Source organism: Notechis scutatus, chromosome 4 (assembly GCF_049901735.1).
Source record: "Notechis scutatus isolate UNSWTSFEM ecotype Mainland chromosome 4, rNotScu1.2, whole genome shotgun sequence".
In the NCBI taxonomy this organism is placed as follows: Eukaryota; Metazoa; Chordata; class Lepidosauria; order Squamata; family Elapidae; genus Notechis; species Notechis scutatus.
In genome coordinates this window covers 160,418,071-160,490,159 of record NC_142012.1, presented here as the reverse complement: position 1 = coordinate 160,490,159, position 72,089 = coordinate 160,418,071, and the positions used below count along the sequence as shown (strand labels likewise).

Here is a 72,089-nt window from a genome sequence, read left to right as displayed (position 1 = left end):
GCGCTAGCAGCCCAAAAAGCTAATACAATCCTTGGTTCTACAAACGGAGGCATAGAATCAAAATCACGTGATGTATTTATACTTCTTTATAAAACCTTAGTAAGGCCACCCCTGGAATAACTGCACCCAGTTTTGGTCATCACATTACAAAAAAAGATGTCGAGACTTTGGAAAAAGTGCAAAGAAGAGCAACACAGATGATTAAAGGCCTGGAGACGTTTGCAGAATTTGGGTTTGGCTAGTCTAGAGTGTTGGAAGTTAGATTCTCCTCTCTTCTAGGAAAACAGCCCCCACCCTTTGTCAAGTAGGGCTATTAAAATAGCTGGAGCCAGCTTACTTTTCACAACAAAGGAAGGAGAAAATTACAGGCATGAGAAACAGAGAAAAAACCCTACAAACTAGCTAAGATCCTTTCCCATAGAAATCAAATAGATGGCAAGTTATAAAAACTTGTGAAAAGCAAACCAAAAGGCGTAACAGGAAACCCAGGATATTGCAACCTAATGCAACAAGCAGCTACAAAGTGAACAAACAGCTAATATAAGACAATTACTCCTATCCCAGGAAGAGACCCCAATATCAAGAGACAGGAACTCATCACACACACAAACACAAATCAAAGACATCAAGGGTTCACACTTACAAAATCAAAGGATCTGAAGGGTACAAAAAAGGGCTTCTCTACTCACAAGATTAGATTAATCCTAGGAACGCTGTGAGATTTCTTACCTGCCTTCCTATTAATAAACTGATTCTGACTTTCAACGCAGCTGACCAAATCATTTTGCATTTCTCCCAGCTGGGAAATTTGAATCCACAAAAGGAAAGAACTTTGCCTATTCCTTAAAGGGCAAGGTTTCTTTTTTCCTTTCCTCAAGAGAAAAGAAGGACTAGGAGTGACATGGTAGCAGTATTCCAATATTTGAGGGGCTGCTACAAAGAAGAGGGGAGTTATAACTTATTTTCCAAAGCACCAGAAAACAAGAAACAATCGATGGGAACTAACCAAGGAGAGACGCAGCCTGGAATTGGGGAGAAACTTCCTAACAGTGAAGACAATTAACCAGTGGAACAGCTTTGCCTCCAGAAGTTGTGGGTACTTCATCACTGGAGGTTTTTAAGAAGAGACTGGACAGCCACTTGTCTGAAATGGTATAGGGCCGTGATGGTGAACCTATGGCACCAGCTCCAGCCAAACTTACCTGCACTGCGTATGCGTGCGCCTCCCAGATGATTTTTGACCCATTTGAGGCCTTTTTCGGCCTCCCAGAGGCTCGAGGGAAGCATCTGCAGCTTCTGGGGTCTGAAAAATAGGCCCGTTTCATCATTTCCTGTAGTTCCAGATATACCGGAAGTGGCAAAACGGGCCCATGTTTCGGCCTCCAAAGGCTGCAGAAGCTTTCCTTGAGCCTCTGGGAGGCCAAAAATCAGCTGGGAGGCACACAGTGCAGGAAAGGGGCAGTGTGGGGGGAGAATCACGCATGCATGTGCAGGGGGCAGTGCGTGCATTGCCACACTATTCTATTCTAATCACTGACTCATTTTATACCAAGGCTGAAAAGAAAATCTAAAGCAGGTTTATTGGTTCAGATGCCAGGTTATGGCTTGTCTAGTTGATAGAAATAGCCTCATTTCCTTTGGAAAGCAAGAAAGACACCCTTGGGCCCACAGGCATTCAACAGCCATGATGAGGTCACATATAGAATGATGTCACTTGTATAGTGGCCCATTTGCAAGAAATAAAACTAAGATGGATGAATACATAATCTGAGAGGGGAAAAGAGCAGAGTTTTGCACTTTCAGGTTAAAACATGGTTTGCTTGAGTGTGGTTTATGGACTAAGCCACCATTGACAGGATTGGACACAATAAATCACAAGCCATGGTTTGCAAACCATTGCAACAGTGTTCATACAACAAAGAAAGCCAAGCCGAACAAACCACGTTACTGTTAATGTTGCCCTTATACAGTTATGCGCATTTTCATCCCCTCAGAATTGAGAGGAGGGAGGGAGGATGTATTTTCCTAACAAGGAAACTTAAGTGCTTTCCTTTTTCTTTTTCTTCTTCTTTTTTTTAAATGCCAGATGTTAGGGAACAATAAATAAAATTGATGTAACCTGTTTGTCATTCTGGAACCAAAGCAAAATACTTGAGCTGAGCCGTTAATGAATAGCCCCAGCTCAGTTCAACTCAAGATGCTTTGTAAATCTTCTGTATTAAATTTTAAAAAAAAAATCAATAGAATTTTATGATTATATGAAAAACAGCCCACGAGGGAAGAGAGAAAACCTGCCAGAATCACTGAAAATGTGCGTCCGTAGGCCTATTTTTCCATGAAAACGCCGTTGATTTCCCCCCCTCCCTTTGGCAGGGGGAGAGCCTGCCTTTCTCCCCCTCCCCAAACTCCATTTGCAAAGAAGGAAGTGGAGCCCCCAATTATTTGGACAGCTTGACTGAAAGAAACAGATCCAATTTGTTGGCATGACTGTTTTCCCTTCCAGGTCTTGCCATCTTTCAGCTTGCGAGGTAAGACCGTGATTTGCATGCGTCTTAACCCTTTTTATCAACTCCCTTCAATCAGCCCCGGTTATAACAGCGAGACGGTTAAAGCTCTGTGTACATTCAGAATTCAAAGCAGCTGCTTCTGTGTTTGTACTTTATTTTTAAAAAAAAAGAGGGGAGGGGGAAGAGAGAGAAAGATTACGGTTCAGAGGCCCAATTTGTGTGTTACACAGTGCAGGCCTGCACAATTGTATGGCAGTCTGCCCAGGTCTGCAAAGCAAATACTTAAAGAAGGACCAGAGAGGTCACATTACATGATTTTTTGGGGGGTGGGGGGGAGAGAAGAGAGGCCTGGAGTTTGACCCCCAAATTGACACGCAATTTGCTCAATGCTCATTTTTCAGACTGTAAAAAAAAAAAATCAAGATGGCGGCCGTAGCATGATCCGAAGCAATGCCCATTAAAAGAAAAGGCAGAGCTTCAATTGCATATTGTAGCCGCCATCTTGACTTTTTTTTTTACCTTACCCTGCAGACGCTCCTGTCTGTTGTGGCCCATCAGCCGTCGGCCCCTCCAGCAGCCAAATCAGAGGAGGGAGGGAGGGAGAGAGAGGGCCCTCAGATGGAGAGTCAACAGCCCCCAGGTTGGTGGCTGATAAGAAGAGGAGGAACAATTGGCATCTGTGCCTGATGCATAGATGTTCAGAAGGCAGAGGAGAGGAGAGCAGTGGAAATCCGTGGGCTGATCCTTGGGATGGAAGAGCCACCACTGCTAGCGAAGCCCCACCCAAGCTCTGGGGATAAAAGGAAGGGGCGGAGATGAGGGGCAGAAAAGTGGGTTTGTCTTGTTTGGGGAGCTGGGTCAGAACACGGTCTCAAAACTGAGGTACAGAACACGGTCTCAAAACTGAGGTAGAAGTGAAAAAACACAAGGTGATGCCGCCTAGGAGGTGTGAAGACCGCTTCTCTCCATATCGGACAGTAATGATGATGGGGAGGAGACTTTACTAATAAATTAGTCAAATAATAAAATAACGTTGCGACCATTGTAAATACATGCCAGTTGCCAAGTGCCCAAATCAAAATCACGTGACTGCAAAGATGCTGGGATGGTCATGAGTTGAAGGACCTATCATAAGTCACTTTTTTCAGTGCCGTCGTAACTTGGAATGGTTGCTCGATGAATGGTCATACTGCAGTTTCCATGGGACTGCCCTTGAAAAATATTCACAAGTTTTAGCTCAGGGTTCCCCAACTGTGGCAACATAAAGATGGAGAGTCAACGCCCCAGGTTGGGCTAAGAGGACACTGGGTCCGGCCTGAGCAGGCAGAAGGCGAGGAGAGGCGTGGACCATGGGCTCCTTGGGATGAAAGCCACCACTGCTAGATGACTGGCTGGGGGAATTATGGGAGTTGAAGTCCCTTCATCTTAAAGTCGCCAAGGTTGGGAAGCCCTAATTTAACTGATTGAGAGTGCAGCTGTTCAGTCAATTTTGCAACATCGAGGTTCATCAGTGTGAACCCCAGTAAGCTTCCAGCGCAAGTCAAGGTGTTTCTTATTAACGTTAAAGCCCTCCCTGGCACAGAGCCAGGTCACTAGAAGGACTTCCTATCTCCAAGGCTCTCTACTCAGGCTCTAGATCTGACAAGGTGGGCCTGTTCCAGGTCCTCTCCATCAGACATTGTTATTTTGTGGGACTGAAATGTGTCTTCTCTGATATGGCACTGGGTGTAGACAGGAAGGTGACCTTAAATGAACTGTGCAAGAACCATTAACTTTGGCAAAGAAATCAAAACATTCTTTAAAAGTGCTAGGGAGAAGATAATATTCAAAAGTGGATCAGGCAAACATCACCTCCCTGATTTATTGGGCTAGAAGAAAGAATGGTAAAATTCTTCATTGCAACCTATTTCAATGAAGTCTCCCAACACTGTTGGTCTTCCATAAGACCACAAAAATTGGCTTTTTCCCCCAGGGAAAAGGACCAGGATGTTGGAGAAACCCAACATAGCCATGTTTCTGTTGAGTTTGTTATGGCACATGTTTCGCTCTTGTATTATAATTATTGTTTTTTAAATGTATATTTTGTTTTATGTATGTTCAACTCAGTGCCAATTCTGAGGGATCATATGGGCAGATCTTCTCCCCAACTTGGTCCAGAGGTGGTATTCAGCAGGTTCTCACCAGTTCTGGAGAACTGGTAGTGGAAATTTTGAGTAGTTCGGAGAAACGGCAAATCCCACCTCTGACTGGCCCCACCCCCATCTCTTCTCTGCCTCCCGAATCTCAGCTGATCGGCTAGGTCTTCTTTTGTTGCCCTGCACAGGAGAACGGAGCTGGAAAGCAGGTTAGTGGGGTGGGGAGGGAATGAGATTTTGTAATATCCTTCATCCGGAGTGGAGTGGGAATGGAGATTTTGCAGTATCCTTCCCCTGCCACGCCCACCAAGCCACGCCCACAGAACCGATAGTAAAAAAATTTGAATCCCACCACTGACCTGGTCCTTCAGATCATCCAACATTGCAACTATCACCGTTGTGAATTTAACACCCTGACATTGTGACATTGTGAATTTAACACCCTGATTTCCTCTTATTGGTGTCATCATTGTGATTATTATTGCTCTGTTGTGTTGCATGTACCCTGAGAGTTTCGGCACCGGAGACAAATTCCTTGTGTATCTTAATCACACTTGGCCAAATAAAGTATTCTATTTTATTCATGTCCCAAAGTGATGGGTGCTCCATCACTGGAGCTTTTCAAAAATAGACTGGGCATCCATTTGACCAGGTTGGTATAGGATCTCCTGCCTTGAGCAGGGGGTTGGACTAGAAGACCTCTGAGGCCCCTTTTAGCTCTATGATTCTACGTTCTATGGCAGTGTTGGCCAACCATTTTGGCACCGAGTGCCAAAACAGGAGTATGCCACGTGCAGGGGAGCATCAGAAACCGGAAGTGCAGCTCCCCAACTTGTGCAGTTTGTGGTGCGCACATGTGCGGTGGCCAGCTGGTCTTCTGGTTTCTGGCACACATGCACACATGAAGACCAGCTGGCCAGCGTGCATGTGCGTGCCAGAAACCAGAAGCTCAGCTTCCTGGCATGCGCATGCGCACCGGGGAGCTGCTTTTCTAGTTTCTGGTGCTCCCATGTGTGTGAAGACCAGCTGGCCAGCAGGCACGGCCGGAACACAGAAGAGCAACGGGCGATAGCTGGCGTGCCTGGTGAGATGGCTCTGCGTGCCATTTCTGGCACACGTGCCATAGCTTCGCCATCACGGTTCTACCGTTTAGACAGTTGTCCGCCTGAAGTGACCCATCTTTACATTAAAGGAACCCATCACCTCAAACAATGGCTTTCAGAATATATTGAACTACATTGATTGATTTATGGATTACCTGACATTCTTAGCAACCACATAGCATTTCCCCCCCCCAATGATCTGTCCTTAACTTGGTCTTTCTGAGTCTTACAACGTTGCAGTCATCAAGATAGTAATTGTGTCCATCCATCTTGCTGCTGGTTGTCCTCTCCTTCTCTTTCCTTCCACCTTTTCCAAAATCAACACCTTCTCCAGGGAGTTTGGCCTTCGCATAATGTGTCCAAAGTGGGATAATTTGAACCTGGTCATTTCTGCTTGGAGTGAATGCTCTGGGCTGAGGATTTTGCTTTGTTTATATGTTATCATTTTGTTTTGTTTTTCCGCTTTCTTCCTTTGTTTTCTTGTGGACTGGTTAGTTAGGCACGCAGAGTAATTTATTTAAGATGGGCAGACATATAAATTTTCTAGGGAAATAAACAAACAAACCATTCAACTGCTTAACATAAAAGGCCGGTTTGCAATAACGAGCCAACAGGCTGGCTGGCTTCCATAACTCTGAATCACAAATGACCTAACCTTTGTCTACATTATTATACAAGCCTGCCCTGTGTTTAGCTTATTCGCTTCCTACTTCAAAGCAGCTGAAAAGCCGTCTGAGGATTTGGGGAGTTTTGCTGGCAAATCTCAGCGATGTTATCAGAGAAATCTCAAGAGGCTAGAAAAACCCCTGACTATTCAGGTCCCTTCTGAAATTTAAACAAACCTTCCAACCTTTCTTACTCAACAATCAGGGGTGTCTGCAGGGTATGGTCAAAAAAGTCAAAATGGAGGCCATCACGGGGCAATTGAAACCTTGCAGGATCCAATCTGGATCAGTCTCTCTCTCTCTCTCTCTCTGTCATTATCTCTCTCGTATTCTCTCTCATTCTTTCTCTCTCTCATTTACTCCCTCATTGTCCCTCTCTCTCATTCTCTTTCTCTTTCTTTCTCTCATATTCTCTCTTTCTTTCTCTCATTCTCTCTTTCACTCCCTCATTGTCCCTCTTTCTCTTGCTCATTCTTTCTCTAATGTTCTTTCTCTCTCGTCTTTCTCTCATTATGTTTCTCTCATTTACTCCCTCGTTGTCCCGTTTTCTCATTCTTTATCTATCTCATTCTCTCTCTCATTCACTCCCTCATTGTCCTCCTCTTCTCTCATTCTCTTTCTCATATTCTTTCTCTATCTCATTCTCTCTCGTTCACTCTATTGTCCCTCTCTCTCTCTTTCCCTCTCCCTCCTCTCTCACCAGAGTGTGAGAGAAAACTTCCCTGAGGACATATTGGCACATTCTGGTGAGAGAGAAGTTCGAACAAAGTTTGGTCAAAAAAATGTCAACTTCAAATCTCAACAAATAAATGCTATGTCCTACATATTGGCAAAAAAATAAAAATAAATCAGAAAATAAAATACAGGCTGAATAGTCAAGACCTTGTTGATGATCCAAACTCTGTCCAGGATCTTGGAGTACTCATCTCTAATGATCTAAGTGCTAGAGCCCACTGTAACTACATAGCCCAAAAGGCATTAAGAGTTGTTAACCTAATCTTACGTAGCTTTTTTCTGGTAATATTACACTACTAACTAGAGCATACATTTGCTAGACCAATACTCGAATACAGCTCATCAGTCTGGAACCCACATTACGTAGCTGATATTAACACAGTTGAGAAAGTCCAGAAATATTTCACAAGAAGAGTTCTCCACTCCTCTACTCGTTGCAGAATACCTTATGCCACCAGACTCGAAATTCTAGACCTAGAAAACCTAAGTATAGTATATAAAATCATACATTGCAATGTCCTACCTGTCAATGAATACTTCAGCTTCAACCATAACAACACAAGAGCAAATAATATATACAAACTCAAGGTTAATCACACCAAACTTGATTGCAGGAAATACGACTTCAGCAACAGAGTGGTCAATGTCTGGAACACTCTACTTGACTCTGTGGTTTCTTCCCCAAACCCCAAAAACTTTAACCTTAGACTGCCTACTCTTGACCTCACCCCTTTCCTAAGAGGTCTGTAGGGGGCGTGCATAAGCGCACCAACGTGCCTACCGTCCCTGTCCTATTGTTTCTTTTATTTTTCTTATATGTATCCATGTATTCATCACTATGTTTTTACTTATACCTATTATCTTGTAAGCAATTGACAAACCAAATAAAATAATAAATAAATACATAAAGTCTCCCAGTGTGGGCTCCAGCACTAATCCAAAAACTCAGAAGACTAAACCTCTAGTCCTGGTAACCGACCCAGATTGGATCCTGCAACATTAGCTTGAGACACGTATATTTGCCTTCATTCACAATTGAAACCTCGCGTATTTTCTAAGTCCACCAGATTGGCCATAGATGGTGTTAAGCCTGGATTCCCCAACGGGTGTTAAGGAAAACAAACTAAACAGAACGTGCAGCGAAGTCAGATAGGAAGACAGGTAAATGTGTGAGATAAGTTTTCTAGTTAACACGCAGTAAAAATACAGATACGCTTGTGCTATCAAAAATATTGTTTATTCCATTTAAGAATTATAGCATAGTCAAAATAAACGGTCCATTAGTCTTATATCAATTTCAGTCAAGTCTTGTCGGGGATACTCTATTTGCAAAGTCCGTGTTGAATAGCCAATGTCAGTTCACTTACAATAAATCTGTCCAATCTTTATCTTCTCTCCGTTGAGAAAAATCAACACTCCTTTTTCTCTCCCCGCTCCAGCAAGAACGCAGTCATCAATCCATCCAGTAATTAGGGATCTTCAAGCCAGAGAGAGCGAGCTGCAATTGCCTCGCTTCTTATATAGTGCTTTTACAACCACTCCCTTAATTACATTCTTGCTGTTAAAGTTACACACACTTTAACTAACAAACCATGATACCATATTTATTATTTTTACCCAAACCAGTTAGGGTAAACAATGTTATCCCTAACAGATGGCATGGCTACCAGATACTCACATCTGCAAGTTTCCAGAACCCATTCAGGCAAAGCAAGAGGGTTTCTTTTGATGAATGGACGTTGTTGGGAAATGCAGAAATTATGGGCAACTGTTGGTTTCGCAAAGATGGATGAAACATCTTTGAGCAACAGCAGTCTCATGTTGAGGGGATTCTAAACATCTTTGCCCCTTGCACAGAAATTCCCCCTTGTGCAGCTGCCCAAATGAGTTTGTGTGTGTGTGTGTGTGTGTGTCTGTCTGTCTGTCTGTCCGTCTGTCTGTCTGTCTGTCTGTCTGCATGTATCCAGTCAGTCCTGACTTCTGGAGTTTACCTGAACACCAGTCCCTGCAAATTTTTTGGGCAAACATTTTCAGAAGTGGTTGTCATTGCTTTCTTCCTAGGGCTAAGAGAAAATGACTGGCCCAACATCACTTAACTCGCTTCCTACTTCCAAAGCAGCTTAAGCTTCGTACCTTGGACTAGAATTCTGACAGTTTCTTATTGTCCTCACTGTTAGGAAATTTCTCTTTAGTTCTAGGTTGGTTCTCTCCTTGACTCCTTCTTTCCATCCACCGTTTCTTGCCTTGCCTTCTGGTGCTTTGGAAAATAGGTTGAAACACCACCACCACCCCTATTCTTTGTGGCAGCCCCTCAAATATTGAAACACTATCATGTCACACCGAATTCTTCTTTTCACTAGACGTACCCAATTCCTGCAATCATTCTTCATATGTTTTAGTCTCTAGCCCCTTAATTATCTTTGCTCTTTTCTCTTTTCCAGAGTTTCTAAGCCTTTTTTTTAATGGGGGTGATCAAAACTGGATGCAGTATTCCAAGTGTGGTCTTCCCAAGGCATTATAAAGTGGTATTAATGTCCCTCTGTTAATGCAGCCTAGGATTGCATTGGCTTTTTTGGCTGTGCCACACACTTCTGGCTCATATTTAAGGGATTGTCCCCTAAGACTCCAAGATCCTTTTCAGTTACTGCTATTGAGCCAGGTTTCACCTAATCTGTAACTGTACTTTTCTATACCGGTGCCTTTAAATCACTACCTCAAAATGGATCTCACACAGAGAGGGGTGTGTCAAAAAGTCTAAAATGTACTTTATCCAGGGTTGTCAACGCCCATTGTTCTGACCTCATGTTGGTCAGAAGGACTAGGGGAGACATGATAGCAGTCTTCCAACATTTGAGGGGTTGCCACAGAGTGGAGGAAAGGGTGAAGCTATTTTCTAAAGCATCCGAAGGCCAGACAAGGAACAATGGATAGAAACTGAACAAGGAGAGATTTAACCTGGAAATAAGGAGATACTTTCTGACAGTGAGAACAATCAACCAATGGAACAGAAGTTGCCCACGGAAGTTGTGGGAGCGCCATCACTTGAGACTTTCAAGAAGAGATTGGACTCCCATCTCTCAGAAATTGTGTAGGGTCTCCTGCTTGGGCAGCGGGTTGGACTAGATGACCTACAAGATCCCTTCCAACTCTGATTATCTGTTATCTGGTGGTAGCTTCCATCTTGATTTTTTTCCACCTCCATCGTACATCTCTGGACATCACCATCATCATGCAAGGAAAGAGTCTCTATGCCAGTGGTTCTAAACTGATTGACCCAATTACGTGCTTTCTTACACTCAAATAATATAATTATTTCATTAGTTATTCATTTGATTCTTATCTCGCCTTTTATTACTTTATAAGTAACTCAAGGCAATGAACGTACTTAATACTCCCTCAAAAAAAGGCAGCATCTTATTTTAAACAAGCAGCAGTCCCAAACTGGACACAAATAGTCCTCCACTTATGACAATTGAGCCCAGAATTTCTGTTGCTAAGCAAGACAGTTGTTAAGTGAGGTTTTTTGCCCCATTTTAAAACCTGTCATGCCCCTGGTGGAGACTGTCTCTGAGGGAGAGGAGGAACAGCTGACAGGGAGTGGAAGTGTGGCTCCGGAGGTTGTGGAGGAGGCTGGGGAAGGGCAGACAGAGGAGGACCCAGGCCCATCCCCTCTCCACCCTAGGGCACACAGGGAGGAGAGGATCAGGGAAAAGCATGGTCTCCTCGGGAGAAGAGGGCCTTGATCCTCTTCATGGGCTGCAGATGTGACAACTGAATAAGAGGCGTACTGGCAAACGCTGGAAACAAATCGTGTAAATATCTCTAGTTTATGGTTCCTCTCTGAGTTTGGTGTCCTTCCCAGTGTGTGTTATCTGTGGACATCCTCCAGCCCTTATCTTGCCTGCTTTGTGTTGCTTTTTTCCTTCTTCATGTAACTGTGTGGGAGTTTTTTTTGTCTTCCGTCAAAGACATTCAGAGCTTGAAAGCAAACGGAAGGAATAAAAGAGACTTCACCTGTTTTCTGTGACTTGTTTGTTTTGTATCCCACCCTGGGTCATCACACAACCTTTCTTGCCATATTTGTTAAGTGAATCACTGCGTTTAAATTAGGAGCACGGTTAAGTGAATCTGGTTTTCCCATTGACTTGCCTTGTCAGAAGGTCACAAAAGGTGATCCCTGACCTCAGGACACGGCAACCATCGTAAATATGAACCAGTTGCCAAACATCCAAAATTTGATCACATGACTATGGGGATGCTGCAACGCTCATGTGAAAAGCGGTCGTAAGTCCCTTTTTTCTGTCAGTTTTGATTGGTAAGTCAAGGACTACCTATACTCAATTCACAATCACAAATTGCTCCATTTTCCTCAGGGTATGCCCAAATATGCCATAATTACATCAGTTTAAGAACCACTGTTCTAAGTATACTGTTCTGACCCAGGCTTCACCAAACGTATTTAAACATAAACTTGTTTTAAAAGCACAACCTATTTTAATGCAACGCTGGGAATTACTTCCATTCACAGCCAGAACTAAACTTAAACGGTCCCCCAAGATAAGCCCACACCTTTCAATGCTGTGGAATGCTGCCAAAAACAGAAGTATCCAAATTAATTATAACAGTACCAGAAAAAAACGAGAATACACAGAGTTTCAAGGACTTGGAATCTATTGAACTGCTTTGCTTCCTGCAAGGGTTTCATCATTGAGGTCTGACTTTTATCCCTTATGGGAGGGGCAATCACTTCCCTGCCTTACTCCCGAATTGCCCCTTCTGCTTCAGCTGCTCTCGCCTTCTAGCAACTCTGCGCACACGCGCACTGGGAACAGGCTCCCCTTGTTCCTCTGCCTCACTACTGCCAGACTCCAAAGGCTCCGGAAGCAGCACCCCACTCCCAGATGGTCCTGGCCCCATCTCTGCATTGGACACAGGACCCTCATCCAAGTCCTCTCCAGACTCCCTGACTGGTTCCCTTTCTTCCTCATTGTCTGATACCACTGCCTGGTGCACCAGCTGCCGATGAACCACAACATATACCAGGAAAGATGAACCTAACACTTGAGCATCTTAAAGGAAATGCTCTTAATAAAAAAGCTCAGAGAAAATATTTATGGGTTGTAGCCATAGTTGTGCAGATGCCTCAACTCCCAGACACAAAACATAATAATGTACAGAATTTTCTTCTTGGGAAAAACCAGGATTTTTAATTTTTACAATTTGGTTTCTAGGCCTTATGAGGACACCTACTTCAGAAGTGACCCCTGAAATTGAATCAAATCAATGTAAACAGACCAGATACCAGATCTCTCTGTGTTAATTTGTATTAATACCCACCAGCTTCTGTTTGTGTCAGCTCCTATAGGTTTACTTACACAAGTTACCCTTCAGCCCTGCTCTTGTGTAAATTAGAAATAAGCTCATTAGAAAAACAGTCTCTTTTAAGATCCTGACTTCAGCAAAAAGCAAAATTATAGGTTCAATGCTTTACAATGATGTTAAGATTTTTTGTTTTAGCCAGGGTAGGCAATGGTTACATCACATAGACTAATATTTGCTAAAATAGCACTGTGCCAAAGAATTACCAAAAATCTAGAACATTTATTTTGGATTCCTTGAAAATTACCTTGTCTCTCTGTGCAATTCACTGCTCTTCTCCTAAGTGCATTTGAATCTTTCACTTCTCTAAAACATTAATTCACTTTTTCCTAGTATAGGACCCTAAAATGTCCTGTTTGTTTCTTATTTTAAATTTGGGAACATAAAAATAGAGAGTCTGAATCTGTGAAACTTTCACCCAACAAATAATGCTAGTTTTTGATTGCTATTAGCCCTAACCAACTTGCTACATGTTCCAGCTACATTATGGGGTTTGTAATCCTAATCGATGGTGATAGTTTCACATTGAATATTTTTTTTAAATTTATTGCTAATAGAACACTTTATTGCTAATAGAGCAAGATAACAGAAGTTTGGAAGCCCGCCCAAAAACAAAACAAACAAACAAAAAACAAACCTCTCCAGGTCAACTTATACCTAATGTAGTTAAGGTGGAGTTATTTTGGGTCTTTTCCCCACATTTCCTTCATCTACCAGACTCCAGAGGTTGTGGTTGCTCGAACATTGGAGGTATTTAAAAAGAGATTGGATCACTGTTTCTCTGAAATGTTATAGGGCGGTAGTGAGATCCTACGTTAGTCTCTACCAGTTCGGTGGGTGCGCCCCTAACGCATGCATCCCTAACAAGCCAATCAGCTTAGAGGATGAAGAAACAAAAAGCTAGGAGCGACCCTCCCATGAGCTTTTCGGTCTTTTATCCTCTCAGCTGATCAGACGGTTTTATCTGTTCAAACCGGTAGCATACCACCACTGGTATAGTGCTTCCTGCTTGAGCAGAAGGTTGGACTAGAAAACCTTCAAATTCCCTTCCAACTCCATTATTCAGACTTAAGAATCTTTTTTTTTTTTTGTAATTACCCTGCTTCCTTCTGTAACAAATCTTTCTCTTCTTCATGTTTCCTGGGTCTGTAAACATTCCAACAAGCATAGGACAGAATGATCCTTTGCAGCGTGGAACGCTGCTTACATATGAAAACTGCAAACATGTTTATCATGCATTAGGTTTTCGTCATTGGATTGGATTTCTGGTTGATGACCTGGTGAAGTTTTCGATTCCAACCTCAGGACGGTGGAATATTTTGGGACCCCAAAGGCCAGAGTCTCATCCTGTCCTTAGCATTCCTTACCGTGGCCTCGAAAACTGGAGACTTGGGGGAAAACATGCTTCAGATACTGATGATTATAAACGTTAACACTTGCCAGAGCTGTAACGTGTGTTGAGAAGTGGATGAAATCAAGACAAGGATTGAAGCATTTCCTCCCTCTGCCTCCATTACTAGCAATAGCTAGAGAAACTTTTGTCTGTTTGGCATAAATTAGGCAGCATCTCAAAATATACAGATTTGCAAAACTAATAGTCCTTCAAAGTCCCACCCACAAAAATACATGATCGGAAGGAAGAATCTGAACTGCTATGAAAGATTTTGTTTCTGAAACACACAACACACAATAGTGGCAAGTATCTGTAGCTTGGGTGTAGGATGAGGGTGAAGGTTCCTTCTCCAAGCTTATGGGTTGGTTGCCGAACGTTTCCTTACTAAGCTAGGTAACATCTTCAGTGGAGTTTAAGGGATCCCCTAAACTCCGCCAAGATGTTACCTAGCCTGGTAAAGAAACGTTCGGAATCCAATCCACAAACTCGGAGTACGAACCTTCACCCTCACACAGCTCACAGCCTCAAATATAAAGACATCTTGGAGGGCCATGGTTAGGGTCTCAGCATTGGGCTGGGAAAACAGGATCTCTATCCTACCTTGGAAGATTTTTGTGAGGTTGGCAGGAGCCACTGAATATCAAGTTCTTGGGTAAGATGTAGGGGGAAAAGACCTTTTTAGAAAGCAGCCAAACGATTTTCAATATCCAGTCCTTTTACACATATACACACACGTAGTTGAGATATTGCTAGATCTTAATGGAAGCAGAGATCATTTATTAAAAAAAATTCAGACATTGCACTCCCAAATTCTTTTTTATCCCACGTAGATCACAACTTCAGCCTATGACACCAAAGGTCAAGATCCTTCTAGCCCCTTACTTGCAAACCCTGTTATTGTCAGTATAAAGACATCTTATTTGTTAATGTTGGTTATCATTATACAGAAAGGCAATGATAATTCTGCCAAGGCTGGATAGTTGGTATTTTAATCAACACTTTTTCTAGCCTGTCAGAAATATCTAAGAAGTGTAAACAGTTCTTTCTCACAGGTCAGGCTGTGTTGTCACTGGTCTTTTTTTTTTTTTCCTTTTAGGTGATGAATGCAACAAAAATAAGGATATCGCTCATCTAAGGATTATGTCATGAGTTGCTAGAAGGCAGCATCAGCCAAAAAAATGCCTTCTGTGTAAACCTTCTGTTTCCAGAAGTAGAGCTGGTAAAAATGAGATATGCATTTCCAACAGCTTGTAAAAGGTACTCACACGCCCACCTCGGGTAGACTTTCAAGTCTCTAGGACTTTGTGCATTGTTAGCAAACATCTTGGTAGAAAATGTTTCAAAACCACAAAACTTGTCCAAAGTGTCCATCAATCAAAGGGAGCTTACCTTCATATCAAGATGTGCTGGAGAGCAAGCCTTTCCTAGCCAAAAGGATGATGAGAACTCAAGTCAACCTCACTTGAAAACTTGATCTAGGCAATCAAGAATATATCTATTTGCTTTGAGCCTCAAGAGCCATCAACCTGCAGACAGCCCAGTGCTGTCAAAACATTTAACATCATGCCCAAATGCCTCATAGTGAAACTGTGGGAATTGCTAACAACTGGCACATCCATGTCCATTTAGCCCCAAACTACTGAAGCAAATTTATATTCGGTTTCATTATCTCCATCTCCTCCTCTCTGACTGTCTCGCCATGTACATTTCTTCCAATGGCAATAAGAGCCTTGGAAGGTCAGTCCCTCATTCCGCAATTACACAAAACTAGCTTATCCATGTTGGAAACTTGTATTCCAGAGACCTTACTTGAGGAAGTGAGCCTAAATCTGAAAACAAGCACATCAGAGTTGAGAAGGAAGACAGCCAGTACCCAAGGTTTACCACAGGGCATATCCACTGGGGAGTAAAATGTTGCAGGCTGGATTTTGCTCTGTTGAACCTGTCGTGCGCACTATTAACACAAATACAAGGCAATAAAAAGGGAAGGATGTTTCTTTTCTCCATAAAATGCTCTGTGTGTGTGTGTGTGTGTGTGTGTGTGTGTGTGTGTGTGTGTGTACACACACTTCTGACTGTAACAGGGTCCTGACCAGTCAGTGTCTCCAGCTGAAACATCAGTTAATACTGGGGGGTGAAGGCTTTTTCCTTTAAAAAGGCTGAATAACTGGCCCTTTAAACCTACTGGAAGCTTATCACAACCTATATCACAGGTTAAAATGTTTAAAATCTTATGGGAAATGGAGAGAGTCCAAAATTATTCTGGAGATTATAGGCTGCCAACGATTAGGGTACGGTAGAGTAAGGTAAGGCAGAATAAGTAAGATAGGCCAGGATTGACTATAGTAAAGATAGGGGTAGAGTAGGGTAGAGTGGAGTAGAGTAGGATAAAGTAGGAAAGGGTAGGGCAGGATAAGAAAGGTAGAGTAGGATACAGTAGGAGATAGGCTAGGGTAAGGGAACAAGAGGTAGTTGAGTGGTTTGATGTACACATTTGAGTATTTCTCAACATTGGTAATTTTAACATATGTGGCAATTTAGCTGGCTCAATCTGTAGAGATTCTCAGTCATCTAGGCCATGGTTGTCCCAAAGGTGTTTTTTCAGGAGGCAACTGGACTTTGTTTTTTCTTTTGGAGACATTTTGCTTCTCATCCAAGAAGCTTCTTCAACTCTGACAGGGTATCTTTTCCTGTCAGAGCTGTAGAAGCTTCTTGGATGAGAAGCGAAACCTCTTCAAAAGAAAAAAACAAGCAAGTCCAGTTGCCTCCTGAAAACGCACCTTTGGGTTAGCTGGCTCAGGAACTCTAGGAGTTGAAATCCACACATCTTAAAGCTGCGAAGTTGAGAAGCAGTGACCCAGATGTTGCTTAAGAGAGTGAATGTCAACATTTCCTCAGTAAATCTACAAGCAAGACTGCCAAATCCAACTGAACGAGCATCTCCATATTTTATTAGCGCTAAAGGAGTCTGTGGTACAAAGAATTCCTTCCAAATGGTCTGAAGACAGTGATCTAGTACCACTTGGCAAATTAAAAAAATAAGAGTAAAAATGAAATGACCAAATAGAATGGATTTTCACAAACTACATACAGAGTCCAGTTTCCAACTATCTTTCTTCCCAATTTAACAGGGAAGGGAACAGGAAGGAGAAAACATAATTTTTTTTAAAAAAAAGAAAGAAAAAGAAATAGATTCAGGGTATTCTTTTCGTGGAATTGGGATTTTCTTCTCCTTTCCTTTTTTTTGTACATTCAAAGATTATTGCATCAGAAAAATGGATCATGCACGTTTCATGTTTTCAGACAAAAACGTTTAACCTGTATTATTCTTGTCACTTCTAGCTACATTTCAAAGGTGCACCAATTCTACAGTTTTATACTTCTCTTTGCTTTTTAGTCGCATGCTTTGCCTATGCACATGCGTTAGATAATAAATATTAAATACAGGAAAGAACATTAGAAAAAAAAAAACCATGACATTGGGAATATTTTGCGGCAGGTTCCACCAGATAAAGGTACAGATTGAAAGGAAAAAAAAATGCTTGAGGTAATTCTGTTGGCTATAACCACTCCACCAAGACTTGTTTGAAATTCATGGAAGTTTCTTCTCAGAAAATTCAAGTACACAAATACCAGCTGGGACTCTTCAGAAAATACCAAGGGCTGTTTTTCTTTTTCTTTTCTATTAGTCTATTAGTCGGCATTCACAGAGTTCCTTGTAAATCCTTTTTCGCACTCTGGGCATGTCCTCTTGGGAGAATTGAAAAGACTGGTCTAAGGCGAGGCACTTGCAGTACTGCGGGAAAAACCAAGAAGGAACACGTCTTAGAAACAAGGACGAGAAGCAACGTTTCAGCAGATTCTGAAAAAAGGGGAAAAGCCTTTTTAAAAAAGCCTCTGCCTTACCTGGAGTACAAAAACTCCACAGTCACTGTCATTTTTCTGTTGTGGAATGCACTGGAAAAAAAACAAACCACAAAAACGAAACAAGAGTTTAACACAAATATGCACACCGGGTTCCAAGTAGCTGATTTGCATTCTGCAATTGCTCGTTTCCAGATCACCAACTTGCAACCTACGTTAACGGTTCCTGATGCTCAAAAGGAGAATATGGGAAGGAAGCCCACACTGGCCAAAAAACAACAACAACGCTGCCCCCTAATCTCTAATTGTGGTGTGCATCTCAACACTGTGCCAATCATTTTGCTTTCAGAAAGATCCAATTTGTGTCTCCCGTTTAAAAGAGGACCAGGTAGCAGATAATAAAAAGTTTGCTCCCTCCACAGCCTGGAGATCACTGAGAAATCTTGCTGGCTAGATGCTTCCTAGTTGGGGAATTCTGGGAGTTGAAGTCCACAAGTGTTAAAGTTGCCGAGTTTGGAGAGCCCAGGACCTAGGGACGTTGTCAGAAAACATTCTGATTGGCCCAGTTCTTTAAAGAGGAAGGGTCGAAGTTTTTAATGTACAGACTCATGACCCTTTCCTATTAACGGCCAGCAGAGAAATAAGTTAAGAGTACATATGGCAAGTCTACTGGTCTAAATTTTCCAGGGTATCCTGATGAGGAAGCTGCCGGGACAGCTGCTCCAAATGTTGCTCACTGCTCCGTTCTGTTTCCTCCTGTTCACATGAGCCAAGAAGTATATGCAACCCACTTTCCCTTGGAAACTTTTCTCCCAGAAATATAGCCAGAAATATAAAAGGCACTGCCCTTATTTTTAGAGCTGCCTTCCCAGCAAAATCCTCAGAATCCTGTCTGAATCAGCACTGGCTGGGGTTTCTGAGTCCAAATATAGTTGGAAGTTCTATCACTTTAGGATCAAGAAGAAAGCTGACACGTCGAAGAAGGAGTTGACTAGTGTTTTTTTTCTAACTTGGCACCTTTCAGATGGATAGGCTTCAACTCCCAGAATTCCCCAGCCAGAATCTCATGACGGGACTTTTCCATTTGGCCTCTTGGGAGAGCAAAAGCATCGCCTGAAGAGTTTTGCAGGATGGAAACTCTCCGCCAAACGTTTTTACTCTCAAGGTTGGATGAAAAGATCCCTCCCGAAATCCAGGCAGGATTTCCTGCTTGGATTTTGTGAACAGCCCTTTTCAGCCAGCCCTCAGGAACCAAAGGGAGTCATCTGGACAGATGGCAGCAGCTTGTGACTTTTCCTGCTGGCTTCCCCATTGATTTTCTGGGGAAGCCAGCAGGAAATACCACACATGGTGATCACATGATTATGAGGTGCTTGGCAACCCACCATAACTGTGAATGGGTTGTCAAGACCACATTCATGTGACTGTGGGGGGCGCTGCAAACAGGTTAGAAGTGTCTTCGTTCAATACTGTTGTAAACTTTGAATGGCTGCTGAACGAATGGTCGTTAAGCGAGGACCACCTGCACCCTTACTTAGAACTGTGCAAATGAGAGTGAGAAAGTGGCATTTGTTTTTTAAAAAGAGATTGCAATGCTGTTGTTCTTTTAGGAGTAATACTTTCCCTGATATGATCCAACCAAAAGGATGTGGTGGCAGCTTGGGGTCAATCACAAGGTCACAAGGTCTCGATGCTCAAAACTATGGCAGTTTCTTATGTGGATTTGGCCACATAAGTAAACACACATGTTATTTTGTAAAGGAAAATAAATTCCACCTCCCAGCCACATGCCAAAATTTTAATAACCGAGACCGGGAAGCTTCTTCCCAATTATTTTAAGTAAATATTTGAACTCTGCTATCTCCTTTACACAGGCTCAATTTATTCTGAGCATGCACACACATGGTCAAACACACTAGTTCGGGGAAAGAGTTACTCCTAGCCTTTCTCTCCACAGAGCACAGATTTATTTTTTACAGCTTAGCGGCTTAACATATTTGGCCATCATTAAGGCATTTTAAAGCAAGGTTGCCCATTTGAGCATTAAAGACTTACTAGCCCCTATGAGCGCACCCTCACAATGTACTAACTGTGAGGAAGAGGGAGATAACTAGAAGATATGTTGAAAGATTTGCTTTACAGGATACCATTCAGTGAACTGTCATCAATCAGAGAGAGAAAGAGAGAGAACAGTAATTTAGAGGACTTTTACAGGGAATTCAATAAATTGCAACGTCTGTGAAAAAATGAGCCAACTCTTACGTCAAAAACCTGAGTAATGAGTAACATCCGAATTAAGTTCTATATTAGTATGTCTCAGGATCTTAATGTCTGCTGGAGGCAATGTTTATGTTGTTAAGAAAATGATAATTTAGTTTGGCCTTTTCCCATTCATTGATCTATTTTTATTTTCTCTAAACAGGCTTGTCCAACCGCGGCCCACGGGCCGCATGCGCCCAGGTCGCCTCGTAATGCGCCCAATGCCCACCCTAACCTTCATGAAAGATCCAGCGAGGAGGAGGAGGGGCAGGCGCGAGGCGGGCGAGGCGAGCAACAGAAAAGGCGGGCAGCCGCAGCCCAAAAGTCCCGCCCCCACCACCTCCTGCTGTTGCCGCCGCCGCCACCCTGCTGCATTTGCAGGAGGAGAGGTAGGCGCGAGGCGGGCGAGGCGAGCAACAGAAAAGGCGGGTAGCCGCAGCCCAAAAGTCCCACCCCACCACCTCCTGCTGCTGCCGCCGCCGCCACCCTGCTGCATTTGCAGGAGGAGAGGTAGGCGCGAGGCGGGCGAGGCGAGCAACAGAAAAGGCGAGCAGCCGCAGCCCAAAAGTCCCGCCCCACCACCTCCTGCTATTGCCGCCACCGCTGCTGCTTCTGCCCCGTCGCCGCTGCTGCTTCTGCCCCCGCCACCGCCGCCGCTGCATTTGCAGGAGGAGAGGTAGGCGTGAGGCGGGCGAGCTTTCTTCCCCTCTTCCCCCGACCCCGCAAAATTTGGCCAGAAAACTATAAAATAAAAACTAAATAATTTTTAATTAACAATAAATAATAATAATTTTATTTTATTTTATTTTATTTTATTATTTTATTAATTTAATTTAATTTAATTTAATTTAATTTAATTTAATTTAATTTAATTATTATTTAATTTAATTATTATTTAATTTAATTATTATTTAATTTAATTATTATTTAATTTAATTATTATTTAATTTAATTATTATTTAATTTAATTATGTGCGGCCCAAACCAAATTTTCATCTTCTAATGTGGCCCAGGGAAGGTGAAAGGTTGGACACCCTGATCTAAAACATGATTGTCTTCATCTTTCTGTAACAGCTTTGTTCCCTATGCCATCCCTCTGGTAAAACTCGCCATGCACACATATACCTCAGAACTAGACTGTGTTGTTTCGCTGTGTCTTATAATAATGTCTGTGGATATAGGCATATTTTTTATTTATTTATCTTGTCGTGTATATTGGAAGTGCGTTGAGAGCTGTATGGAATGCAATTTCATTTTAATGTATGCTGATTAGTGTACATTTAAAGGCACAATAAAGCTATTCTGAGTTTAAACTTGGGGTACTCAAGATTTTTGGGGCCAACCGGAACTCTTGAATGTTCTCTCGGACTCCTAGAGAGGGAGGTACAAGTAATCATCAACTTACAACCACAATTGAACCAACATTTCTGTTGCTTAACATTTGTTGAATGATTTTTGCCCCATATTACAACCTTTCTTGTCACAGTTGTTAAGTGAATCACCACAATTGTTAATTTAGTAACACGGTTGTTAAATGAATCTGATTTCCTCATGGACTTTGCTGGTGAGAAGGTCACCAAAGGGGGTTGTGAACCAGCTGTCAAGCATCTGAATTTTGATCAAGTGACTACGGGGGATGCTGCAATGTTATAAGCCTGAAAAAAATCTGTCGTAAAGTCCCTTTTTTTTCCAGCACCGCTGTAACATCAATCAGTCACTAAATGAACCGCTGTTAAGTCGACGACTACCTGTCTTCTCCAAACACTGATCGTTGTGGTGGTTGCAACGCATTCAGAAAGCAAGGATTTTGGAGTGAGATTCCCTATCGTGACCTCCGCATCTCCTGGATCCTTTCTATGAGCCCCATCAGATAGGAAAGAGTTCTCCACGAACAGCTGGGCAGCAGCTTCTCACCTATTTTTATTTTTTGGTGCTTTTGATAATGTGTTTGTATATGGGCTCATAGGCATATTCGTAATGATGAAGCTAAAGATTGGTGATTTCTTCTTCAACACCCCCATTCCTTTTTGAAATACTTTTTAATAAGGTACATACATCTGAGTCATACTACCCAGGAACCTTTCCTAACCAGGTTACACACATACACACCCAAATAAATGGGGAGATGGGGGACTCTCATATCTGGCTAGAAATTCTGACTTTTGCTTCCAACATGTAGGGAGGGACACCCAACCAGGCAAAGTAGCTGTCTGCTGCTCCTTTGCAAGCAACAAACATAAAATTAACCAAGCCACAGATTCAGAGATATCCTGAACAAGCTACAGAGTCTGATTTTTATTCAATCCATCTTTATAATTATAGGGAATTAGCATAACGATGCTATGGTTAAGCAGCAGCTAAGCTGTACTTTGCAGGCAGACAAGAATTTTTCTGAGGAGAAGATCTGGTACGCTGGTTACGCTCTGATTCCACGACGGTTATGTTTTTGGCAGCTTGAACGCTGCCTCAGCTACTGAAACGTTCTAATTTCCATTTTTCTGTTTGACATTATAAACAGCGCTCCGCTTTTAAGGGATACGTAGTTGGGAGAAGAGGGGAAGCTTTCTGTACAGCCTGGTGATGAACATCTGGATGGAAATTCTGGGGCTGAAATTCAGACGTCTGAAAACTGCCCAGATCAGAGTAGCCTCCCCCTCACTCACAAACGTGCCAGGTCTAAAGTAGGAATGGGACATCCGTAGTCCCAGGACTGATTGTAGCCACCATTTTGTTTTGTTTTGTTTTCAGGTACTGAAGTCCTTCTCTGATTAAAAACTCAGTGGTTCTCCATCATTCTGACCAGTGGTAGGATTCATTTTTTTTTTTTTTTACTACGGGTTCTGTGGGCATGGCTTGGTGGGCATGGAAGGGGAAGTCTACTTAAAATCTGCATTCCCTCCCCACCCCACTAACCTGCTTTCCAGCTCCATTCTCCTGCGCAGGGCAACCAAAGAAGACCCAGCCCATCAGCTGCGACTCTTGTGAGGTGGAAAATAAATGGGGGTGGGGGTGGGGGGGCAGTCAGAGGTGGTATTTGCCGGTTCTCCAAACTACTCAAAATTTCCACTATCAGTTCTCCAGAACCTGTCAAAACCTGCTGAATACCCACCTCTGATTCTGACCCAAGAAGTTATGGCAATTACAGTACAGCTAGTCCTCGACTTTCAACAGCTTATTTAGCGACCATTTGAAGTTACAACAAGCACTGACCTATGACCGTTTTTCACAATTACAACTGCCACAGCACCGTGATCAAAATTCGGACTTTGGGCAACTGACTCGTATTTATGACAGCTGCAGTGTCCCTGGATCATGTGATCCCCTTTTGTGACCTTCTGTCGAGCAAACTCAAGGGGGAACCCAGATTCACTTTACAACCTGGTTTCTAACTTAAACCACTGCTGTGATTCTCTGAACAGCTGAGGCATGAAAGGTCGTAAAAGGAGGCAACATTCACTTAACAACACCTAGTCTCACCTAGCAATGGAAATTTTGGGCTCAATTGCAGTCGTAAGTCGAGGACTACCTGCAATATGTCCTAAAGACCACCCAACCCAGTAAAAATTAGTTCCGAAGTAGTGAGGAAGGGGGAACCTTAACATCTTGCCCCCATTCCCCCCAGCTTCCATTTTCACCCTGCCCAGTAAGGCCCCCTCCCTCACTCCGTCCCGCCATTGTCAAATGCAGCTCCCAATTCTTCATTCCTGGACTCCATGCAAAGCTCTCATTTGAGACCAAGTCAAACCTCCTGGCAGTCGGTTTGCTCTCCAAACTTGTTTCAGTTTAGTTTCTGGACGTCTCATTACCAAGCTAGGTAACATCATCAGCAGGATTTTCTTGTCCTTTTTCTCTCTACCTTATACATGTCTTGTGGGCCAGTGTGGTCAGTTGGTCGTGTGATTGGATGTTCGTTTGGAGCTGTGTTTAAATTCTGAGCAGCTGATTGGTTTTCTTGTGGATCGGCCGTTTGAATGGTCTGGTTCCTTATATATTCATACTGGTTGGATCTAGTTAAGAGCCGCAGTGGCTAGAATGCAGTACTGCAGTCTGCTTCTGCTGATTGTCAGCTGCCAGCAGTTTGGCAGTTCGAATCTCATCAGGCTCAAGGTTGACTCAGCCTTCCATCCTTCCGAGGTGGGTAAAATGAGGACCCAGATTGTTGAGGGCAATAGGCCTGTAGACTGCTTAGAGAGGGCTGGAAAACACTGTGGAGCAGTAAATAACTCTAAGTGCTATTGCTAAAACCTACCGATAGGTCACAACCAGCCTTGTGTGCTGCTTATTGGTAGAATACAGGAAGTCTAAGGCTATTGCTAAAGTTCAAGATGCTTGTTAATTGCTCCTTGGGTGAAATATTAGGCTTCAATAAATTCACGTGTGTGGCAGGTGCTGGCATAGCCAATGATTTTTGTTCCTTCCCAATCAAACCAATGTTGTTTATTATCAATGCAGCTTAAGATCGGGATTTTTGGTCGTGCCATTTCACTGCTCATTGATGTTCATGAACCCTTGTTCTCAATTGCCTTCCTTTTCATCCCACGTAGAATTGGTTTAAAATTGTTGCAATTGATTTTGTATTCTGTGTTGCTGTGGTCTCCCTTCTGTGTTTGGTCTTTGACTTTAGGCAGCTCTTTCCCAAGTATAAATGTGGGTTTGTGAGCTTTCCCAAAGTCAGACCTTCCATCCAGGACTACCCTCCAAAATTCTTGAGGCTTTCAAGAAGAGATTGGATTGCCATTTGTCAGAAATGGTGTAGGGTCTCCTGCTTGGGAGGGGGGTTGGGCTAGATGACCTACAAGGTCCCTTCCAACTCTTAGTGGACAACCAGCTAAATATGAGCCAGCAGTGTGCAGCAGCAGCCAGCTAATGCAATCCTAAGTTGCATTAACAGAGGGATACAATCGAGATCAAGGGAGGTACTAATACCACTCTATAAAGCCTTAGTAAGACCACACCTAGAGTACTGCATCCAGTTTTGTTCACCACATTATAAAAAAGATGTTGAGACTCTAGAAAAAGTGCAGAGAAGAGCAACCAGGATGATTAGGGGACTGGAGACTAAAGCACACGAAGAACGGTTACAGGAACTGGGCATGGCTAGGTTCTAGTGAAGAGAAGGACCAGGGGAGAGGTGATAGCAGTCTTCCAATATTTGAGGGGCTGCCACAGGGAGGAGGAAAGGGTCAAGCTATTTTCTAAAGTGCCTGTAGGCCAGACAAGGAATAATGGATGGAAACTGGAGGAGAGATTCAACCTGGAAATAAGGAGAAATTTTCTGACAGTGAGAACAACCAACCAACACAGAAGTTGCCTTCAGAAGTTGTGGGAGTCCCATCACTTGAGACTTTCAAGAAGAGATTGGACTGCCATTTGTCAGAAATGGCGTAGGGTCACATGCTTGGGTGGGAGGTTGGACTATATGACTTACAAGGTCCCTTCCAACTCTGAATATTTGTTATCTGTAGCCCTGTTAAATGTGTCTGTACGCTGTAAACTGCCTTGCCTTCATGAATAGCACTTACCTTTGTAACAGCCGTCTGCCAATCCTGAAAGAAATCGGGCCGATTCTTTTCTTTAGCTTCTGTCAGCAAGTATTTCCGTATGTTCTTTTAAGGTGGGGAAAAAAAATAGGAGGAGGAATATGAATCAGAGCCTGTCTGGATCAGCCGTATGTTTCTTAAACAAGCACTTCCCCACACATCGTGCCCTTGGAGAGTCAGTGGGATACCATGAAAAGCGTTTGGCTTGGAGCAGAAAGCTCCCTTAATGGCCATGATTTAAAAAACATCCCGGGTAAATCTTGTAGGAATCATTAGCTTTTGGTGTAATTAACCTCACGGGGTTTTAATTCATTTTATCTCTGCAACAAATCTGTCTGTGTAGCCTGCAGAGTTTTACCGAAAGGAAGAGGATCAATAACGGACACGAATGGCTGACATGATTTAAGACGCTTTTAAGAACCGGCAGGAACCTTCGCTGGGTTGTCCCCTATGGCAGATTTGTTGGGACTACAACTCCCAGAATTCTGAAGTATATGTTGGTCTTGGGCCAAAAGGGTTGGGAGCACTGAGACTTCCCATTGCAGTGAATTTGGAAAACGCTACATTGGTTAAAAAAAGATATTAAGAACTCAGAAAAAAAGTGGGAAGAGTTAGAATTAACAATATACGATCAAGGATACAGGGAACTTCCACGTCATATTTTGTAAATAAGATATTCTAGGGGAAAGCTTATCAATGATGGCTCCGGCCAAATTGTAAGAAAGAGGTTTTAGATTACTAAAGTACATTTAGTCCTCGACTTGTGACCGCAAGGGAGCCCAATATTTCTGTTGCCAAGCGAGGCATTTATAAAGCGAGGCTTGCCCCATTTTACGACCTTTTTTGATATACAATTGTTAAGTGAATCATTGCGGTCATTAAACTAGTCACACAGTTGGTTGGTGAGTCTGGCTTAGCCATTAACCTTTGCCTGCCAGAAGGTTGCAAAAGGAGAGTATGTAACCACTGCAACCGTCGTACCTATGAGCCAGTTGACAAGCATCTCAATTTTCATCCCACGGCTGTGGGGATACTGCAATGGCTATAAGTGTGGAAAACATTCATAAGTCAGCTTTTCAGTGCTATTGTGACTTTCGATGGTCACTAAACGAATGGTTGTTAAGTCGAGGACTACCTGTAACAAGTGGCCTGGCAACAGAGAATAACTCAAGCAATGTGGCATTTATTTCGATATGTGGACGCTGCAATGCCTTATTGTTTCCCCAAGGTCACAATTTAATGGCTACAAAAATACCCAAAGTATTAACCAACTGATGCTCTATCCCTTTAACAAAAGATGGCTGGGGTCTGTCTGTCTGTCTATGTATCTATCTATGTATCTATCTATGTATCTATCTATGTATCTATCTATCTATCTATCTATCTATCTATCTATCTATCTATCTATCTATCTATCTATCTATCATCTCTATGTCTGTCTGTCTGTCTATCTATCTATCATCTATATGTCTGTCTGTCTCTGTCTGTCTATCTATCATCTATCTATCTATCTATCTATCTATCTATCTATCTATCATCTCTATGTCTGTCTGTCTGTCTATCTATCTATCATCTATGTCTGTCTGTCTCTGTCTATCTATCTATCTATCTATCTATCTATCTATCTATCTATCTATCTATCTATCTATCATCTATCAAATTTATTGGCCATTCGTGGGGACTTCTGATTTGAGCTTCTTCAGCGACAGACCGAAACCTTGTCTCTGCAAGGCTTCGATCCGTATTCGCCGCTGGAGTGCCCTGAGCTGGCTGGTTTCCGGGCTAAGCCACCCCGTAGAGGTGGTGAAGAGGGGGGAGACTTTCAGCAGGGTTGAGGAGAGCCACATCTCTCCTCCCCAGCTGGCCATTACTCCCTTTCCCGAAGGCGGTTGCAGCGGTGGTCAGAAATGGTCACCACAAAGAAGAACTTGACCGGAAAAGAATGTGCAGGAGGAAGATAAGAAGAGAAAGTTTTGGTTGACCGGGTCAAACAGCAAAAGCAACAAATAAGGTACCCTGGAATTGAAACTGTTAAAAAAAAATAACATTGTTCCCTAAGAAGATTTGTAAGCTGTGAAGGAGAGAGAAAAGGGAAAAGATTTGGTTTTCTCCTTTTCTTATACTGACAGCTAAGAGACTTAAGCAAGAAATTGGGAAAAAATCCACTTTGACATCAATAGGCATTTAATGCTGAAAATAAAAAGTCAAAGGGATAATAAAGATTTCTGGATAATTAAAAGCTTTTGAAAACAGGGAAGGAGAGAAAAAGAATAAAAGGGTAGGATCTGGAAGGGAGGAGACTACCTGGAATTAAAAAAGAACTTACAGCAAAATCTCAACAAGACTTCCAAAAGATACATTCTAACTGAAATATCGCAACAAAAACCCCAGGAAGAGAAAGTCGAAAAAGAAATAAGAAGATATAACTCGGGACTATCTGGATTACTTGATGATTTCTGGATTCTTGGTTATTGTTTTGAATGACTAAAATCAATCGGGTGGTTGTTTAAAACTTTTTAAAATGGCTCCACTTTTAGAAGAACTGAAAATGGAACTTCAAAAGTACAAAGAAGATGCACAAGAAGGGAGAGGTTCTTTTGGCTTTGTATTTCAGTTTTTAGAAATGGAGATTTGGAATTATGAGAAACAACAAGAAATGCCTGCAGAACAAGAAGATTGCGACAAAGAAGAAACTATCTTTAATGAACAAGTAATCTTAGATGGAGGGGAAAAAGGAAAGGGGGGAAAGAGAATGGAAAGTTTAAGATTGGGAAAAACAACTCCAAAAAAAATAGGGTGAAAAATATGTATAAAATCAGAAAGCAACAGAAGAGGGAAATGCAGAAGAGAGAATTAGAAGTAGAGAGACAAGGGGGTAAAAAGGGAAGGGAGAAGATGAGAGGGAAGAAAGAAAGGAAAAGAAGTTATAAAGGACAGAAGCAAAATATAGAGAAACAGGGCCTATTTAGAGATACTGGGGGAAAACTTAATGGAAAAAGGGATTCTGCAAAGGTACATAAGATAGTATTGTTATATTAGAAACAGAAATAATTTTTAGAAAATATGAAACAATGTATGATTAAAACATCTGATAAAATAGCTTTCGTAATTCAGTGGAATGCTTGTCAATAAATAAATGTAACAAAAGGTATATTTAATGATTTATAAAACATATGTGAAGAGAAATAAGGGAAAAATTAATTATGGAGATTATATATGTTTTTAAGGAAGTATGATATTTAATTAAAAAGAAGTGTTAAAGATGTTAAGATTTTAATGATTATTAATGATAGAACTGAACTGGAATGGAATGAGGATTTATAATTACATATATTTACAATCTTTCTTTTTTTTAAAAAAAGAATATAGTGTGTATTATAAGAATGTGCCAAGCAGAATTCGATTGGAAGTTATGTATTATGTATTATATTGAAGGTCATAACCTTAAGGTATATATTGAAGTTTAAATAAGAGTTGAATGGATGTAATTAAAAGATATAAAGGTGTCATACTCCAATGAGTAACTACAGGAGAAAATTTGTTTAATGAGAAAAGATAATATGAAATTGAAACAGAACAGACAAAAGTATAAATATAATGATTTGAATTGAGATGAGATCATCAAAATAAAATTGATAAAATTAAAAGAGGGGAAAAACTATGTAGAAAATGTAAAACAGTATAAGATATGGAATAGAATACAAAAAGGAGCATGAAATTGAGTTTTGTGTCTGTATAAAGAAGTTCAACCCAGGACCATGCTATTTTCAAAAAAGATGTTTTACTTGTATTTTGTGTGTGAAAACCCAAATAAAACTTTATTAAAATATATATATATATTGGCCATTCGTCTTACCATAGGGCAGGGGTGACAACCTTGATTTCATCGAGGGGCGCATCAGGGTTGTGTTTGACCTCGGGGAGGGGGGGCATGGCCAGCTTGACGTCACTCGTGTTCGGGGGCACCTGTGGTGGCCCGAATGCTCTGCCAGAGAAAACGGGCTCCCGAGATCCGTTTTCACCTACGACAGCCTCCTGCAACCCTCTGCCAGTGAAAACAGAGCTAGGGAGGGCTACCCGTGGCCCTCACATGCTCCGTTTTCGCTGGCAGAGGCACTGTGGGCCAGTCCTTCACTGTTTCCAGGGCGGCCCCGCGGGCTGGATCTGGCCCCCAGGCCTTAACACCCCTGCCATAGAGTAACTCTGGGCGGCTTATAAGTTACATCCTAGTTAAAACATAAAATGTTAAAATCAAGCTTTAAAACCAGAGGCACATGGGGAGGGAAGGTGGGGTCTGTTATTACTCAACCAGCCACCTCCATTGTGCTGATTCCCCATTGGGGCCCAAAGCCCACTTGCAGAGCCACGTCTTTAGGCCTTTAGGAAAAGATGAGGGTTGGGGCCAACCTCACATGGGGGGAAGTTGTTCCAGAGGCAGAGAAGGCCCTCCTCTTGGACCCCGCCAGTTGGAATAGTCGTGCTGGAGGGACCCACAGCATACCTCCTCTGCCGGCACGAATGGGAGGGGCCAGTCCCAGTTTTGTAAATCCGAATGACCGTGCTACACTCAGGACAACTCTATCAAAGGGACGGCCCAGGTCCTTGGGATATGGAAAGATGGGACCCGTTTTACTAGAAGAGCAGCTGTTCCTCTTACCTCTACACAGAACTTAAAATGAATGCCTTGAGAGTCATAAAATGAAATAATCCGGTTAGGGAGATTCACAGTAATTAAGGACCAGTGGACTTCCAGATGAATAGGAATTAATAAGAGGGTCTTTTTGAAGAGGTCCACCTGAAAGGAAAAAAAAAAGAGTACAGGTCATCCATCACTAGGAGCAAGCAATGTATCACCTGCCCACAATGCTGAAGGCATCATTAATTCCCAGAGAACCATAAAGAAAACCACCAGGAATTCCAACAATAAGACAAAAGAGACAGACTGAGGAAATATAGGGTACACTGCCTGCCAATTTCACACAAACACACCATGCCTCCTTCCTCTTTACCTGGGGTGAAGAATTACTGCCTTCCAAACTAGAGGTTAGAACCTCCATCAACTTAATAACCTTTTCAAGGTTTACATGGCAGGCGGAGGGAGCTGCACAGCCTTCACTGGAGGGGAGAATTTCAAAAGTTTGAAGGGTGTATCCGCAAAGCTTATTTTGGCCCTTCACATGCAGACAACCATCCCCGTTTCTGATTCTTAGGCCGTAACATTTTTTGCATCCCTGCTCTGAGGATGTTAAATTGCAACTGAACAAACCAGGAAAAATGAAACTTATTGCTGAAACATCTGGGCAAAGCTCTCTTCCTCCCTTATACTTATTTAATTTACCATGAGGTTAATTAAACATAATGGAGTTGGTCTGGGGAACCTTAAGTAGCCATGATTCCAAGATTGGCTAATTTTTCATCTATTTTTATGAGACACAGAAAGGTGGAACCTGTGTTCCTGGGAGCCAGTTTTTTTGTTTTTGTTTTGCTTGCACACGACTTTAGGACCAGGAGCACAGCTCCCTGTTCAAAGCAACCCTTACTCCAGGGCTCCCCAAGCCTCAGCTGTGGCCTAGTACCGGACCACAGCCTGTTTGAAACTGGGCTGCACAAGCAGCGGCAGGCGAGCGCATGAGCATGTGTGATTCTCTCCTCGTGAAAGGGGAAGCCGCTTGCGGGAATGCCAGGTGTGCCTGCTCACCCAAATGGAGCTGTGCACGCTCATACTAGGCTGGCAGGACTAGCTAACACCCAAGAAGACGGGCTCAGGATCCAGGTGGATCTTGACAGACTCGAACACTGGGCCATATCTAACAAAATGAAATTCAATGTAGAGAAAAGTAAAGTCCTACACTTAGGCAAGAAAAACCAAAAGTGCACATATAGACTGGGTGAAACCAGGCTCAGTGGCAGTGACTGTGAGAGGGATCTTGGAGTCTTAGTAGAAAACCAGCTAAATATGAGCCAGCAGTGTGCAGCAGCAGCAGCCAAAAAACCCAATGCAATCCTAAGTTGCACTAACAGAGGGATACAATCAAGATCAAGTGAGGTACTAATACCGCTCTATAAAGCCTTAGTAAGAGTACTGCATCCAGTTTTGGTCATCACACTATAAAAAAGATGTTGAGACTCTAAAAAAAAGTGCAGAGAAGAGCAACCAAGATGATTAGGGGACTGGAGACTTAAGGCATACGAAGAACGGTTACTGGGCCTGGCTAGTCTAGCGAAGAGAAGGACCAGGGGAGACATGATAGCAGTCTTCCAATATTTGAGGGGCTGCCACAGGGAGGAAGGAGTCAAACTATTTTCTAAAGCACCTGAAGGCCAGACAAGGAATAATGGATGGAAACTGAACAAGGAGAGATTTAACCTAGAAATAAGGAGAAACTTTCTGACAGAACAATCAACCAATGGAACAGCTTGCCCTCAGAAGTTGTGGGAGCACCATCACTTGAGACTTTCAGGAAGAGATTGGACTGCCATTTGTCAGAAATGGTGTAGGATCTCCTGCTTGGGCGGGGAGGTTGGACTAGATGACCTATAAGGTCCCTTCCAACTCTGATTATCTGTTATCTATACCAGCCTGCCACTCACAGGGAACTACCCCTCTTTCCCCCTCCCTCCTGGGGTTGCCAAGCCAGAAAGGATGGGCACTGCTGCTTTACACCCTCAAGCCAAGTTCTATCTACAACTTTACACAGGTCCTGCAAAGAGAATTTTCCGTTCTTCACCCAAAACTGCATTCAAACCTGAGCTCCCCCAAGGCAGTCGAAATGGAAGGGTTGAGGCACAAATTACTTTCTGGCAGAACAAATTAATAACCCCAGGTTGCTTCTTGAAGATGGCAGTGGCTTTACAAAGAATACTACCCTGTTTCTCCAACAATACGGCCTCCCCCAATAGGAAGTCCCAGCATGTTTTATAGGCATGAAATGAAATTAAGCCCCTCCCCCCAAATTAAGGCCTATATTAAAACATGTGAAATGGGGGGGAATGGTGGAGGGGCTTGCCGTTAGGAAATACTTTTGTTGCACACCCGGATATGGTGCTGCCTGCGTTGACCCCGATACGAAGTGCCCCACCAACGCCAAGGTCAACATCCAAGCCGTCGCCGCCCGCCCGAAGATGCAAGGGGGAATTAAGTCACCCGAAAAGACGGCCTAGCCATTTTTCGGGGCTCAAAAAAAATAAGACCCGGCCTTATTATATGAGAAACACAGTACCGGTATCATTTCGAGCAGCAGTTCCACAGGGATAGCAGTTAACTTTTGCCCCTTCCCACTCAAATAGGCAGAAGAGCTCCTTGAACTGCAAGGAACAATTCTTTTGCCAACTGCAGCTTTTTTTTTTTTTTTTAAACAAGTTTTATTAATTTTCAAAACACACAAGTCATCATTTTCCATTACATGTTTAAACCTTTTTCCATTATAGATTTAACAAGTCAGGTAAACTATAATTCTATTTTAAACCATTTCCATATAGACATACAAAAACCTCTTATCCAATTTCCCTTTATTTCTCTTCACTCTTATTCAATTTTATTATTATTATTTCATCTACTTCTTTCTGACTTAGTTACCATTATTCTCATTCTATATTTCTACCAGGTTTTATTAATTTTCCCCCCAAAAAAAACAACATAATCACACAACACACAAAACATATAAAAGATCTTTTTGGAAAGTAACTTGGACCCATGTATCTCTCTTTTCATGGACTTCAATTATATTCAGGCTCATCTTACATATCATTACTTATTTTATTTACCATTCTAAGTCTTCTATATTAACTTCTCCACATATTTCACTCTTCTTGATTCTATCTTAATTAATCATCTTAATTTGAGTCATTATATTTATATCTTTTGTCCATTCTCTATTATACCTTTGTCTCATTCCTTTTAAAAAGAAAGAAATTTCTCCTGAAATCACTAATCAGAGTATGATGCCTTTCTATCTCCCCACTAAATTAATCAAATTAATCTTTAAAATACCCAATCCGATTTTGCTTGGTACATTCTAACTGAATAATACATCTAAAACAATTAAATACATAGTTAAGCAATAGATTTAAATATTAAAAACAAAATACTATAATGGAAGTTTTATAATAACATCAATACCATAATCTTAATAAACTCTTTAATTAAAGTTTACTATTCTAAATCTCCCCTCATATTATATTTTCAAACCAATCATTATTAACATTCCAACATTTTAATCTCTTATCAACTCTCAAGCCATTTAAATTTTCTATTTCTGATACAATACTACAATATCATCTTATGTACCTTGCAAAATCTCTTTGAAGAAATTATACTTATCCTTTATCCCTAAAAAAATTTTCTTTTTTCTCATTTAATTTCAAAACTTTGTAACTTTTCTCCACCTTTTCCCTTTCTTTCTTCCCCCAACAAACCTTTCTAGCCCCCTTCTAGCCCCCTTCTTCTAGCCTCTGCCTTACTGGCTTCTCTTCTCTGTCGCATTCCTCTTCCCTTTTGTTTACCATCCTTATATTGATTTTGCACCTTGTTTTTCCCTTTCTTAAATGTTTTTTTAAATCTTAAGTCCTTTATTTCTCTTCTTTTTCCTCTTCCTTCCCTCTTGGTCGAGTTCTGAGATTTATTAAAGATGGCTTCCTTTCTTTGTTCTTCTTCTGCTGTCTTCATCTGTTGCAATGTTTGTTGATAATTAATAAGCGCCATTTCTAAAAAAAGGAAGGCTTCTTTCAAACCAGCTTTACCATTTTGTTTTGCTTGCTCATAATCTTTTCTCAGTTCCTCGATAGAAGAAGCCATTATAAATCTTTTCTTTTCTTTTCTCTTACAACAGCCAGAATATTCCAAAGGAAAAATAAGACAATCCCAAAGTTCTCAGTCAGTCCAAACCAAGACAGAGTTCCCACTCTCTCCTCCTGGGGTAGTATCAATTAAAGAAAAGGAAGGTCCAAATCTGTTTCTTAAAGTCTTATTACAATATATTTTAGTCTTTCAATCCTTAAGGCATCTCCTCCAACAAGGACTTAGCATACAAATATTTTTTTTTAAGTCCTCTCTTTTCCCACTCACCGCTTAGAGCCAGTTTTCACCTAAAAAAAAATAGGTTTCTTAATGTTCACTTTTTATTCCGTAAAAAAAGAGGGTAAGCTATCCTTTCAGCACCATTAAACTGCCGCTTTTTTCCTCTTCTCGAAGGTATCATTCAGAAAGTCATACTTTTCAGGAATTTTGTTAAATATGTCTTAGAGTCCTAGGAACCAAGAAAGACTTTCTCCTCTCAAGCACTTTCTCCACTTCCTCCTGCGCATTCTTACCCGGCTGCCAGCTTCTTTGTGGCGGCCATTACGGACCGCCGCTGCACCGTCCTGGGAAAAGGGGGTTCTGCCGGCCGGGGAGGGGGTCTGCAACACCCCCAAACCCTTCTCCGGATCCCCCCTACCTTCAGCTGCCCTGCAGGGGCCTAGCTCCGTACCCGTCTGGGTCGGAGCCCCAAAAACGGCTAGTGCGGCAGGGATCGCGCAGCTTCGCAAATCCCTGCCGCTCGCGAAGCCGACAAACCGGAAACTCCCCCAACTGCAGCTTTGATGACAAACATAACCTCTCTTTAAAAAGCACCAACCGCATGCAGACTGCACCATAGACTCTAGCAACACCCCTGATCTGGACAATCTAAAGCAGACCATCAATGCTGTAATGCAGATGATTGAAGGCAAGAGGGTAAGCAACCTCTGAGAAACTGAAACAATTCAGAGCAAGCATCAAGGGGTACTTCGGAATGCGTTATGAGCCCTGGACAATGCCACCTCCCTTGCAGCTGCAGGCACGATGACAAGCTACAGACAGGTGCTAGGTTTGTGCTGCCACCCTGTGTCTCAACACATCTCCCAAATCAGGTCAGAAACAGTGCACAACTTGCAAAACATACTAGTGGGTCCTTGTTGCTCTCTGAACTTGACTCTTTTTCTGCAGAGGTTTCATTACCCAGCTTGGTTAACATCATCAGTTAGGGCAGGAATGGCGAGCAAACTCCACTCTTTTCCAGCACTGATGATTGTTCAGAGTATTGCAGCGTAAATTCAGCGCCAGAAAAGTAAACACAGATGGATGAGGTTTCATTTAACTTCTTTATAAACACATAAAGTAAAATTTACAATACCAGTTGCAGGTTTCTCCAACACGGAGCAAACAGAAGCAGACATGTTACAGGTCCAGAGCAGAGCTCTAGTTTTCAGCAAGCAAGTCATACAGCAGAGGAGAGGAGCAGTTTCATTTTCAATAGACAGACTCAGAGCTTAACATAGTTTCAGAGCTGCAGAGTTTAATATAGAGTCACGCCTAGGCTACTTCTAATTTCAGTTTCCAAACAGTCCTCATTGGCTGACTTAGTAGCTGTGCTTATTCATTGACGACCTTGTTACCATGCTCTATTCCAGTTCATGAATATACTCTGACAATGATGTCACCTAGTTGGGTAATGAAACGTCTGCCAAGAAAACCACCAAGCTCAGAGAACACCCACAGTTCAACCAGGAGCTACCAATATTTTCTTCTTTTAGTAAAAAAATACTAGCAGAGGGCAAGCTACAAGAACCTTTCCTCTCTGTACTATCTTCCTCTTTTCCCTCCTAACAACCATGGGCAGGGATATGGCCTGAACCAAGGAGGACTTCTGAATTCTGGTTGACAGTAGCCAGGTGTCTATTGATGAAATAAGAGCCATTTAAGAAGTTCTCCCTGGATATCTCAAGATGGAGGCTTTTAACAGGAAACAATGGAAAAAAGAAAAACAGCAATAGTCATGGGGAAAAAAGAAATGGCAGAGAGAACACACCACTCTGAACACTTCTTTCTTCAGAATATCCCTGATAAAAAGATCATTAGGGAACCAATAAAAATCATACAACACATTATATTTCTTTTTCCTGTACACTTTTTTGGAATTCCAATTAGCTAGACACATTTCGTCCCGAAAGGCACACAAGAGGACAACGAGAGACCCTTGTCGAAACAACTTCTGGGTCAATGATAACTTTTAAAGCTGCTTTTTAGATTTATATCCTGCCTCTCCCCAAAGGAAGGCCAAGCAGTGAATACAGTATTCCCAGTTTTTTTCACCACCAACCTTGTGAGGTACGTTGGGCTGAGAGTGGCTGACTGGCTAGCTGTAAATCCCTAGGGGAAATTTCCAGAAATTTCCATGGCTGGGGGAGTACTTGAACCCAGGGCTCCTCAATCATCACCCAATTGTTTACATATCCGGGAGGCCAAGCCACCAAACAGCAATTTAAACATTTCCAGCATTTTAGTAGTAGAACCAGTAAAAATGTTTGCTGAAATTTAGTGAAGTGATAAAAGAGGAATCTGGGGGTCTGCTGGCGGAGGAGGGGGTAGATTATTATTTTTTTTAAAAAAAAAGACTTTTTGTGCTGTCATCCACATTTTTCATTCCATTTCATTTACCCACTTTGCATGATGACCTTGGCCAGTGAAATTCCTGGTAAAGGATTAAAAAAAAATGTTCCTCAATCAATAAAAGAATGCGTAATATCATTGACCCAGTCATTTGGGAGTCAATTTTCCTTCTCTCCAGTCATTTATTTGATGCAATTCGCCAAATAAATCAGAACTTTTAATTTGTTTAAAAAAAAAACGGTGAAAAAAAATCTTCCTGTGTTGACTTATTCAAAATCAGAAATATTGGACAGCATACAATGAGATGGTGTTAAGCATAAAATTAGCATTTTTATGCAAGGTGGTCTAAAGAGAGAAATGTCCATCAGCTCACGCTGTTAAATGTTGAAGTAACTCTTTAATTTTGCAACCCAACCCACTATACTGAAGATCTGATAAGTACCTAAGAGAGACAGAAAATTTCCTGGACAAGTGAGGATGGTAATAGCTTAATGGAGAGGGGAAACATATTTGCAAACAAAGCAAATATTTGAATAAATGTTATGATGTATTTTTCCATTCATGGATGAAGCTTTAATTAATCCAAGGGTTCTTCTTTATTGGTTGGTGCTGGCCACCCTGAACATATGGTGAGTTTGGGAGGAGGCAAAACCAGGAAAGAATTCTGGGGGGGCAGTGGGGAGCCAAAAGGACATATGCTTAACAGCTTCAAAAGACTCACTGAAAATTCCAAGCAATAGTTCTCATTTCTTTGCAATTATCAGGGAACAAAAGTCTTGGCACTTTAAAAATAATGTGCAGGAGGGGAAAGATACAGAAATAGCAGAACGTCCAACTTTCTGCCATCAGCATCTGCAATCTTGTCTCTAAAGAATTAATATCGTTAAGTAGGCAAACACACTGTTCTTACCAAAAAGGAAGGATCAAGTAACCCCACTGTAGACGAAATAATCGCAGAAGAAACTGGTGAACGCATGAAACTATTTACAGAATTTCTCAGTCAGAACCCAGTGTTCTACCTCTACATTGACTCACATTTAAGAATCCCAAGGGTGTTTTTTTCAAGAGGCCATTGGACTTTCTGGTTTTTCTCTGAAGGCGTTTCGCTTCTTATCCAAGAAGCTTCTTCAGTTCAGAGCTGAAGAAGCTTCTTGGATGAGAAGTGAAATGTGCTCAAAGGAAAACCAGAAAGTCCAATGGCCTCTTGAAAAAAGTACCTTTGGGACAACCATGACCTGGATGACTGAGAATCTCCATAGACATTTAGTTAAGTTTAAGAGCTACCTGAGCTACCTGGGGCCCTGGAGAAACCTAAAAAGAAAAGAAACAAAACCAGGAGCCCCTTAGGGAAAAAGAAACACACTGTGGTGATGGGCAATCCCCTGCTGATAGGATCCAAGGAAGTTGTGTGTAGACACAATACATCATGACTAGAGGTGTGTTATCTTCCAGGTGCCGGTCTCTAGAACTGAACAAAGAGGTTACCAAGATTATTCACCCAGGTCATGGTTGTCCCAAAGGCGCATTTCAAAAGGCAACTGGGAGCTTCTTAGTTTTTCCCGCCCTGAAAATGTTTTGCTTCTCATCCAAGAAGCTTCTTGGCTTCTTTTCCTGGTTTCCAAGAAAGAAAGAAAAAAACTAAGAAAGTCCTCTTGATTTTTGAAAAGCCAATATTTTGGGACAGTATTATTCAATGTTCCTTTCCTCTTGATTCATGTGGGGATGTATAACATGATCAGAAGATACTTTAAAGAATCTCCTGCCAGGAAAGTGAACTGGGAGGACAAGTAATTTTTTTCATCGATCTGTTCAGGTGAAGGTCAATGAGCAAGTAGACTAAACAAGACTCTGGAAATGAACATCTGTTGTACTGTAGATGGTGAAACCAAAAGTTTAACTTCTACAACAGTGGACTATGCTATCTTCGTGAAGGACTACAGTGAATGTACAGGAAGATTAGGAAGAAATTTTTTGGCAGGACCTTTCTCATGAGAATGACATAAATCAAGAATCAAAGACGGAGAACAGAAACAGCCCAAAAGCTAACATGCTGACAAGGTCTAGGACAAGTAAAACAAAACACAAAGGAAGAAAACCAGGGTGAGCATTCAGTGTTTTGTAGGATATTACAAGAGAAACACTGGCAGGCGATACTCAGAACCTGATGTTTCTACACCATTGCAGAATATGAAAAGTAATCCGAAGACAAAGATGTTGTGATAAGACATTATATAAACTCAATAGGGATTATGATCCTACAGCATTTGGAAGGTTATATAACTTTTCAGAAGGAGAAGACCCAGAAGGGATGAAGAGGTTGTAATATACGTGAAGAAAATATGTATTTACACAGTTAAAAACGCAGCATGGACATCCCACAGCAAGTGAGTTTGCCTAAGGCTAAAAGGAGACACAAAAGGAAGAGGTACCAAAAGCAACAAAAGGGATTGGTTGGGTTAGAAACAAAAGAAAAGCCGAAGGTCCAATGGTGAACTGGTAATGGGAGAATTAGACCCGGATGCTGTTCTTGATCACACGCTTGTTGTCCCAAAATGCAAATCGTCCATTTGTGGGAATAAAACTAGGATGATTATGGTGATTATTTATTTATTCATCATTCATTCATTCAGTGTATGGCATTGTTACATTAGCCAGGAGACCATGATACTAATGCAGAGCAGTAGTTCGGCTGCTTGTTTACCAGCAATGTTAGGTTAAAGAATAGAATAGAATAGAATAGAATAGAATAGAATGGAATGGAATAGAATAGAATAGAATAGAATAGAATAGAATAGAATAGAATAGAATAGAACAGATTGAAAGGGAAGGGAAAGGAGACGAGGAAGAGAAGAGTTGGAAGGGACCTTGGAGGTCTTCAAGCCCAACCCCCTCCTCAGATAGGAAACCCTACACTACTTCAGACAAATGGTTATCCAGTCTCTTCTTAAAAACGTCCAGCACTGGAGCATTTACAACTTCTGGAGGCAAGTTGTTCCACTGATTAACTGTTCTAAAGGTACACGACTGTGCTTTTCCCAGAGTTCCCACAAGAGGGAAACTAGCTTTGCACCAGCAAGAAAGACACAGGGCTTTTCCTGTAGCATTATCCAAGGTGGCCCTCCCTCCAGCGAAGCCACCTCCCAAATGAGCATCACGACTAGGTAGGTTCACTGCCGGCAGGATTTAACCGCCACACAAAGCACCAGCTTATCTTCCCACCAATGTGGGACCTATTTATCTACTCGCACAGAACATGCTTCAAACTGCTAAGTGGGCAGCAGCTGAGGCAAGTTATGGGAGCTCCCACTGCCACGCAGTGCTAGGGTTCGAACTGCTGGAGCAAAGACCATCTCCAATGTCATTAAGATGATGATGGTGGTGATGATGTAATGATTAGCACCAATTACAAATACTAGGCACCACAGTTAAAAAAAAGGACAGAGAGAAAATGGAATGAGTTCAGACCAAAATGGTTAACGAGACTGGAAACCAAGCCAGCTTTCAATAAATAAATCTAACAGGACTATTTATACAGAGCTACCTAACTCCAGCTCATAAAAATTATACAATGAGAATTAACTATGGCTTGGGAAGTAACTGAGAGCTGAAGTGGCAAAATAAGATGCCCTTAATCTCAGGTGTTTTTTTTTAAAAAAAGGAAAATGCACATTCTCAGTTTAATGAAAATCCAGCCAGGTGAAACTGCTATTTGCGGCTGAATTCAAAATGCTTGACACAAAGCATGAACAAAACAAAACTAAGTTCTACTACACAAGTCAAGTAACAAAATCCAATTTAATTTCTAATTCGAAAGAGCAGAATGGAACATTTCGATTTCTGAAGCCCGGGTCTAAATAAATACTTACAAAAGCTATTTTAACTTCAAAAGAATTTGAAGGAGGTTTGGCCTGCACAAACGACTAAAGTAATTGTATTTTTGTGATACTACACTTGACTTTAGCCAAAAGGCAAAAAAGACTTTTCCTTGGTCTGTTCCCCAAAGGATATCCTCACCAGTTATACCATCAATGGTCCCCTTGCGGCATACACTTTGGTTTTGACCCAGATTGATATTTTTATAAATGGGAAAAGTTCATAAACATAAAATTCACAAATTTCAGGTGCATTTTTTTCCCAATGTTCAACACTTCTCACCTGCCAAGGGTTGTCAAGATCAGGAAATAGGATCATACCTTTTTAGTCCATCGTTTCACCCCATTATATCCTTTGGTTACCAGTTGTCTATGGAAAAAGCTGTTGAAGAAATGAACCTATAAAGACAGTTTGGTAAGCAGTGAATTTACTGGTCCAATCAGAGCTCATCATTCCAATACTGGACTGAGTCCTCAACAGTAAAACTACTGCATGTAATAAGAGAAGGAAAAGGGCCCATCTTTAGACATCTATCTGGTTTTGTACATCAACTAACAGGACAGGTACAGACTTCAACAGATAGTTAGGACTGTATGAGCCAGAAAGGGGGCTGAGGAAATATCCAGACCCCTCACATCCTGAACATAAACAGTTCCAATTTTTCCCTTCAGGATGCCGATATAGGGCATTGCGTGCCACAAACTAGACACAAAGAGTCCCCCCCCCCCCGTCCCCCCGTGCCATCATTTTCCTGAACACCTAATTCCCATAGCGCTGTCTTATGCCTAATGATATTTATCATGTAATACAGCTGTATTTCTATTATCCTTCTCATTTTTCCTATTATCTTCTCATATTTATATATATATATATGTATATGGATGTGTATGTGTGTGTGTATATATATGTGTGTGTGTGTATGTAAAATACAGCTATATTTCTATTATCTTTCACACCTTTCCTATTATTCTCCTAATATATATATATATATATACCGTGTTCTCCTATAATAAGGCTGGGTCTGAGCCAAAAATGGCTAGGCCATCTTTTCGGGTGACAATCCCCCTTGCATCTTCGGGCGGGCGCGCGGCTTGGATGTTGACCTCGCATTGGTGGGCACTGCATTATCAGGTGTGCAACAAAGTATTCTAACGTTCGCATGTTTTAATATAGGCCTGTGGGGAGGGCTTAGCCTATAAAACATGCTGGACTTCCTATTGGGGAGGCCGTATTGTTGGAGAAACAGTGTGTGTGTGGTGTGAGTGTGTGGTGGTGTGTGTGTGTGTGTGATATATATATATATATATATATATATATATAAACAGTTGTGTTTCACGCAAGTTGTGCTTTGTTGGCAGGCAGAATCTCATCTGCCATCATCAGGCTTCTGTATAGTGTACAGAAGTATAGTATACAGAAGGCTTCTGTATAGTGTACATTATACAGAAGCCTGATGATGGCAGATGAGATTCTGCCGAAACATTGCTACAACTTTAAAAGCACAACTATAATGACATGGGAAAATACCCGAACAAAGCTGAATACCATATATATATATATAAAATTAAGAGAATACACACACACACACACACACAATATATATACATATACACACATACACACACACACACACAAATACTATGTAAGAAATATACAAATACTATATAAGAAAACAAATACTATATATATATATATATATATATAATATATATATATATATATATATATATATGGATCTTTGTTAGTTGGGTTTTCTCCCGCGTAAAATTGGAAGTATCTAGGCGACGTTTCGATGAAGTCTCATTCATCATCTTCAGGCTTGTGTCTTCGGCTGAAGACACGGCCGAAGACACAAGCCTGAAGATGATGAATGAGACTTCACACAAAAGATACATTCCTTTATTCTCAATTGGCCAATAAAGTCCTCCCCTCCCCTGTTCTGTTCTGCTCTACTCATTCTATTCTAAAACCAATTTATGAACCTATGCATAAACATTCAAATAATATTCATAAAAAACATATACACAACATAGGCAGCTTAGACTGAGCACTTCAGTTACTCTACTGTTCCCCACCATCACCCAACTTTTCAGGTGATTTGACTGATTATAAATAATCCTGTTCGATAAATAAACCATTTATTTATTTATTTTTTATTTATTTATTTGATTTGCCAATTGTTTACAAGATAATTCTCAAGTGGTGGTGGTTGTTTTGATAATTCTTTATTTTCCTACCTGCTCTTCTTTTGGATTTTATTTGGCTAATTTTACCTAAAAAGACAAAATGAAGGATACCTACCTTATCAGGGACTGCATCCATTATTAGCTCGCCATACATGTTGATAATCTGAAATAGTTTAGAAAAATTATTTTCCTTTGAATAAGTCTGTGATTCCACCAAGTCTTGAGGCAGCAGTGATGAGATGGGAAGTTCCAAGCCCAAAGCATTCTTCATTCTTCATTTACATTTGTATTTTATTGGTTTTTACTCATCTAGGTGAAATGTTTATACAGGTAGTCCTTGACTTACGACCACAACTGACCCCAGCATTTCTGTTAAGTGAAACATTTGTTAAGAGAGTTTCGCCTCATTTTACGACCTTTCTTGCCACAGTTGTTAAGTGAATCACCACAATTGTTGTTAAGTGAATCCGGCATCCCCATTGACTTTGCTTGTCAAAAGGTTTCAAAAGGCGATCACATGACTTTGGGACACAGCAATGGTCGTAAGTATGAGTCAGGTGCCAAGCATCTGAATTTTGATTCCCATGAACAGGGGGATGCCCCAAAGGTCGTAAGTGTGAAAAACAGTCCTAAGTCATTTTTTACACTGCCGATGTAATGTCAAAATGGTCACTAAATGAACTGTTGCAGGTCGAGGACTACCTGTAATGCTAGTCCATATATATGGTAGGACCTGCGCTAAATAAATAAATAATATAGTGAATTCCAAACAGTTTTGGGAGAAGACCTCACAAAGGGGTCCACCACACAAAATCACTGCATTTCACATTTGCTGGTTCAGGGAAATGATTTGCTTATAGGTAGTCCTTGACTTGTGAACTTGTGACCTTACTGACCATTCTTATTGACCTACCTGAAAAGGGGGACTTAGGACCCAGATCCAAAATTCTGACAGTGACCCCTGCACAGTCCTGTGACTACATGTGGATGCTTGGCAACATGGCCATATTTACAGCCGTTGGCAGCGTCCAGAAGTCACCTGACTTCCTTCCGGTTTTCTGCAAAACCGCAGCAGAGCGAACAATGGATCCGCTTCACTATCATGTGTCAGCGTTCCAGCAAACCTCCATTCCAATCAGTAACTCCGAGACAAACATATCTCAAAAGTACCTTTATTAGAATAGCACCTGGCACATTTGTGGAATCCCGAATCTGAAAGGTTTCGGACTTCCCACAATTCCCAAACTGCAAATCCATCCCCCTCCCCCCCCCGGCCATCATCACATCACATGGACCAATCATGATCCGTCCAAAAGTAAGATCCTTTTTTTCATCCTACGCCATATCCAATGACCTTGAACTAACAAAATAATTTTATTTTGTCTACTTAGAGCTACTCAATTGAATCCACCCCACTACCATTTGTGGCAGCATGGAAATAGCTTCCAAAACTGACATCATATTCACTTAACAACTGCCACCAAAATAAAAACCCCACCCATGAAATCAGGTTAGTTGTCATTTTACAACCATTACAACCTACAACCACAAAGGCAGGCTCCATTATAGTGGTAACTATGTCTCAAAAGTTGCATGAGCCGTGGTGGCGCAGCGGTTAGTGTGCAGTGCTGCAGGCTACTTCTGCTGCCTGCCGGCTGCCTGCAATTTGGCAGTTCGAACCTCACCAGGCTCAAGGTTGACTCAGCCTTCCATCCTTCCGGGGTGGATAAAATGAGGACCCAGATTGTTGGGGGAAAATATGCTGACTTTGTAAACTGCTTAGAGAGGGCTGTAAAGCACTATGAAGAGGTATATAAGTCTAAGTGCTCTTGCTATTTACCCTGTTGCTCCTGCCTGAAATACTTCATCTCACAAGCTTAAGGTATTAAATAGTAAGGTTGTGTTAAAAATAAAATAAATGAGTTTCATTGGCTGTGGGAACAATACGACCTATGCTGTTCCTTGTATGCTAAAACATCTTTTGGCATTTGTAATGTTTATCAGCCTCTAAACTTTCATCACGATAGCAAACATCTTTGAGCAGAGCAGTTGAATCAAGGTCACTCTTGCATACAGCTCAATTCTTCAGGAACTCTGCAAGTAGCTAATGCAAACAAATATAAAATAAAGGAGAAAAAAGGAGACCCCCCCCCCCCCCGTTTCTTCACAGCAGTTATAATTATATTATCGCAGAGTTCCTTTTTTTAATCTTCTTCTTTGAAAGTTTCAATAACAATCGTATAAAAAAGGAACTCTGCCAGCAACCAATAATCCATTTTAACTCCTTGGGGGAAAAAATGCAAGATAAAAATTTGATAAATAACCCTTTTTTCTTTCGTGGTCTTCTCAGAATTCAGCAAATATATAATATACAGATAAGAATAAAATGTGTTCCGAACTAAAGGCTTGTACTGAACTTTTTATCAGTTAGCTAAAACTTAACATATCTATCTTTTGAGAAGTTCTTTACTTCTAAACTGGAGTTCTACAGAAACAAGCAAGATGTTCTCCTTCATAGGATTAGCACTTTAGAACTAATATATCACATAGTAGCCTAATGTAATACAAATTACACATTTTTGAATAGAGACATGCAGGCACACATACCTTAATTCTACGAAAAAGTGGATTATTTGCAAACACATTCTCACAACTAATTAAACCAAAAGCTATAGATTTTCCAACACAACACACAAACAGACACACCATTTTGGCAAGTAAGCATTTCAATCATGTCTTTAAAAAAACATTTGTTCCCATTTTCAGGCAAAGATAGAGATCATCACTTAATACATTCAAAATATAGGAAAAAAGAAATTGTTCTGTTATTCTCTTTAGAGATTCATCATATCTTACTGTTCATAATCATTTCTCTTTCCGAACATATTATTCTCAACTGCCTACGAATGCCATTTTAGAATCTGACGTTTTAGCTCTCCCATTTTTTTATATAGATCAAGCCATCTTCTCCCACCCAAACAACCTATCCAAAATGAATTCAGAATTCATTCAAATATAGCTGTCACCTACCTTGTAGATTAGTGGGGTCATAACAATCTGAATGGGCATTTATTACTTACTCTAAGTTTACTGAATGGTATGTTACACATTACAAAAAGAAGATGTTGAGACTTTGGGAAAAGTGCAAAGAAGAGCAAATTAAGATGATTAAAGGTCTGGAGACAAAAACAGGAAGCAGGGTGGCAAAAATTGGGTTTGGCCAGTCTAGAGAAAAAAAGGACTAGGGGTGACATGATAGCAGTATTCCAGTACTTGTGGGGCTGCCACAAAGAAGAGGGGGTCAACTTATTTTCCAAAGCACCAGAGGGCAGGACAAGAAACAATGGATGGAAACTAATCAAGGAAAGAAGCAACCTGGAATTCAGGAGAAATTTCCTGACAGTTAGAACAATTAACCAGTGGAACAGCTTGCCTTTAGAAGTTGTAGGTGCTTCATCCCTGGAGGTTTTTAAGAAAAGACTGGACAGTCACCTATCTGAAATAGTATAGGGCAGGGGTCACCAACCTTTTGGACCTCAGGGACCACCAAACTCATAATTTTAAATCCCAGGGACCACTAACCGGTTCTGAGGGCATGGCCTAATTTGTGGACATGGCTTGGTGGTCATGTGACTGGCTGGGCATGGCTTGTATGTAAATATTATAAATATTTATATAAATATTGATTTTTTTTAATAAAAAAAGAACAACTTTTACCCAAAATCAGGCAAAGCAGGCAGGCAGATTGAGTTGCTCACAGAATCACAGATTCATTCAGAGATCTATCTATCCGCGATTGGCTAGCTCAGTCTGTCACATAAAATTTGCTTGCAAGCAAACTCACAAAATTAACTCACAACACACCATGTATGTAAATATTGAATTTTTTATAAAACAAGAGCAACTTTTACCCAAAATCAAGCAAAGCAGGCAGGCAGATTGAGTTGCTCACAGAATCATTCAGTGATCTATCTATCTGCCATCGGCTAGCTCAGTCTCTCAAATTTGCTTGCCGTGAGTCTGCACTGAATAATAGAACCTTCAGTCCTAAGGGAGGTTCGGCTGTACTTAAAAGCAGAGCCGAAGATCTAAAGACTAGCTAAAAAGCAAGAAATCCACCCATTTCCTGCTTTCTTGCTAATCTAAATCTCCCGGCACAGCAGAACAGCTGATGGTCGGAAAAAGGAAAAATAGCAATTTAGCAGGCAAGTTTGCCGGATAAGGAATGAGTGGGCGGGGAGAATCCCCGCAGGCAATGTGGGTGGCGCAGCCTTGTGTTTCTGCACAGCCTGGATTAATTGCTTTGGGGCGGTGCTCTGGGGGTGAGATTTCTCTGCGGCCCACCAAAATTTTTTGCCACCCACCGGTTGGCAACCGTTGGTATAGGGTCTCTTACTTGAGCAGGGGGTTGGACTAGAAGACCTCCAAGGTCCCTTCCAGCTCTATTCTGAATGACATTTCCAGGTCTAAATTATCAGATTGTTCTGATGGTATGTTATATATCTTTATGGGGATATTCTCTTGTTAGCTGGACTGAAAGTATCTCAAAAACTCCCTTTATAAGATCCTGTGGTCCCTATTCAGGGTAGAGTCAGGGCAACTGGATGGAGCTGAGCATTGACTGGCCGGATCCCCTTCCTGATGCCACATGGAGTTCAGAGCAGATATTTTTATTCTGCACCTTATGAGAGAAACATCTGCCGCTACTTAGGATTGAACTCTCGACCTTCCGAGTGGGAAGCAAGCATCTTCACCATTAGGCCACCATGCTGCTCCCTGAAAGTATCTAATTCAGCTTAGAGGATCCTTACTTTAGAAAGGCCTCTGTTGTGTAACACTGGCAATTCTTTCGAACACATTCTTCTAATATGTACAACCAGAGGCTCTGAACCTTTCTAAATAAGTGAGCACAACATTTTGAAAGAATTATGGGCTCTTTCACTGAATGGTTAATTAACATCCAGGCACGGTCAGCAACAGAATACAAATCCACTGAAATGCTCCCCCTCCAATATTGCTTGGTGCTTCTTAGGACATTTTCCAAAGAAGCCAGCATTCCATGCAACTACCTGATCGTCAGCAAGCACCATTTAAATCAGATACATCTTAGTGGATATTTATAGCAGAGTCTCACCTGGTCATTTAGCCAGTTCTGGCCATCAAGCGTTGTCAAATCATCCATATCCAGCATGTGCTTATTATAAAAGACCCGGAAATTACAAGTGGGAGATTTTGGGTGCCTGGTCTGATACTTCATGATTTCTTTAGTGATGAATGGCTTTCTGCAACAGAATTAAAACAGCCAACGTAAAGTAATCCTAGTACTTGTGAGATACAGGTACATAAACCCATAAACATGGAATCTGGAATTAGCAGGAATGAGCAAAGCAGAAAATTATAGAGAGTTACTAACCGATGAGAAAAATCTTCATTAAAGACTTCCTTTAATCTTCCCATAACGTCTTTTTCACAAAGTGGAACTAAGCTGCCGTATTTCTTTATTACTTCATCTAGGAATCCTTCAAGGAAAAGATTGGTATATTAAAAAGTTGCAGAATTAAGTACAAAAGAGCTGGCTAATCTATTTCCACAGACAAGTTTCAATAAACCACTTTTTCATCTAGAAAATACAGCACAAAATTAATCCGCAAGGTTAACTGATGAGCATGGTTGGTCAAAGATAGCACAGGTAGTCCTTGGCTTACAACAGTTCATTTAGTGACCGTTCAAAATTACAACAGGACCGGTTTTTATTTACAACGGTTGCAGCAACCCGGTGGTCATGTGATCAAAATTCAGACACTTGGCAACTGGCCTTTTGTGACCTTCTGACAAGCAAAGACAATGGGGAAGTTAGATTCATTTAACAACCCTGTTACTAACTTAACAATTGCAGGGATAAGAAAAGTTGTAAAATGGAGCAAAACTTAGTTAACAACTGTGTCGCCTAGCAACAGAAATGTTGGGCTCAATTGTGATTGTTAGTAGATGACCAGCTGTATTGGAAGTAGACCTAGGATCCCAGAAATATGATTTCAAATCATAACGTAACATGAAGAAGAAACAAAGTAATTTTCTCATTAAATCCAGCAATTTCATGCTTACTTCCGGACAGTGAACATCAGAAAAGAGATAGCGGTATTTCTCATAAAACCCACAATTCCTAGCCAGGAAGTTGGCTTTGGACGTACTTGCTGTAATGACTCAGAGCCGGAATCCTGACAGATTCAGAAGAAATTAGGGTAAACAGCCATAATCTCCAAAGAAAAGTAGACATTGTCAACTCATAAAATATTTCTATGGTCTTTATAGAGTTGCCAATAGAAAGGGAGGGGGGGGGGAAAGGGGTTTGAAAGAGCAGCTTGGAAATCGAAAGTGCATTCCATACACAGTTTTTCAGAGATAGTAACTAGATGACTAAAGTTTCTGCTATGCAAAAATATAGCTGGAGAACATGATTGATGATTCTTGGCTATGGATGTGTCTCATTGGAGACAATGAATTATGTGACTCAGAGTAGGCTACACCCAGGCAGTGCCAGACATGTTAACTCCCAATAAATCCTTTGAAGTTTTTGAAGTTTGGCTCGAGACTCATGATTTAATTGGGGTAACTGCCGGAATCCTGATAGATATTGTATTCAAACAAATGATTCCAGCATTTTAAAATGCCTTACCAAAATGTTGCCAATAAAATTTATAAATCCAATCTTTCTGTATTTTAAGGATTTTGCATTCTTCCTTTAGTTCCTTTTTTTTAGGTCTATAATTTTTCTCCCTATAATTAATTGCTACTTTAACAAGTATTTCAAAGAGTCTCTTTTCCAGAGTTTATTTTCTTTGGGGTTAGGTTCTAAGTGAAAAAAAGAATCGCTTCATCCAGTTCCAATCACTGTTCTTCTACACCACTCCAGCACTTTCTTTGTTTTTCTGGCTGTCCCAGCTTCATGGCAGCCATAATGGCTGCCTCTCCTCTTCGTCATTGGATGGGAGGGAATCCCTGGGTCCAGCTGGAGTGCTGCCGCTTTCCACAACCTGCAGGGTGCCCCTCCTTTATTTGTCACCCCTACAGGGTGACTTTAGCCCCCCCAGGGGGGGGGGCTCCAACAAGGATTCAGTGCGGGTTCGCAGAGATCCACTCCTCAGATCCAATCCCGCCACGACGTCAAACCAGAAGTCACTTGTTTGAATATTGACTATTTGTAAAAAACGGAAATCTTTTGTGCAACACTGAAATCTAAGCTGAAGGTGCCATCTACTGGTGAAAGGAATATATACTAAACTCCTATAACCTTGGAAAATACTGATAAGACAAGGACACAAAAGTGCATCTACATAGCACCTGGAGATCTGCTGGGTTATCTATATTTTTACTTTATGGCTATTGCAGGTTTAATTGTGAGATCATGAAAGACATTTAAAGCAAGTGATTTTTAAAACTAGGATCTAAGACTGAATTTACAGAATGGATTTAAGGAGACATTTGGAAATCTTCCTGGATCATTTAAATGGAACTAATTAACTAACTGTGGGATACAAAAAATTATAACCATTGCATCCCCCTGAGTAGCAACACCACGACTGGGCAAACGGTTTTTAAGCTGGCTCTTGGAAGTCACAGACAATTGAGACTCTGGGTCAATGGCAGACTACTGACAGGCTATTGAGCAATATTTGGACCTATTAAAAGACAAGATGTTACACCAGGGGCAGATGACTGGATTTCAAAAAGAAATGCTATTGATGCTTCAAAGTATTTATGATACGTTAACAAAGAATCACAGGGAGATAAAAAATTTAATGCAGGACATTCTGGGGAAATCAGAAAATGTTCAACAAGGGACAACAAATAAAGATCCGAAAATGCAGGAAATAGAAGAAATAATAGAAAGAGCAGAAGAAAAAACAGGCCAGATAAATCAACAAGAACAAGAAAAGAAAGAGAAGACACTAAAGACCTATGAACCAAATCAGGGACAATATATATTAAGAGATCAAAAAATGGGATTGGAGAAAAAGAAAGACCTTTTTAAAGAGAAGATAGGGGCTTGGGCAGACCGCCCCTCCCCTGGAGAGATGGCAGCAAAAGATAATAGAGATGGAAGAAATGTTCAGGTTAAATAGGAAAGATGTAAACAGAGACAAAGACCCAAGGGAGGAGTTTGGGAGGCAAGCTAAAAAAAAACAAGTAAGAATTGAAAGACTAATGCGGACAAGAGATGATGGTTAGGAAGGGAATGTTGTTTAATATAAGACTGGGTTGTTTTTTTTTTGAAAGCTAGAAGTAGGAATAAGATTAAGGGGAATATTATTATATATTAAAAGTAATAACTAGATGTAAAGATTAGATGTTGACAGATGGTACCATTATGAATGTCTAAATAATATTGTGATTGTTATTAGAATGGCACACCAAAACACTGAGTTAAACCATTATGAATGACTAATAATTAATAGATATGTTTAGCAATATAACTAAGATCATCTAGTAGATAGATGGGGGAAGATGATACAGTTACAGAGCCTGTTTATTTAAATCTAGGATGGGAAGCATTTCTAGACAATAAGAGATTCAACAAGCATCATCTAGGACATTTGGAAGAAAAGATCTGTCTTAATAATGAAAGAAAATAGGCTGTTTTCCCATGTGTTCCGTTAATGAAGGGATGGGTGGGGAATATATTATGATAAGGAAGCAAATACCTTGGATGATTGGTCTTCAACTACAAAATGATTGGTCCAATCACCTCTTTCGAAACACTCATTGTAAATAACTGTAAAAAGCCAGTTTGGTCTCCAGTGGTTAAGGTTAGGTTGTTATGGCAACAGGCTAGAAACTGGAGATGGAGTTCAAGTCCCGCTTTAGGCATGAAAGCCAGTTGAGTGATTTTGGGCCAATCAGCAGGAGACTATGAGTTCTAATTCCGCCTTAGACATGAAAACTGACTAGGTGACTTTGGGCCAATCAGCAGAAAACAATGAGTTCTAGTCCTGCCTTAGGCATGAAAGCCAGTTGAATTGTTTTGGGACAATCAACAATAGGCATGAAAGCCAGCTGGGTGACTTTGGGCCATTTACTTTCTCTCAGCCAACCCACCTCACAGGGTTGTTGTTATGGGGTAAATAGGAGGCAGAAGGAGTATTAGGTATGTTCGCCGCCTTCAGTTATTTATCAAAAATAATAAATGTGAAACAAAGGAAAGAGAGAAGCATGCAAAATCTACTTGTGTATTTGATATCCACATAGTATTTTTTAACTGTTTTTATATGGTTAAATTGCTCTCAAGTCAAATTGATGTGATATTCAAGATACAGTCATGAAAATCTATACCAGATTCATTCACCAATCTCTAGTAAAAAGCTTATGTGCATTTTCATTATTAAAGTATCAAATTTGTTCATTACATCAATGATAAGTTTGCTTTACACCATTTCTATCTCTGAAATTCATGAAATACTAGAAGCGCAGGGCGTCATCATCCACTACTATATTCAGTAATTTATCTTAAGTTGATTTTGTGGCTTCCTTGTTGATTTGTTACATCCACAAATCCAACTGTGGCCACTTAAAGACTTTGAAGCAGACATGAACACATTAAGACCACAATAAGCGTTTCAAAAGCATGCGTGCATAATTTGGTCAGATTTAGACAGGCAAATATAAATCAATTTCCTCATCTTAAATCCATACTGAATTGTTTCCACATTCAGCCTGTCTTTTAAGAATGAAGTTTTATGCTTCTATATTCATGGAAGAATAAATGCATTTTAATACATGTTTCTCTTACTATATACGTTTTTGTCTCAAGCTATTTTTGCCAATATATTCATTTCTGCATAGTTCTACTTGTATGCCTTCTAGAAATGTCTCTCTTTTTCTCTCCCTTTTGCATATTAATGTTTGCACAGTAATACATACAAAATTATGAGAACTGCAAATGCCAAATAGTTCTACTTGGATTCATATACTGAGACAGATTCTCATTAAAATGAGAATCAACTTCTTTCCCATAAAATGCAATATAGGGTTTCATTGTGTTTTAAAGACAGAATTGGACAAACACGTCTGATCAGAATTTTGAAATTTATTTTTCAACTCATCCACTTGCATACTTACTGCAAGGACTCCGATCTTACTAAGCCGCCAAACGCCCTTGGAATTTAAAGTTATTGAAAGCATTCACAAAACCACTGCCACAACAGGCTGTAGGATTCAGGTGACCCTGAGGGCATAGATAAACCCTCAAGCATCCTCAGTGACTCTCAGAAAGAGGACTAATGACCAGATCACTGCAAGGAATATAAATCATTCCACTTTCTGTCATTCAATTAGAACTGAAGAAGCTTCTTGGATGAGAAGTGAAATGTCTTCAAGGAAAAACAGTTTGCCTTTTGAAAGAAAGCACCGTTGGGACAACTGCCACAATAAGCATGAAAACAGAAAATATCCACTTACAGGAAAGCAAACTAGGGGCCCTGTTTTCGAACACCATCATGGTTCCTATAACGTAAGTGAGCTTTGGTTTTTCTTTTTAAAGGGAAATAGGCAAACCATGAAACAAAACACCCCATAGTAACTTCTCCCCTCTAGAATCTTGGAGATGGGACACAGAACCATTACTGGACATTAAATCATGCTTTGTTGGCAGCCTGCTAAATTTTCACTTTTAATTAAAGTAAAACAATCTAAAAAGAGACTAAACTAGATTGGTTACCAGTAGAGGTGCTCCTAGACATATTGAAATCCATTGGTATTTTACAGACCTCTCTGCTTTACTCTAATACAAGGGTTTTCAAACTTGGCAAGCTTAAGACTTGTGGACTTCAACTCCCAGAATTCCTGAGCTAACATGACTGGAGGAGGAATTCTGGGAGTTGAAGTCCACAAGTCTTAAAGCTGTCAAGTTTGAAGACCCCTGCTCTAATATGTCTGCAAACAAAGGGGCTCAATGGAAAGGAACAAGCAGGAGACAAACAGAATTAAATATTCCCTATAATTTCTACCTTTTTTTTTTTTTTTTACTATGAACTGGTAACCTGAATTGTCAGCTCTTGAAATGCCCCTTGTTTCATAGGTGCAATACATATTTTTTGCCATCCATCTATACCAGGGGTGTCAAACTTGCGGCATCACGGCGGCTTCGCATGACGTATCAGGACTTTTTCCCCCCTTCGCTAAACCAGGCAGGGGCTGGGTCAGCACATGACGCATCCGGCCCGTGGGCTGCGAGTTTGACACCCGATCTATACTTTCTATACCAAGTTCATATACAGGTAGTCCTCATTTTACAACCCTAATTGGAACCATTCCCACTGTTGAGCAATGTAGGTGGTTGAGTTGTCCCACCCCCTTTTGACACAATTAAGCAAATCCCTGCAGTTGTTAAATGAATCACACAATCGTTAAAGGGAATCTGGCTTCCCCCAACTGACTTGGCTTGCCGGAAGCTGGCTAGGAAAGTCACACCTGGCCTTCACGTGACCCTGGGATGCTGCAACCATCATCAATAATCGTAAGTGTGAGGACTGGTTGTAAATAACTTTTTGCCAACGCCCTTGTAGCTGTGAATGGTTGCCAAATGAAGGGTTCCAAGTCAAGAGTATCTATACTAACAAAATCTGCATCTTGAGTCGACCACAGCTACCTTTGTAATCCTCGACTCTACAACCATTTTTTCAGTAACCAACATTTAAACAGAACTGAAAAATGACTTATTGTCATGCCCCTGGTGGAGACTGACTCCGAGGAAGAGGAGGAACAGCCAACAGGGAGTGGGAGTGTGGCTCCAGGGGTGGCGGAGGAGGCTGGGGAAGGGCAGAGGCCGGCTGAGCAGTCAGAGGAGGATCCAGGCCCATCCCCTCTCCATCCTAGGGCACGCAGGGAGGAGAGGATAAGGGAAAAGTGTGGTCTACTCGGGAGGAGAGGGCCTGGATCCTCTTCATGGGTTGCAGCTGTGAGTATAAGAGTTTGGAACTGCGTGTTCACAGACGCTGGAGTCAAATCAGTGCTTTCTTTGGATGAGGTTTATCTTTGTTGGCGTTCTTCCCATGGACTCTCCCCGGTTATCTTCCTGGAATGTGATATTAATTATCTTGGGTTTGCCTTGGAACTCTCGTCAATGCGGTTTGTGTTTGGTTTCCTTTTGCTTCATTATCTATTTTTTTGAATTTAAATTGTGACTAATAAAACAGCGAAGCTAAGTTGAAGGCATTACAAGACCTTGATTCAGGTTTTAGTTTTTGTGTTATTTTTGAGACACTATGGGTCATCACACTTAGAACTCTTTTTCACGTTTATGACCACTGCAGCTTCCCCTTGGTCATGTGACTGAAATTTGGACATTTGGCGACTAGCTCATTTATGATGAGCTTGTCCTGAGATCACGTGATCCCTTTTGCAACCTTCTGACAAGCAAAGTCAACGGGGAACCCAGATTCACTTAACAACCATGCTACTAACTTAACTGCCGTGACTCACTTTAACAACTGTGACAAGAAAGGTCGTAAAATGGGGGCAAAGCTCAATTAACAAATGCCTCGCTTAGCGATGGACATTTTGGGCTCAATTGTGGTCGTAAGTCAAGGATTACCTATGTCGACGCTGGACCAATATCTTCCCTAACCAGCGAAGGCCACTTCCTGTATTTCTCACAAGTAAGGCAGATGTCATTTCTCACGAAGCCTACACGACCGTACTAGAGTTTGGTTTAATCTGTGATTTATTATAACTGCATTTGAAATCATTTTTATTATATTAGCTTTCAGATGGTTTTTATTGTTTACATTTTGCTTTGATGATATAATTTATCCCTGTGAGCTGCCTGTCTTGAGTCAGATGGAAGTCATTAGTGTATAAATGTAGTAAATAAATAATATGGAAATAATGTGGAAATATTAAGTTATATTATGAATTCCATGAAAACAGCTCTATTGTAGAACTTTGCAACTATTCAGAGCAATGCTCCAAAGTATACCGTGTTTCCCCCAAAATAAGAGCCTGTCTTGTATTTTTTTTGTCGAACAAAAAAGGCATCAGGTCTTATTTTCAGGGAAAATTCTCCACTGACGAACCTCACTTGCACACGTCGCCCCGGCTTCCTTTTCGCTGTCAGAGACCTTCAGGAACTTCTGTGGCCGACAAGTCTTTCCTGAAGGCCTCTGTAGCCGATAACAGAGCTCCGGATCGATCCAGAGCTTTGTTATCAGCTACAGAGGCCTTCCGGAAAGGCTTGCCAGCTGCAGATGAAATGGGCCGGCAAGGCAGGTGTCAGGGTATGTGAGTCCTGGCTACAACTGTCTAAAGGTAAGTAGGAGGGCAGCTCTACCCTCCCATAGCTTAATTTTTACCCATCCACTCTGAAGTGGGCAGGATCTTAATTAGGGCTTATATATATATTGAGCGCACATGTAAAAATCAAGCCAGGACTTATTTTCAGGGAAACAGGCCAGTAATGGTTGCACAGGTAGTCTTTGACTTACGACCACAATTAAGCCCCAAATTTTTGTTGTTAGGTGAGACATTTAAGTGAGTTTCACCCAACTTTACCACCTTTCTTGCCACATTTGTTAAGTGAATCACTGCAGTTGTTAAGTGAATCTGGCTCCCCCATTGACTTTGCTTGTCAGGTTGTCGCAAAAGGAGATCACATGTCCCTAGGACATAGCAATGGCCATAAATATGAGCCAGTTGTCAAGCATCCAGAGTTTGATCACATGATCACGGGGATGCCGCAAAGGTTGCAACTTTGAAAAAAAAAAAAAAAAGTTGCGAGTCACATTTTTTCAGTGTCGTAATTTTGAATGGCCATTAAACAAACTGTTGTTAAGTCGATGACTACCTGTATAGAAAGGGAATGCAGAATACTTCATAAAAATTGTTAGATGCCAACACTAAAGTCATGTTTTCCCAGCAAGAGCAAGATCTGAAGCTTATTTTTACAGGCCACCTAAGATAAGACTACAACAGAATTTAGTTACTGATACCCAAAATGTTGTTGTTGTTTTTTTAATCACAGGGTCAGCAAATACATACTTCTTTGCAACAGTACACTGTAAAACCTCTAAACCAAAAAGTCTTATAAATTTCAAAAATGCTCTTTCATTCTCCGTATTGCAGATAGTCATCGCACATTTGCTTTTTGTTGTTTAAAACGGAAATATTGCTAAACTTCGAATTCCATTTAGTATTTTTATACTGAAAGGAGCTGTGTGTATTATTGATTGCATTATAAGCAGCTTCATATTCTGACCACGAGGGATGGTACAACCATCATAAATACGTACCAGTTGCAGCAAGCATCCTAAAGCGCGAGGACTGGTTGTAAATCACTTTTTGCACTGCCCTTGTAATCACGATTCAGGCGCATGCGCCTGCCCCTCCCACAAAACCATCCCTTATTTCCCCTCCAGGCTGCCAATCCAGAAAGGTTTAGGAAACTCTGCTCCAGAGGCAGCACCTGAATCTCAACCCAGAATAACTACACACCAAGCAAAAACCTTCAAAAAGGTAAGGGGAGAAAAAAAAATAGGCAAATACCACAGAGCCAGGCAGCCAATTGCTCATCATTGACACAAGACATTTTCTGACTGCTCCTTTTGCCACCTTTGGGAGCCCCTGATTTCTGTCCTGGGCTTCCTCCCCTCAGAGGCTCTTCCAGAGGGCTCTTACAGTACAGGTGATCTAAGAGCCCTGTGCCAAAGACGTCCGTGTTGATAGGCCCTTCCACTTCCATCTGACTACGGCAGTCTTCGTTCTGGACCGACGCCATGACAGGTCCGTTAGTGCAACCATCGCTTGTGCCCAAATCCAACTTGGAGGACTCCAGGACCACCTCACCGGAACCCATCACCTGGCTGGATTCGTCCTCGTCATGCCCTGAAACCGAGATGTCTTTTTCCGTTACGATGAAAAGGTCTTCGGGACAGCCGTCCAAGGATGGCATCTCTCCCACGTCCGCCCTGGGCAGGGCCTCCGTCCCTGAAGAAGGAATTTTCTGCAGCTCTGGAAGCAGGCAGCTTTCCGCGACACCATTTTGATCTCGGGGCGCCAGGTTTTTGTAATGGAGCTGCCTACAATGAAAGAGTCTCTCCTGCGTAAGGCAAGCGTCAGGCCGACACGTTTGAGTCTCCTCAATAAGTGGTCCTGGCATGTTACTGTTCATATCTGAGAAGCAGAACAGATCCCAAGGAAAGTTACGCTTGGATTCCCGTGAAGGAAGCGAGGCCCTGTGATCCTCTGCGAAGGCCTCCGCCTGCTGAGCCTCTTGCCAATCCCTTGTTACTTTCGCCGCCCAGCTCAGCTTGCTTTTGTTTAATTTACACGATTTGCCTCTCCGAAGCCTGGGAAGAGATTTCGCAATTCTAATTCGAAACTTAACCAGAGAAAGTTTTTTATGCATCATAAATAGGAATCTTTTAAAAGTACACTGGTTGAATTTAGGCCGTCGGGCAATCAAGAGGCCGCAAGTTCCATGTTGCTTCAGTCGTCGGCAACAATATTTTCTCGTAGAGTTATTTAGAATTATGATTTCATTTTGTTTTCCATCATGATTACGGCCTCTCCTTTTCAAAACAAGACTGTCCCTTTTACGCGACAAACTAGTAATGCTGGCCTCGGGGCTGTATGGCTTGTCTTGGCAAACCTTTGAGTCAACCCCTAAGCCAATGTATTTAGCCAGCAGCTCACTCTGGCAAGTTGTGCTGTGAAGCCCCCTACACCCTGAATAGGGTCTTCCACACCTGGAGAAAGGGGTTTTGAATCTATTTTGAGGACATGTGCAGTTCTGAATAAATCCAAATGGCAGATTTATATTGAAGAACACATCAGGAGTCCAACTTCTCTGCTGCAGAAGAGACCTCCTTCTGTGTGGTTTAGTTTGTTTTGCATTGAAAGCTGGCTGACTGCTTTGCTTCCTTCTTCTAAGTAGAGGCAGACGCCTCTTCTGGAAGCAGCGTGGCCTTGGCCCCCAAAGTCCCACAGTCCATTTTCGACAACTGGCCAGTGACAGACTTCTCCAGTGCAAGTTTTGACTATGCTCTTTCATTTTTCTGCAGCATTATGATCCCAAAGTGAAGCTGCAATGAAAAAGACAGAATTACACAACAGAATACATGCAGGTTGTCTCATTTACCATTCTCCAGTAATGTATAGGTGGTCCTCGACTTACAACCACAACTGAGCGCAACATTTCTGTTGCTAAAGTAAGTTCATTTGTTAAGTAAACTTTGCCCCATTTTATGATTTTTCTTGGCCCAGTTGTTAAGTAATCACTACAGTTAAGTTAGTTATACAGTTTTTAAGTGAATCTGGCTTCCCCATTGACCGCTTGTGAGAAGGTCGCAAAAGGGGATCATATGACCCCTGGACAATGCAACCATCATAAACATGAACCAATGGCCAAGCTTCTGAATTTTGATTATATGACCATGGAGATGTTGCCTGAAAAAACGGCCATAGGTCATTGCCATTGTAACCAAACGGTCAAGTAAACAAAGTTGTTTTAAGTTGATGACTGCCTGTAATGGCTTAGATCAGTGGTCGCCAACCCAGTGGGCTGGGGACCACTGGTGGTCCGCAAGAAAGTTTTGGTGGTCTGCAGAGAAATGTCACTCCCAAAGCACCCCCCCAAAGCAATTAATCCAGGCTGTGTGGGAACACAAGGCTTGTGTCCCTTGCATTGAGAACACCACAAGGTAGTGAGGGGAAGGGGGGAAAGGGCAGAGGGGGCAACTTGCCCCAATCACCCCACAAGCCACCGGGCTCCTTCTTTCTGCTTTCTTCTTCTGCTTCTGGCTGCCCACAAGAAAAGCAGCAAAAGTCTTTCTATCTCTCCTCCAAACTCCGCCAGAAATGAGTCTTTGGGACCCTGCAAGGCATCCTTGCTCCAAGAGGCTGTGCCGGCGCAACAAATCTCACAAAGACTCATTTCTGACGGAGTCTGGGGCAGAGAAAGCTGCTTCTGCTTTCCTTTCATGAAGCCAAAAGTCTCTCCTCTCCCCCGAGAACGGAGCTGGAGACAGTATCCTGCGATCCCAAATAAAGAACGATTGATCGGTAGGAAAACTGGGTGGGGATTTTCCCAGGGTTTCTGGTCCACGGGACTTAAAATTATGAGTCTGGTGGTCCCTGAGGTCCAAAAGGTTGGCGACCCCTGGCTTAGATTAGAATCTCCTCCCTAAATAAAAAATGTACTTTTTCACAAAGGGACCCTACAGTATCAATAACTTTCTTTCTGAAGAAGAGCTTTAGTGGTGGTACAGTGGTTAGAGTGCAGTATTGTAGGCTAACTCTTCCCATAGCCAGGAGTTCGATCCTGAGCAACTCAAGGTTGACTCAGCCTTCCATCCTTCCGAGGTGGGTAAAATGAGGACCCAGTTCATTGCGGGCAAATATGCTGACTCTGTAAATTGCTTTGAGAGGGCTGTAAAGCACTGTGAAGCGGTATATAAGTCTAAGTGCTATTGCTAAAGCCTACAGATAGGTCACAACCAGCTTTGCACATTGCTTATTGGTAGAATATAGGAAATATATGACCTAATCCAGGGATGTCAAACTCAAGGCCCATGGAACAGATCCGGCCCATGGAATGCTTAGATCTGGCCTGCGGGGCCGCCCTGGAAATACTGAAGGGCCGGCCCATGGTGCTTCTGCCAGTGAAAATGGAGGTCGGGAGAACCGCTGGCAGAGGGCTGCAGGAGGATCCCCCCCACGCATGCCCGGGCCATCACAAGTACCCCTGACATGACTACACCCCCCCTGCCCCCGCCCCCCCACCCCCCAAGGTCAAACACAACCCTCAATGCAATTGAGTTTGACACCCCTGACCTAATCCCTTCTGCTTTATGCAAATTCCCAACTGCATCTATATTCCTGCCACAAAATCACTAGGCATCCTTATGCAAACCACTGTGCATCTAGACAACAGTCGTATTTACAGGAAGTTATTAACAGGAATAAGTGGGGAACTGAGCTAATTCAAGACTGTCTATTTCAAGATGCATGGAAAGAGAGCCTTGATTTGAACACTTGAAGTCTGTTCTATAAATGATGACTCGATTGCAATCTCACTCCCACAGTTTTAATCATCCATTTCTTAGTGTTGTCTCTTCTACCCTATCCATCCACACTCCTTCCCACCCTCCACCCAATCTTCTTCAGATATTCCGGATCACTGTTCTCAAGAATTGGGTCAATTGGGTACCAAAAACTGAACTAGCTCTTCTAACTGAAAATCCGGATACCGCACCATTTTTACCAAAGACTGCTTTCATAATTGTGGCCTACATGACTCAATTATTGTCGTTTGTGTATAACCATTGCATCCTTTGAAGGCATCACTCTCAGACCTCAGTAAAACAGTCTTGAAGCCATCTGTACTGATACTGTGGTGATATGTAATGTAAGAGCCAAACAAAGGTGAGCTGGTCTTTTATTGCAGCAGGTGACCGAAGCAATCAGCTTTTGTCCTATCAAGGTCATCTTAACCACTGAGAGATAATCAGTGCAGAGCTCATTCAACCCCACCTTGCAGTAATAATAATAAAAAAGAAAATCAGGGGGAAAAAGGGGGAAGATGAAGAAAACGCACTGATGAACAGAAAGAAAGGTACCTAGAGTGAGTGAGTGAGTGAGTGAGTGTGTGTGTGTGTATTTTGAGGCAATCTTCTGAACTGGTTTGCAAAAATTAAAGACTGATGGAAGGCAGATGCTTGATAAGTAACAAGGAATATTCTTTTCAACTCCTCTGAAGGCAGGCAGCAAGCCAAAATGGAGGGATTGCAAAATTGCAACGCTATCCAGAACATGCACAACTCACAGGATATAAAATTATGTTTGCTCAGATTTCTAAAAATCCTGAGGGTTTTTTCCCCCCGTTGTGTGTGATGCTTATTCCTCCAATCTGGATTAATACTGTAACTGAAATATATATTTAAACCATTTGTAACAAGGTGCGAATCCAAAACGGTATGTTCTGAGCTTTAAGTGAATGTGTATTTATTGAACAAAACTCAAAGTACCTCAAATGTTCACTATTCAAAAGGGACAGAAACGTGAAAAATGGGAACTTAAAAGCAGCATTTTGCTGCTTCCTCATGCTCTATTTTAGGGCCACAAAAGTAGGCAGGCTGCCACATGGTACTTCAGTCTTAAATCTATAGAGAAACTACACATATTTAAAGGAAGTTGAATCCATGGTTTGTAACGCAGTATTGCTGCCCCTAACATTTTCTGTTTTCTAGAACGTTCTAAATGCAAAATGTGCAGGTTAAGGCATCAGGCTAGGAACCAAGAAACTGTGAGTGCAAGTCCCATCCTAGGCCTGAAAGCTGGCTGGGTAACTTTGGGCCAGTCATTGTCTCAGTCCAACCCACCTCACAGGATAGTTATTGTGGAGAAAATAGGAGAAAGGAGTATTAAAGTATGCTCATCACCTTGTATTGTTTATAAAAATAATAAAGGTGGAATATAAATATTGTATTATTTTCATTGCGTTCCTTTGTCATGCTTTATTTTATTCTATTATTTTAGTTCTGCTTCCTCCTTTCCTTTTCTTCCTTTTTATTATTGTAAGCTTCAAATGTGCCTTCAGCCTGAATTTTTTGCAGGTGCCTGTCTTGGCTAAGTATATGAGTATCACTTTTTTTAATATTCTGATTATTGAGCTCTGATTTATCCTTGCTTCGTTACTCACTGGCACGTCTCAAGTGGGTGGTTCACAAATTTTGCAAATAAAATTAAGTAACACTATTAGTGGCATTTCAGATTCGCAGGTGCCATATGGAAAATTATGTAGGTTTATTTCTTTGCTAAGCTTTGGAGGGATAACTTGAAAAACGTTAACTTTGCAAACATGTGCAACAGGAAGACAAATATCAAGACAAATATTTTTGCTGTTATGTTGCAGGTATTGTATGAGTCTATTGCTGCTGCTTCTTTGATATCTGTTTTCTGACAGATGCTTTAAACAGGCATTGGTTGTAAAAGTTGCTTAATTGTTTTTCTAGTGTTAGGGGCGTTTCAAAATAGGAAAAAAAACCCATCCCCTACTCAGGTTGAGTGGTAGTAGCGCTTAGCCTAGAATCACATCCTACTTTGTGGCCTATTGCTATAAAACAAGAAAGCAAAGGAACAATTTCAAATTTCCACGATGAAAATAGCAAAACACCCAATTTTTTTTCCAAAGCTTTATTTTTCTGGGACATACTTCAAGTGAAGGTGGAATAACTCTTCTGTTCAAATACAGAGGGGGGGGGGGAAACACTTCATTTTATAAATAACGACATTAGTTTCTAGGCAATTTTCCTGAATGTATGCATTTTGTATATCCTTGCCATTAAAAGGGAAAGATTTTAGCTGTGAACCTGTTTCCACTTTACATATACATAGTCCTCGACTTACAATTGAGCCCAAAATTTCTGTTGCTAAATGAGTTAATTTTGCACCATTTTACAACCTTTGAACAGTCACTAAATGAATGGCTGTAAGTCGAGCACTATCTGTAATGGTTTCAAACATGCAAACCGATAAAATTTTCATTGCTATCTTTTTAACCAAATTCGACCACAGAAAATTCACCTGAAATAAAATTATGATTTGAAGCCCTATCCCAAATTTAAACATACACACAGAGAATGCTAGTATTTTTGTTTCAGAATGCTTATGTTTAGTATCAAATAATATATAGCACTGACTTGCTTTTTTCCCCCCAAGGAACTGCAAACAGTAGAAATTCTGAAACATTTTCTGCTCAGACTTTACCAAGGTTTCATTCTAAGAAATTTTTCTGGCAGTAAGTCAAGCTATTTTCTCAAATGTCCAAAATATCAGAAGACTGACTAACCATGGCTTCACATGCTTTATATATTTAAAAGTCAATTATTAGTAATCTCTTGTTGAATTTTTTTTGTCTGCTAAACAGCACATTTTTGGAAAACTGTACATTTTATTCTTGTGTAAACAGTTACTGACTGACCACATATTGGCAAGTAACAAAAGCAACACAAGCAGAAGAGGGCAATTATTCAATGCCAAGGGAACTACTGGAAAATGTGGTGAATTCTAGTTATCTAAGCAGTTCTGCTACATGGGACAGCATAATAGTCACAAAAATATAAAAGTATTAAAACAATATTGCAGCACAATGTTCTGGAGTACAAAAAAAAAAACGACTGGAGATGGACTATACTCAGCTTTCTTCCACTCCAGCTGATAGTCACTGAAAATAACTGCTCTAAAATTCAAAAGGAAAACAAACACATTTCAAAAACAAATTGGAATATTGGTTTACAAAACCCTTTTCTGACTTGTTGCCCTTCAAATCTGCTCAGGATGCATACTGTAAGCAGATATTAAAGCCAAAATATCTGAAAGTCGCAATTGGAAGAAGTCTGATCTACTCAGAAATGAGATTCTGAGATGTTATTGCTTGAAACCATTTCAAAAAGTTTGTGCACAACTCAAAACCTTCTAGACAACTAGACACAAGAACAGTTTTTCCCCCCGAAAGCCATCACTCTGCTAAACAAATAATTCCCTCAACACTGTTCAACTATTACAAAGTCTGCACTACTATTACTGTTAATCTTCTCACCACTCCTTGTCACCCAACCCCTCCCACTTGTGACTGTAGGACTGTAACTTTGTCCCTTGTATCCTTACGATTTATACTGTTTCCTAGTATGATTTGATTGCTTATTGTACCCTATGACTATTATTGTTGTACCTGATGATTCTTGACTCTTGATGAATGTATCTTTTCTTTTATGTATACTGAGAGTATTTGCACCAAGACAAATTCCTTGTGTGTCCAATCACACTTGGCCAATAAAGAATTCTGTTCTATTCTGTTCTTCTGTTCGTCCCCCCCAAAATATTACACTGGCAGAGGAGAGATCTGTACATTTTAAGTTCATTGTTCTCAACTGTAAATGATTTCATGACATCACTTTCTGTAGAAAAGGAGAGCTCACTCACTTTTATAAGCTCATCCTTATAAAACTAAATTCCAGCCATCCTGGCATTGAAACACACCGTTTTTCCAGCAACGTGATAAATAGGCTACATTCAAATTTGCAGAAACCAGGATCCACATCTTTCAGATTTCTTACCACTACCAGCCATACCTCAATGTCACAGGCCTGTCTCCTACCCCACACAAAAGGCTTTCTGTCAACATTCTAAACTCCACTTTAAAAATAAGACCACAGATTTATAGCCTGCAAGATGTTAACAAAGAAGTAACCAGCCTCTAAAGGATGGAATGTCTGATCTTTCTCTGCTGGTTGCAGAGGAAGAATTTCTCCCTGTGCAAATGGCAAAGGAACCAGAGGAAGGATCTGTTGTTTTTCCAGCCAACTCATTCATCAGCATGGAACTCCATATACTCCCCTGCATCACTTTCCCAACTGCCTATGGCTGTGTCAGGAAGCTGTTAAATACTAGCCTGTTTAAAATTGCTAAATTACAAGCTTGTCACACCCTAAAATATGCTGCAACATAGACATTGTCCCAAAGTCAGATAAATCTGACTTGTAAGTACATGCCAGACCTCAGATTATGAAGGCAAGCAGTACACAGTGCATTTACCAGCACTGCGCTCTTCCCTGCAATACCACTTTCAACATACACAAGAGTAGGATGCAGTCCTTTGTTTAATTAAATGCAAAGGCTCACAACTTGTAGTCCACAGGTGTGATATCATCACAGCAGGTCCGAAAAAGGCTTGAAGAAATGTTATGATTTAAATCTTGAATTAGGTCTTGGTGGTCCGTGGCCACAAAAGTATTTAAAGAGGGTCCGTGTTGAAAACCACTGACTTAATGCACTATGAACTTGAGAGTCTCCGTGTTTTTAGATCTAAACTGATCAGCATCTGGTAAATCCCTGTCTGGTTCTCCTGGCCAGACTTTTCTTTATGCTAGGGGAAAAGAATAAACAGTGGTGGAAAGACTGTCCCAAAAATAATGTCCAACAAGCCAGATCCTAAGCATATCTAGGTTCCTCTACCTACAAAATAATTCTGTTCTTTGGCTAACGGAATTTTATAATGTAATGAAATCTTTAGGCTTCCCACCCTTCCATCTGCAGCCATTTAACAATCAAGACGGTTGTTTCCACGTAACCATAAGCTGCCAATGTAACACTCACCCATTTATTCTTATCCAGCTTCTTAAGTATGTCAATATAATCAGTACAAGCACGCATATTCACCAGTGACTATTATATCAGTTCTCTCTCTTCACATTGGATTTGGTAAGACATCTGAAATATGAAAATGGCTTTTTTTTTTTTTACATTTTCTGAGCAGTGTAAAAATCTGTGGAATCAGGCCAACCATCCATGCAGATCAACATCAGTCACCACCTTCCATAGTGATCTATCAGGTGTCTGTTGAGAACCACAAACAAGGCACAAAGAGATTTCTCCTGACTAGGAGCTTCTACCAGCATTATCTTACAGGTTGTCTCATCCGCCTTCAATCCCATTGAGCAACTGTCAGCATAACTTGTGGAAGCATGTTCCATAAATTAAATGTCTGATTTAAATTTCAACCCTGATCATCAGTTTTATTTAATAACTCAAATATTGTGAGGACAGGATCTGGATTTTAGTTCCTCCTTGAATGTAACTATACTAAAACACATTGAACCTAAGTGTCTTAAACAGGTCTGTGTTTTCCCATGCAGCCAAGAGGAATAAAGTGCTTGCCCTTGAAAAAAAATACAAGTATTTCCAAACAGCTTGTGAAAAAAAATGTTGTTTTTTTTAAAAAAACCTGCTTGGCATCAGCAACTTATCTCTGTACAATTTGCAGCCTGAATATGTACTCCCTTTTCTTCAGGTTTAATTCTAATAAGGATTTTCAGAAAAGATATACAGCTCTGTCTGTATGTCTTTAAAGCAGCTTTGTTCTACTGTGCTTACCCCTGCTTTCTTAGATATATAACTACCTCCTATTCTGATACTTTCTTCATTGGAAAATCTTAGATGAAACATTTCTTTTATTGTTACCTTAATTGAAAATATGCTTTTATATAAGCGTGTGTTTATATTCTCTGAATCTTCTTTCTGAAATTAGATGTATCATTATTTTCACACCCTTTCCCACACTTATTTTCTCCACACCATGGGGAAAAGAAATCTCAATAGTCAACACTGATTCACAATCTGTTTTAGTTTCCCTAACACTCCCCAGCATGCATATACAGCCACTCCTTTCTGGAGCTCTAACCTTCACTGTCAATTTCTGATTTCTTTGTATGTTCTTAGGCATAGTTCCTTTATGGGAAAGTTCCAGTTCCTGCAGATGACTGGATGAAACAGATCTGCATAGGGTTATAAAGCACCATAAAGCAGTATGTAAGTCTAAGTATTATTTCTATGCAGGAAATTCCGGCTACCAGTTATTTAAGGGGGGGGGGTGCCTTTTCTAAGCGAAAACATTACATTACTGAAGGAGAAGGCCAGAGCTAAACCAGAAGTGTTTTGTGTCAGAGTTCCAATCAGTTCCTTGATACCACAACATACCTCTTAAGAGCACAAACCATTAAAAAATGTTGCAGGTGGGATTTAATTTGGCAGCGAGTATCGTAAATAAACAGAGGTCACAATAAACCAGCGTTAGGACTTTTTTTTTTTTTGCATCAGGTTCTTAAATGGCTGGACCTTCGGATTCTACTGAGGAAAGAGAGGGAAAGACTGTATTTTTTTGGGGGGGGGGGCATGTTCGTTTTGTTGCCTCGAGTCCCTCGGAGCTTTTTTTTTTTTTTTGTGAGCCCCTTAAAAATCGAACCCAAGAAACGGTCGCGCTCCCGGCTTATCGAGTTCATCGGAACCGGGGAAGGGAGGTGTTCCTCCGCCGGATAGATTTCATTAGAAACGGGCCGAGGCGAGTCTCTGGAGCTGACCCGAATCAAAGCCCTTTGGGAACACAGAGCCCCCCCTCCCCGGGGAGGCAGCTGCTTCCCTCAATGGACGCCCATCCTCGCCCCCCACCCAGGGAATCCCTCCCCCGAAGGGGACAATATCCCCTCCCCACTTCCCCCGGGAACCCCTCCCCGCCCCCAGGATTCCGGCCGGAGGACGGGTGGGGGGGCCACTAGGCCGAAAGCCGGCCCTGCCCATCCGTCACTCACCCCCCACCCACCCCCCCACACACACGCAGGAAGCGCGGCGGAGGAAGGCACGCGAGCCCCCGGCTCACCACGCCCCCTCCCACCGCTGCCCGTCGGGCGCGTACCTTCGTCGCTGGGCGCATCCCGGCCTCCGAGAAGGGCTGGTCTCCCCCAACCCCCGGCTCCCGTTCTCCCACCCCCACTCCCGTGAGCGTCAGCGCCCGGCAACCGCCTCGGCAGCCACTCACGTGGGTCAGGCTCCCACAACCTACACGGCAGCTACCGGCCCCAGCAGGCCTACGTCATCCTCCAGCGACAAAACCTCGGAAGCGACGGGCGGGGAGAAAGAGGTGGGGGGGCGGAAAAGAGAGAGAGAGAGAGAGAGGAAGGAGAGATGGATGTTCTGCGCAGGCGTCTGTGCGCAAGCGAAAGGGAGGGAGGAGGAGCTCGGAATCGGTAGGGGGCGGGGCGGTAAAGAAAGAACAAACTGAGGAAGCGCTGCCGTCATTTCTCTCATAGAAAAGAGGAAGCAAGGCGCATGCGCGAGCAAATCTGTCTTTTGGAGGGTAAAGTACGGGTACACCTGCGCGATTGATTTCTCGTTGCTAAGATACAACCGGTTCTTCTCTCCCTTTCGGGTGTCCAATAAGAAAACGGGAAAGAATAGATGAGAAGCCCCGCCCCTGTTTGTGGGCGGAGCATTCTGCTTATGCGATTCTTAGTTACGTGTTTATGTTGAATGTCTGAATAAGGGTGGTGCATTTATTTGAAAGTTAGAAAAGGGAGTTTGTGGATTCACATGAAGGCATAAGCATGCAGTATTGTAGAAACATTTGAACTCTGCTTATTAGAGTGGAAATAACTTCTGAGGGCATTGTTTTTTTAAACATGAAGATTGGATCTTAATATTAAGTTAAAGATTAAAGTCCTTATTTGACCTCAAGCTTGAGACTTGGCAGCCACTCTCAGCCCAACCTACCTATTGGGATATCAATTCAACCAGTAAATAAATAAGTACTCTTGAAATGAAGTCAGAAATATTGCAAGCATGACACCCCATTAGAAGTACAAATATTATCCCTGAGTACTTAATTTTTCTCAAAATACAATTTGTTTCAGGGGACATTTTAAGGAAGGACAAGTGATTTTATCCGGGAACTTCACTTGTTTCCAATTTCCTATGAAATAGTGAAAAATATATCTGAAATACAGGAAAAGGACAGCTGGTTTGTATTAGTACAAGGACTGTAGTGGTTATGGTGTATGTTTGCCTGTTCGTTTCTGATCATTCACCCAAAGCAGCATTTAGACTTCGACTTAGAAACCTAGAATAACTTTATTGTCATTTTGAATGTACACTAATCGGCATCCCCTCGCCGCGAGGCCGCTTCTACCGGCCGATTGAAGTGGCTGGTGACTGCATTTGGGGAGTTTCCATTGCCCGAAAGAGACTGCCTAAAGGCGAAGGGACATGGGCAACCACGCCTCGCCCTGAAGCAGCTGGGGACTCTGCCTTCAAGGGAGCTTTCGTCTGCCGATAGAAGCAGCCTCGTGGCGAGGGGAGTGTGTATGTGTGTGTGTGTGTGCGCTCACCCCTAGGCCGCTTCTACCGGCCGATTGAAGTGGCTGGTGACTGCATTTGGGGAGCTTCCATCGCCCGAAAGAGACTGCCTAAAGGCGAGGGGACACGGGCAGCCACGCCACGCCCTGAAGCAGCTGGGGACTCTGCCTTTGGGGAGCTTTCGTCAGCCAATAGAAGCGGCCTCGCGGCGAGGTACGTGCGTATGGGCCGCTCTAGGTGGGGGAGGAAATTAAGTCACCCCCAAGAAGACGGCCTAGCTGTTTTTTCTGGGGTCAAAAAAAAAATAAGGCCCGGCCTTATTTTGTGAGAAACACGGTAGTAATACTATTGCTAAATTTGCAGATGATACAACAATGGTGGGACTCATCTCCAGGGGGGAATGAGTCTGCCTACTGAGATGAGGTGGACCGGTTGCTTTCGTGGTGTGGAGACAATAACTTGGTCCTCAACACCAGTAAGCTTATAGTGGATTATAGAAGGAACAGACCAGACATCCAGCCGTTACTTATCAATGGAGACCAAGTGGAGCAAGTGGCCAGTTTTAAGTTTCTGGGTGTTACCCTAAAAGAGGACCTGACCTAGGGTGCTCACATTGCAGCACTGGTCAAAAGGGCCAGCAGAGATTCTACTACCTGAAACTTCTCAGAAAACAATAACTGAATGAAAAACTGCTGGTGACCTTCTACCGCTGCACCATAGAGAGTATCTTAACTTACTGCACCTCTGTATGGTTTTCCAATTGCACCGTGGCAGCTATGAAAGCACTCCAGAGGGTTAACATCATTAAGATCATTGGTTGCCTTCTCCCCTCTTCGGAAGAGCTTTATAGCTCCCGCTGCCTTAAGAAAGTCCAAAACCACCTCAAAGATCCATCTCATCCTGCGCACCCTTTTTTTTTGAACTGTTACCATCTGGCAGACGGTACAGGATAATAAAAACAAGGACAAATAGGCTGAAAAACAGCTTCTATCCCAGGACAGTAGCTCTTTTGAATTCTACTGTATAGTGCAGTGTTGGTGTGGTGTCAGGGTTTTCAATTCATGTGTGGAGGGTGAAAGATGTGTGTTTTTGTTTATTTTCATGGTCATGATCTGCACTGAAGATGGTGTTTGATTTCGTTGTATGAGGTGCAATGACAATAAACTAAACTAAACTAAACTAAATTAGTTCAATTTCACTCACTAAGACTTGGTTCCAGGTTGAATATTTCATCAAATAGGGGCGATTTGTGCAAGTATTTAGAATTTACACAGGTGACCTTCTGCAGATATTTATTTATTAACAAATTAATGAACATTATTGATTGATCAGTTAACAAATTCTTATTAACACATTAATAGAGTTATTCATTCTTATTAGGTTTCCTTTTATTTTTCTTTCCTTGTTTAAGCGATGTTATTTCACATTCATGACTTTATATCCGTCTTCCAAAAGAAGAACATAAAAATGTTGAATCCCCATTTCAGAGTTTTATGCACAGACCTGGTTGGGAATGCTTTCAGTCAAATATATTTATGGATCCTTTTCGGATAGTTGCTTTTCTTGTCAGTTGGCCAACTTACTCCGTCTAGGGATGGGTTAGGGTTACGGTGGGGAAGGGTTTCCTGGGAAGGTTGAGCGGAGCACAACAGGAGTGTGTGCCAAGAGCGCCCAAATCCAAAGCCGCAAAGAAAGAATTACAATGGGAACATAAACTGCAAGAAGCAGGAACATGGGAAAGGTCAACACAATGAAAGATTATAAGAAATCAACTGCTCCAGTGCTTCTCAGATAAAAACCATATGGTATCCTGGGGTCCTGGGAGATTTCAAGGGGCCCCACAGGTGAGAAACATTTTGGCGGCCATGACGTGTACCAAAAGGCCACAGGAAAACAAGGTCTGTGTAGATAGCCCTTGACTTAACCTTAACGGAACCTGCCTATCATGGTCCCAAGCCATGGAGGTTTTAAATTGGGTCAACCCCACGACACCCAATTTTACAATCTTTTTTGCAGCAATTGTTAAGTGAACACTGCAGCTGTTAAGCAAACCAATGATTCGCTGTGGACCGCTTCTGTCATAAAACACGTCAATGTGAACACAAGACACTGCCAACAGTCATAAATGCAGGCTGGTTGCCAAGCGCCCAAGCACTCCAGTCATGTGACTGGAGTCAGAGAAGCCATTGGAACTTCAGAACCATTGCTGGTATTTAACACCAGATAAGTTATCTAATAGGTATAAAGGTATGTCAGATGAATGTTGGAAGTGTAAAAGCAAAGAAGGGACTTTTTATTATCTATGGTGGAATGTGATAAAGCAAAAAAATTGGAGTATGATTCATATTTTAATGCAATTTCTTTTTTGTA

General features: G+C 41.6%; 1 protein-coding gene across 6 annotated transcripts; it reads right to left on the bottom strand.

Annotated features, from left to right (window-relative positions):
* Positions 1–16,846: 16,846 nt before the first annotated feature.
* SENP5 (SUMO specific peptidase 5) lies at positions 16,847–68,592 on the bottom strand. 6 transcript variants are annotated; one of them, XM_087965416.1, is made up of 12 exons: positions 68,407–68,538; positions 67,585–67,718; positions 66,192–66,322; positions 57,582–59,119; positions 48,460–48,565; positions 48,181–48,328; positions 43,162–43,209; positions 41,181–41,258; positions 30,238–30,375; positions 25,563–25,646; positions 17,824–17,874; positions 16,847–17,713 (listed from the first exon to the last, which is right to left on the bottom strand). In XM_087965416.1, exons 4-12 carry the CDS (start codon positions 59,086–59,088, stop codon positions 17,603–17,605), a joined length of 2,271 nt encoding a protein of 756 aa, XP_087821542.1. In that variant the 5' UTR covers positions 59,089–59,119; positions 66,192–66,322; positions 67,585–67,718; positions 68,407–68,538; the 3' UTR covers positions 16,847–17,602. The 6 variants fall into 6 exon arrangements, with proteins under 6 accessions (XP_087821542.1, XP_087821541.1, XP_087821544.1 ...); XM_087965415.1 differs by lacking the exon at positions 68,407–68,538 and adding an exon at positions 68,284–68,406; XM_087965418.1 differs by lacking the exon at positions 66,192–66,322 and having other exon boundaries at positions 67,568–67,718; positions 68,407–68,592.
* Positions 68,593–72,089: the final 3,497 nt, after the last annotated feature.

What these genes read in the sequence shown, in the direction of transcription:
- SENP5 (XM_087965418.1), bottom strand. Translation starts at nt 59,088, where the DNA reads ATGAAAGAGCATAGTCAAAACTTGCACTGGAGAAGTCTGTCACTGGCC. An exon ending in TGAAACGATGGACTAAAAAG is followed by an intron (nt 30,376 to 41,180) that starts GTATGATCCTAT and finishes TTTTCCTTTCAG; the next exon opens with GTGGACCTCTTCAAAAAGAC. An exon ending in GTGGAGTTTTTGTACTCCAG is followed by an intron (nt 17,714 to 17,823) that starts GTAAGGCAGAGG and finishes TTTTTCCCGCAG; the next exon opens with TACTGCAAGTGCCTCGCCTT.